Source organism: Macaca thibetana, chromosome 7 (genome assembly GCF_024542745.1).
Source record: "Macaca thibetana thibetana isolate TM-01 chromosome 7, ASM2454274v1, whole genome shotgun sequence".
Taxonomy (NCBI): Eukaryota; Metazoa; Chordata; class Mammalia; order Primates; family Cercopithecidae; genus Macaca; species Macaca thibetana.
The window spans coordinates 113,694,586-113,766,385 of NC_065584.1; the positions used below are offsets into that span (position 1 = coordinate 113,694,586).

The 71,800-nt window shown below is 43.7% G+C and overlaps 1 protein-coding gene, 1 long non-coding RNA gene and 1 pseudogene across 2 annotated transcripts in view; 2 read left to right on the forward strand and 1 right to left on the reverse strand.

Annotated features, from left to right (window-relative positions):
• The first annotated feature begins 23,558 nt into the window (after positions 1–23,558).
• LOC126959261 (U3 small nucleolar ribonucleoprotein protein MPP10-like) lies at positions 23,559–34,365 on the forward strand (annotated as a pseudogene).
• On the forward strand, positions 34,322–42,752 carry LOC126957911 (golgin subfamily A member 6-like protein 6). Its single transcript, XM_050795851.1, has 12 exons — positions 34,322–34,580; positions 36,203–36,331; positions 37,723–37,773; positions 37,863–37,956; positions 38,052–38,158; positions 38,904–38,962; positions 39,292–39,433; positions 39,760–40,482; positions 41,140–41,215; positions 41,651–41,742; positions 41,929–42,067; positions 42,155–42,752. Exons 1-12 carry the CDS (start codon positions 34,497–34,499, stop codon positions 42,226–42,228), a joined length of 1,770 nt encoding a protein of 589 aa, XP_050651808.1. The 5' UTR covers positions 34,322–34,496; the 3' UTR covers positions 42,229–42,752.
• A 23,938-nt stretch (positions 42,753–66,690) lies between these two features.
• Positions 66,691–71,800, reverse strand: part of LOC126957915 (uncharacterized) — a 7,990-nt gene continuing 2,880 nt past the window's right edge. The window contains exons 2-3 of the long non-coding RNA XR_007727014.1: positions 69,295–69,563; positions 66,691–66,877 (exon numbers count right to left, since the gene is read on the reverse strand). This is a non-coding gene — a long non-coding RNA (uncharacterized LOC126957915). The remainder of the gene's footprint in view (positions 66,878–69,294; positions 69,564–71,800) is intronic.

The following is a 71,800-nucleotide window of genomic DNA, read 5'->3' on the forward strand; positions in this document are numbered from 1 at the left end:
TAATCCAGTCATCTTCGTAAGCTGAGGAGGATGTATGTCGCCTCAGGACCCTGTGATGATTGCATTAACTGCACACATTGTAGAGCATGTGTGTATGAACAATATGAAATCTGGGCACCATGAAAAAAGAAAAGGATAACAGCAATATTCAGGGAACAAGAGAGATAACCTTAAACTCTGATTGCCAGTGAGCCGGGCAGAACAGAGCCACAATTCTCTTCTTTCAAAACCAAATAGGAGAAATATCACTGAATTCTTTTTCTCAGCAAGGAACGTCTGTGAGAGAGAGAATGCGCCTCTGAGGGTAGGTCTCTAAATGGCCCCCTTGGGGGTGGCTCTCTTTTACAGTCGAAGCCAAAGGAATGAAATAAGCCCCAGTCTCCTGTAGCGCTCCCAGGCTTATTAGAACGAGGAAATTCCCACCTAATAAATTTTGGTCAGACAGATTGTCTGCTCTCAAACCCTGTCTCCTGATAAGATGTTATCAATGACAATGCATGCCCAAAACTTCATTAGCAATTTTAATTTCGCTTCAACCTGTGGTCCTGTGATCTCGCCCTGCCTCCATTTGCTTTGTGATATTTTATTACCTTGTGAAGCAAGTGATCTCTGTGACCCACACCCTGTTCATACACTCACTCCCCTTTTGAAAATCGCTAATAAAAACTTGCTGGTTTTATGACTTGGGGGCATCACGGAACCTGTCGACATGTGATGTCTCCCCTGGACACCCAGCTTTAAAATTTCTCTCTCGTACTCTTTCCCTTTATTTCTCAGACCCGCTGACACTTAGGGAAATAGAAAAGAACCCACGTTAACTATCGGGGGTGGGTTCCCCTGATACCTGTCATCAAGCTAAGCCCCCTTGGCTTGCATAGGAAGTCTATCAGCTGTGTCATCTGGGTGCTTCACTTGGCATGGACAGATAGAGTTGTGCAATTCCTCTTCTCAGGATCAACAGATCTTACAGTGACTTTCATCCAGTTCACCAGGCTGGCTTTCTCTCAGAAATAACCTCCTGTGTGTCTGGAATGAATATATATATATATATGTGTGTGTGTGTGTGTGTGTGTGTGTGTATACACATATGTTGCAGATGGAGATATGTGTATACATACTACATATACACACATATATGTGTATGCATATATACTATATATACTATATACATAGTATACATATATACATATATACATAGTATATATAGTATACTATAGTATATATACATATATACTATATACTATATATACTATACATACTATAGTATATATAGTATGTATACTACAGTATGTATACACACATCTCCATCTGCAACACATATACAAATTTTATATGTATAAATATGTATTTTATATGTGTACATATATACACATATATATGCATACATATATATACACACACGCATACATATACATATATCTCCATCTACAACAATTCAGTAGTGAGGTGCAGGTCATGCATCAACCAAAACATACTCTTCCATTCTACAATGTTTAAAACCAAAGACAGGCCAGGTGCGGTGGCTCAAGCCTGTAATCCCAGCACTTTGGGAGGCCGAGACGGGCGGATCACGAGGTCAGGAGTTCGAGACCATCCTGGCTAACACGGTGAAACCTCGTCTCTACTAAAAAAAAAAATACAAAAAAAACTAGCCGGGTGAGGTGGTGGGCGCCTGTAGTCCCAGCTACTCGGGAGGCTGAGGCAGGAGAATGGCGTAAAAACCCGGGAGGCGGAGCTTGCAATGAGCTGAGATCCGGCCACTGCACTCCAGCCTGGGCGACACAGCGAGCCTCTGTCTCCAAAAAAAAAAAAAAAAAAAAAAAAAAAAAAAAAAAAAAAAAAACCAAAGACATTGCTCCAATATTGCAATCAATTTTAGTAAAGGTTCCCCAGGAAGCTGATGACACCAATGTATAAAAATGGAGGCCGGGCGCAGTGGCTCAAGCCTGTAATCCCAGCACTTTGGGAGGCCGAGACGGGCGGATCACGAGGTCAGGAGATCGAGACCATCCTGGCTAACACAATGAAACCCCGTCTCCACTAAAAATACAAAAAAATTAGCCGGGCGTGGTGGCGGCGCCTGTAGTCCCAGCTACTCGGGAGGCTGAGGCAGGAGAATGGCGGGAACCCGGGAGGCGGAGCTTGCAGTGAGCCGAGATCGCGCCACTGCACTCCAGCCTAGGCGACAGAGCGACTCCGCCTCAAAAAAAAAAAAAAAAAGGAACATTTTTAAAAAAACATTATATCCTCTGGTTTCAGTAGTTACTTGGTTTTGCCCTTCCCTCACATTGACTACCTTCTTTGAAACCACAGGTCTCAGAGGTACATTCTGGTTCCCTGACATGATTTCCCCCTTTTGAGGGTAGCCTTGAAACTAGTGATCTGGGCTCAGACCAACCCATGTCTGAATTTGGTCTCCCTTCAGGGTCCAACTCAGCACTCTTACTTTTATTTTAGCTATTATGGATAACAACAACCAAGAGATTGAATATTTCACCAATCTCTTGGTGAAATATAGTAGTCCCAGCTACTCGGGAGGCTGAAGCAGGAGAATGGCTTGAACCCGGGAGGTGGAGCTTGCAGTGAGCCCAGATCGTGCCACTGCACTCCAGCCTGGACAACACAGTGAGACTCCGTCTCAAAAAATAATTAAGTAAAAATAAAAAAAAGGAAACCAAAAGAAAAGAAAAAAGGATTCTTGGGGGAAGAACCTCTTATTCTCATGCAACTGGTTCCTCCATCAGGGAGAAAAGCTTACTTGCTGTGACAAGGAGCTGGCCTCCCTGGCCAGGGGAGGAGACTCCGTGGGCATGTGGCAGGGAATGCTAGCCAGCCGCGTGGGGTGCCTTGGGGCCCAGGCAGCCACTGTGGCTGATTCCCACCCTGCGTGGCCATGTTTGGACATCATGCATACATGCGGCAGATAAGGCCGTGCACCCCAGCTGACAGGAAAGCAGGAGAATAGAGCTGCCCTGCCCGTCTCACGTGCACTCCTGTGGATGTTGGGGTGGATGTGAACCCCTTCCAGTATTGTAAAAGAAAAAAGAGGTGCCATTACTAAAAAAGAGAAGAGGAATGCCACAGGACCAAAAGGCTCAGAAACAACAGTGAGAAGTTTTGAGTCCCCACTTCCCTCACCCCTTCTCAAGCCCCATGTTCTAGGCAACGAAGCTGTTGCAGGAGTTTTTCCTTAGTTCAGCTAAAAGCCGGATTTTTGTCACATAGCCATCAGAGATTAGGCTTGCAGACACTTTGAAGGGTGAGAAAAAAATGGAATTTATTGGGAAAAAAGGGGAAACAGGGACCCTCCACAAAGCCAGAGTCCTGCTAGTGTGCTTCCTGCCTTGCAGATGAATCTCGGGTTCTACCCAGGAGGAGGACGGGCCAGGCTCCTCCCCACCGTGAAGGGCACAAACTTGTGTGACTCCAGCCCAGTGCGCAGTCCTCCCAGCGCACGGGCTAGTTGGAATTTCTCTGGGGACCCCTTTACACTTGGCTGTCTCAATATCTGATAAAAAATTTAGACATATCAAGAAAAGCCAAGAGTACAGAATCAAGTTATCCTGGAGGAAAACATTGCTTTTCTAGATAAACATTCAAGATAAACATTTCAGCATCAGGCCACAACAGCAGCTAGAACCAGAAGAAAAACATTACAGAAGCCTATGAACCCTTTGTAAGAGAGAATTATTGGCCCGGCGCGGGGGCTCACGCCTGTGATCCCAGCACTTTGGGAGGCCGAGGCTGGTGAATCACGAGGTCAGGAGATGGAGACCATCCTGGCTAACACGGTGAAACTCTATCTCTACTAAAACTACAAAAAATTAGCCGGGCGTGGTGACGGGCGCCTGCAGTTCCAGGTGCTCGGGAGGCTGAGGCAGGAGAATGGCCTGAACCCGGGAGGCAGAGCTTGCCGTGAGCCGAGATCGCGCCACTGCACTCCAGCCTGGGCAACAGAGCGAGACTTCCTCTCAAAAAAAAAAAAAAAAAAAAAAAAAAAAAAAGATATTTATCATCATCTGAGGCCTCTTCAAGTGGAGAATAAAAGCTGAAAGCAGCAAGACACAGCAAAGTTGCACTTCTAAGACAAGAATCTGAGAAGTTTTCAAAAAGTAGCATATTATAGAATCAAAATAAAAACTCCTTGTAATTTTATTAAGAACAAATAAATATTTTAAGGAAGCCTTGTTCTAACATAAAGGGCCAGTGTTAACCTTTTTACATCTCTCTCTCCTGTTTACAGCTTCCTTTTTACCTGGGTTCATAAATAACCCTTCCAAGTCTATAATTTAAATGAATCTTCAGATAACTTTTGAATTAGACAATTTTTTTTAAATACAAATGTATCTTTTTAGCATATTTTATATATAGGATTGTATAATAACTAGAATTTTTATTCTTAGAACCTTAATTTTTACTGCAATACTTAGGAAGCAAGAAACCCTGAAATGTCTGTCAGATATTAGCATTTTGTAGGTTAGATGATTTTACAATTTTTTAAAGAAACCATGTTTCCCCATATCATAACTTTCTTAATTTGAAATGACCCAGACATGTTTGGATTAGCATCCAAAACAATTTCAAGACTTTAAATTACACAAAAAGGTCACCTACAGTTATTACCTCATCTATATTTTATTTATTTTTAGCAGTTTATCTAGATTATTTATGAGAACTGAGATATCAGACAAATGTAGTCATTTTCTTCTTCACCATCCTTATAACCTGCACATATTAAATGTTTACCCAAGTAAGGGGCTTAAAATTAACTACGTGGACATTATTGCTAATAACTCTGAAGATTCAGCTGCTTTCATTAAACCAGCCACATTAAATTAGCCTTATTTCTCAAAAAAAATCCCACAAACACAGATCATTTTCCTCTTGGCTGGGTTTACAATCTTACAACCTTTTGTACCAAACTCTGACACCTTAAAATACCTGGCAGAGACAAATATAAAATCTAGGCAAAAATGTATGCCAAAAATTTGAAAAGCATTTTTATTTTACCAAGAATATTAAAGGCATCTTGTTTAGTAAAGATTTACTTACGTCAAATGAACTTTTTAAATGCTTGGACTTATTTACTTAATTTATGAGTGATCTTCTACTTATAAGTCAATTTGGTACCTTATATAAACAACACATAATATCCAGAAACATATACACACCTACAAAGATTCAATACCTTTGACCTCAGAATTCTAGCCATAAGGTAGCATTACAAACTCACCAGTTTATGAATATGTTCACATGACTAAACTCTCCTCAGTAGGCAATCTTGTGAAGGCTGGGAAACAAAATTTTGGGTAAAGCAGTTTCCATGGTAGTTTGATTTTTTAAGGCCAAACCTCCTCAGACTCCAAAGAAAACTGGGGCCAAATACACTAAAGAAGGACATCACATACTCACCAGGCCTGACCCTGTTGAGAACAGCAGCATCAAAGCCTGGATATGCAGAGCTCCACCTCACTTTCCTGTTCAGCAGCAAAATGAACCCAATTGTAACACAGCACGACATTTCAAAGACCCATGGAGAGTCCACAACTTTCTGAACTGCAAAGAACACTTCAGCCAAACAGCATTACAAAAGAATATCACTTTCCTTTGTTCCACTGGCTCCTGATTATATTCAGGCTACTTTTGAAGAGTGTACCCAAGCAGGCTGCATTCTGGGATTGAATTCTGATTTCCCATGACTATATTCTCACACACACACACACAACACACACACACACACACGCATGCAAACAACCATCAAAATAGAATATCTAACTGCAGTAGGGACTAACGATCCCCAAGAATATGGTTTTCTAATTTACACAAGCAGAAATCCAGCAAGTGTGTAGGGGAATAGATATTAAGGGTGTGGCTCAATGAGGGAAGAAATATAAAGTTGAATCTGTATTAATTTATTAATACAGGCTCACTAAGCAGAAATTCTGCACTTATCATTGCAGCTCAGGGAGTTAGAAAGAGCTCTAACTGGTGGGTTGGTTGGCTAAAATATGGATCAAAGATGGACCTCTGTGAGCAAGCTGGAAATGCTGGATACCCCTTGGTTTAACATAGAGATTGGGATTCTAGCCAACATGGTGAAACCCTGTCTCTACTAAAATACAAAAAATTAGCTGGGTGTGGTGGCGTGTGCCAGTAGTCCCAGCTGCTCGGGAGGCTGAGGCAGGGGAATCATTTGAACCCTGGAGGAGGAAATTGCAGTGAGCTGAGATCTCGCTACTGCACTCCAGCCTGGTGACACAGTGAGACTCCATCTCAAAAAAAAAAAAAAAATAGTCCAGATCAATCTATAGTGTTAGAAACCAACATAAAAGGAGGTAACAATTTTAGTGATTGGAAGGGGACTCCTTTGGGCTGTTAATTATGATAATTATGTTAATTATAATTCATTAAATATCATATGATTGCATGTGTGTATTCAATTTGTGAGTATTTATAAAGCTGTGTGCTATTACTTGAGAATAAATGTTTGTATATATGTTATGCTTCATAGAAAGTTTGTATTAAACATTTGTGAGAGGAATAATGGGTAATTGGGTGATGTGTTTCTGCAATGAAAAAAAGTAGGTTAAAGTACTCTTTCTTGTTGTTGTTTTTTACAAAATTGCTTTCTGCTTTCTTAAGGAAACCATACAGACTAAACACAATGTATGAACTTAATAAATGTATGGCAAACTAGAGAGAGAGAGTTACCGAGAGAGAAAGACAGGGATAAAGAACACACACGCGCGCGCGCACACACACACACACACACACACACACACACACATTTGAGCCACGATACCTCCTTCAGATGTCAAGTAAGAAAGATATTGGCAGTGATAGAAGCTGGAAACTGTGTTGCATGGAAGCACGCACTGGAAAGGCCACAGAGTAAGAATCAACAGAATTAATCCATATTGTGCCTCCTGGGAGATTCTTGTTAAAATAAGAGGTTAAAATACTTGTAAAATATATCCTAGTGCATTTTCTGTCCCCTTTCCTCATCAAAATATTTGTGGCTATTATTTTTCAAAAGGGAGAAAAATTGTTACCAATAACCAAACTAATTGATTTTCATTGAATATCCAGTGTGTAATAACTTGGGTTAGCTTATGAGTATTTTGAACCACTAGGTGTCCCTGTAAGCAAGTGATTGAATAATTTTTAAAAATCAGCAAGCCTTGGAAAGTTTGACCGACATGATCAGTGAACTTGAGCTAATGTATGTAAAACACCAGGCCCCCGATCTAGACGGCACACTGTTCTCAAGTACACATTGGCAACATGCTGAGCTTGAAACCGATCTCAGTAATTTCAAAGACTTGACATCATCCAGAATATATTCTCAAATGATAGTCCGAGATTGTCAGACATCAATAACAAACAATAACTAGAAAATTATTCTTACATTTGACATTTAAATCTCAATATGCATATTTCTATATTAATAACAGTTCAAAGAAAAAATAAAAAATGTAATAAATATTTTGATTTGTTTTTTCTTGTTTATTTTTCTTTTCTTTTCTTTTTTTTTTTTTGAGAGGGGGTCTCACTCTGTTGCCCAGGCTGGAGTGCAATGGCTCAATCTCGGCTCACTGCAACCTCCACCTCCTGGCTTCAAGCAATTCTCATGCCTCAGCCTCCTGGGTAGCTGGGGTTACAGGCACTCGCCACCATGCCTGGCTAATTTTTGTATTTTAGTGGAGATGGGGTTTCACCATGTTGGCCAGGCTTGTCTGGAACTCCTGACCTCAAGTGAACCTCCTGCCTTGGCCTCCCAAAGTGCTAAGATTACAGGCATGAGCCAACGTGCCCAGCCAATATTTTGATTTGTTAATGAAAATTTCTAGTTAAAAACTTTTGTGTGCCAGGCATGATGGCTTGTGCCTGTAATTGCAACACTTTGGGAGGCCAAGATGGGAGGGTCACTTACAGCCAGGAGTTTGAAACCAGCCTGGGCAACAAAGTGAGACTCCGTTTCTACAAAAATTAAAATTGAAATCCTCAGGCATGGTGGTGCACACCTGTAGTCCCAGCTACTCAGGAGGCTGAGGTGGGAGGATCACTTGAGCTGAGGAGTTGGAGGCTGCAGGGAGTCGTGATTGCACACCACTGCACTCCAGCCCAGGTGACAAAGAGAGACCTTGTCTCAAACAAATAAATAAACAAAAAACAAACTTCTGTGGTTTTGCAGGACATCAGCCAGATGACACAGTGAGAAACATCAGCATTTTTCCCCTGCAAAAATAAAAATCAGACAACTATCTGCAAATAAACATAGCCCGGGGAGGGCTCAAAAGTCCAATTAAGAAAGGGGAGCCATACATCTAACAATAAAAGGAAAATAACTGCGTACAAAATATTATTGGAGAGGTCTACAAACTTGAGCTGTCTGGAGACAGCTAGGAACAAGAAGAGGGAGGCTATCAATATCAGACAGACAGTGGGTACCACCTTGATCCTGAATGGTCTGCCCTACAGAAGAATCTGGCAGCCTTTTCTACTGAAGATCTTAACGGCCCAGTGGCAGCTGAAGACTCCCTGCATCTTTCACACAGAGGACTCCCTAGAGTTTATTAGCACAAACCCAGTGGCTTGCCCCACAGAGAATTCCAGGCATTTTGCTACCGAGCTAAACCAACGGCCATTGCTGCCACAGGAACCCTGGAGAGGAAAGCACTGCATATCATCCCCCTACAAAGAAGGAGAAACTGTTGTGCTGCCACAGAAATGGGGCTGTCACGCCACCCAAACCCATGCAGGCCCTGTACCCTTGCACTGCATTCAATTTGTGTATGCCTGCACCTTGGACTTCACTCAGCTCTGCAACCATTCTATGTGTATCTGTGCATCGACCAATGGAGTTACTACCATGGATGGCTAGCCCACATTCCAGACCCCAGAGTCACTGCAGCTCTGTACATGCCCAAGTTCCAAACCCAGCTCCCTGCCTGCTACATGGTACCCACTCCTCTCACACCAATACCAATGCTGCAGCTGAGTGCCTGTGCTCCAAGCACTGGTGCCAACACTGCCCAGGACCCTGGAGTCAAAGTCCTCCATCCATGCCAATGCTTCAGGCCCCATCTCTGTGGCTGATCCATGGGTAATATGCATCCGACACCAGCAGCACCACCATTACAAGTGTGCTTGCAAGCCAGACCCAGTACCAAGAGACACACCCTTGGCCATGCTTCCATCATGGGAAAAAAAGAGTTTAGGAGGACTCCAGAATCACTTGCCACTGAATACCCCAACAATTCTTGCTGCTACTATGGACATCTGCAGCCTCAGCCATTGAGGACGTTTGCCATCTTTACTCATGCTGACCTCAGCTTATCATGCTGCATAGAAACTATACACCTGTGCCCTCACTGGAATGAGAACTAATGCACCCCACACAGCTGGTGCACTCACATCTCCTGTAGGTGTCTCACCCCACTGAAACCAGTCCTCAAAACCTAGAGGTAGTAACTGCACTATGAAATGAGAAGACATCAACTCTTTTTTCCATGGCTGATTTTACTCTGTATCCTTTCACTGGGACAAATTTTAACTATGAACATAACAGCTTTTCTGAGTTCTGTGAGTTCTTGTAGCAATCATTTAACCTGAGGGTGGTCTTGGGGACCCTTAAATACAGGTAGTTTTCTTGTACATGTGTCCTCAGATGAATACTTGGTGGGAACCTTCTGGAAATTTCTGGCTTTGTCTTCTGTGCAGCTGTCTCCTTTCTGATACTCTCCCACATGAGTTATAGTCCTCTTAGTCTCCTAAGACTAAGTTCCATATCCCCAAATCTGGTAGTCTGCCATCCTACACTTGGGTTACCCCTGCCTGCACCATGGTTTGGGAACTCAAGCAGTAAAAGAGGAAAATTATAGGGATTATAGCATTTGTTTCTTGTCGCTCAGGGAATCATAGTTATTCAGTGCCTGTTACAGGATATATTTTTGTCTGCTCAAAAAAGTTTGTCATTCTAACTCCCAGAATGTAATCTTATTTAGAGATCTATCTTTACAGAGTTAATCAAGATACAATGAGGGTAGGCTCTACTGCATTATGACTGATGTCCTTATAAAAAAAAAAAATTTGGATACAGAGACAGACACACATAGAAGAAAGATTATTTAAATAGACAGAGGAGAAGAAGACAACCATCTAAAAGCCAAGGAGAGAGATTGAGAACAAATGCTTCCCTCACAGGTGCCATCGACACTGCCAGGATCTAGATTTTAGACTTCTAGCATCTGCACCTGGGAGATAATACATGTATGATGTTTAAGGCACCCAATTTGTGTTCCTTTGTTATGGCAGCCCTAGCAAACTAATACAGTGCCTGAGGTCCAGTGTCTGAAACCATTATTTTATATTTTTCTCTGCTTATTTTCTTGTTTAACATGAGAGGGTCCTATTGTCCACACGTTTGTGCCTCCCAAAATTTGTATGTTGAAACATAATCAACATATGAATGTGATAGCATTGGGAGGTGGGGCCTTTGAGAGGTGACTAGGTCATGAGAGAAGAGCCCTCAGGACTAGTGCTTTTTAAAAAGAGGCCCCAGAGAGCTGCCTTGCCCCTTCCACCATGTGTGGACACAGCTAGATGGCACCTGTGGACCAGAAAGCTGGCCCTCATCAGTCACCCAGATGAAACTGGTAAGAAACATGATGGTATCAATAAAAGTTTATCAGAAAATAGTATGTCATTCTAGAGGAATATACCATCATTTTAGACTTCAAGTTATTAATAAAAATAATTTGCCAGTTACGATTAATAGCACACAATGACGGTTAGTCAGAAAAGAAAATACAATATCAGCAATAGAATACAAGTAGTTGTGGAAGCCTAAGGTGACTTTTACTAATCCTCTTTTCTATAAACACCTTAAAAGCTAGATAAAAATTTACACAGCATCAATTTAAATATACCGAGGATGCCTGCTTCTGGCCAAGGTGGAGTAATGTGGGCAGAATTTACCCCTTCTTTTATTACATTCTGGCTGTTATAGCAAAACATCATAAATCAGGAAACATAAATAGCAGAAAATTATTTCTCATAGTTTGAAGGCTGGGAAGTCCAAGATCAATGTGCTAGCAGATTGGGTGTCTGATGGAAGTTTGTAGACAGGCATGTTGAAAACACTTCTGGTTTGTCTGTTCAGCGAAGTGTAGGCATTGATGGCTCCAGTTCAGCTCTGCGTACCATTTCAGCATTTTCCATATTTACCAGTCCCTGGGATTTGATATTTGTCCATCTGTAGTGGTACTTCCATAAGATAGCAAGTAGCTACATATGACTATGTAACATTAAAATAAAATTATTTAAACTTAAATACAATAAAAATTTTGTTCTTCAGTCATACTTTCCACATTCCAAACTGTCACAGTATACATCATCACAGAAAGTTTGGTTGGACTGCACTGCTCTAGATTCTCAATAACGCCAAAGTAACTTGATATGAGTTACATTTTACAAGTATTACTCTGACTCTTCTGACAGAGCGGCAAGGAAGGGAGAAAGATAATAAAAGACAAGAGACTATTGTGATGATCCAAATTGGAGATGATAATAATTTCACACCTGAGTTGTGGCAATGAAGATGATTTTTAAAAAGTCAGATAAAGGATATATTTCTGATAAACAGCTAATGGACTTGCTGAGACTTTGCATGAAAACTCATGAGGATTCCAAAGTTTTTGTTTGAGCAAATAAAACAATGACGTTACCATTTAGTAAGATGGGAAAGAAGGTGGCAGGAGTAAATTTGAGACAATGAAGCAGATTATGAGTTAAGTTTAAAATGAGATGACAGAAAGGCAATTGGATACGACTCTGAGATTCAGGGATAAGACTTCCTTGGAGATTAGAAGTTGACAGTCATCAATTTATTGACTTGAGAAGAGTGACATCAGCAACATGGAAGACCAGGATGCTCCCAGTCCATACCACCCACAGATGTATTGAAAAAAAAAAAAAACTGAAACTGGCTAAAATAACTTGAGAGGAGTTCTGGAAAATAGACCAATGTCTTCAGTAACCAAGTAAATGTAAATGATCCATCTTCTATATTCTTTCTAATTTTTTTTGTTACTCATTAACCATCCCTACATACCATTCACCCTCTCACTATCCTTGCCAGCCTCTGATAACCATCTTTCTGCTCTCTGTCTCTATTAGTTCACTGTTTTGATTTGTAGATCTCACAAATAAGTGAGAACATGTGAAGTTTGTCTTACTGTGTCTGGTGTATTAGTCCATTTTCACACTGCTAAAAAGAACTACCTGAGATCAGGTAGTTTATAAAGAAAACAGGTTTAATTGACTCACAGTTCCACATGGCTGGGCAGGCGACTGGAAACTTACAATCACGGTGGAAAATGAAGGGGAAGCAAGGAACATCTTACATGGAGGCAGGAGAGAAAGGGAATGAGGGGGAAAGTCCTATATTTTTAAACTATCAGATCTCATGAGAACTCACTCACTATCACAAGAACAGCATGGAGGAAATCTGCCGTCATGATCCAATCACCTCCCACCAGGTCTGTCCCTCGACACATGAGCATTACAATTTGACGTGAGATTTGGGTGGGGACACAGAGCCAAACCATATCACCTGGCTTATTTCACTTACCATAGTGCCCTCCAATTCCATCCTTGTTGTTGCAAAACACAGGATTGCATTTTTTTAATGGTTGAATAGTACTCCATTGTGATAAGTACCACATTTTCTTTATTCATTTCTCTGTTGATGGACCCTTATGTTGCTTCCAAATCTTAGCTATTGTGAACAGTGCTGTAACAAACATGAGAGTAAAAATATCTCTTAGATATACTGGTTTCTTTTCTTTTAGGCATATACCTAAAAGTAGAATTGCTGGATCATATGGTAGCTCTGTTGTTAATTTTTCTGAGGAAACTCCAAACTCTTCTCCATAGTGGTTGTATAATTTACATTCCCACCAATAGTGTATGGGGGTTCCTTTTTCTCCATATCCTCTCCAGCATGTGTTAATGCCTGTCTTTTGAGTAAAAGCCATTCTAACTGGGGTGAGATAATATCTCATTGTAGTTTTCATTTACATTTCTCTGATGATCAATAATGTTGAGCATCTTTTCACATGCCTGTTGGTGATTTGTATGTCTTCTTTTGAAAAATGCCTATTCAAATATTTTCCCCATTTTTAATCAGATTATTAGATTTTTTCCTATAGAGTTATTAGAGCTCCTTACATGTTTTGGTCATTAATCCCTTGTCATATGGGTAGTTTGAAAATATTTTCTCCCATTCTGTGGTTGTCCCTTCACTTTGTAATTTGTTTCCTTTGTTGTACAGGAGTTTTTTTTAACTTGATGTGATCCCATTTTTTCCATTTTGTTTTGGTTGTCTGTGCTCGTGGGGTATTACTTAAGAAATATTTGCCCAGACCAATGTCCTGGATAGTTTCCCTAATGTTTTCTAGCAGTAGTTGCACAGTTTGATATATTAAAGTCTTTAATTGATTTTAATTTGATTTTTGTATATGGAAGGAGATAGGGGTCTAGTTTTATTCTTCTACATACGGATAGCCACTTTTCCTAGCACCATTTACTGAAGAAACTGTATTTTCCCCAGTGTGTGATCTTCGCACTTTTGTCAAAAATGAATTCACTGTAGGTGTTTACATTTGTTTCTGGGTTCTCTATTCTGTTCCATTGGTCTGTGTGTCTGTTTTTATACGAGTACCATGCTGTTTTGGTTACTATAGCTCTCTTTGTAATATAATTTGAAGTCAGGTAATGTGATTCCTCCACTGTTGTTCTTGTTGCTGAAATAACTGGCTATTTTGAGTCTTTTGTGGTTCCATATAAATTTTAAGACTTTTTTCCCATTTATGTGAAGAATGTCATTGGTATTTTGGTAAGAATTGCATTGAATTTTTAGATTGCTTTGGGTAGTATTGATATTTAACAATATGGATTCTGCCAGTCTATTAACATGGAATATATTTCCATTTCTTTGTTGTCCTCTTCAATTTCTTTCATCAGTATTTTATAGTTTTCACTGTAGATATCTTTCACTTCTTTGGTTAAGTTAATTCCTAGGTGTTCAACATTTTTATGGCTATTGTAAGTGGAATTACTTTTTAAAATTTCTTTCTCAGATTGTTCACTGTTGGTATATAGAAATGCTACTGATTTTTGTATGTTGATTTTTTAAAGATTATATTCTATATAATTCTATGTATATGAAATACAAAACCAGGCAAAACTAATCTATGGCGTAGGACTCAGGAGAGTGGTCAGTATAGGGGAGGGAATCATGGTAGAGGTCATGAGGAGCTCGGAGGGTGCCGTCATGCTCAGTTTCCTAATCTAGGTACAGGTTAGGTGTGTTTCAGGTTTTTATTATTATTATTATACTTTAAGTTCTAGGGTACATGTGCACAATGTGCAGGTTTGTTACATATGTATACATGTGCCATGTTGGTGTGCTGCACCCAATAACTCGTCATTTACATTAGGTATATTTCCTAATGCTATCCCTTCCCCCTTCCCCCTTCCCCCACCCCATGACAGGCCCCAGTGTGTGATATTCCGCTTCCTGTGTCCAAGTGTTCTCATTGTTCAATTTCCACCTATGAGTGAGAACATGTGGTGTTTGGTTTTTTGTCTTTGTGAAAGAGTTTGCTGAGAATTATGGTTTCCAGCTGCATTCATGTCCCTACAAAGGACAGGAACTCATCCTTTTTTATGGCTGCATAGTATTCCATGGTGTTTATGTGCCACATTTTCTTAATCCAGTCTGTCACTGATGGACATTTGGGTTGCTTCCAAGTCTTTGTTATTGTGAATAGTGCTGCAATAAACATACATGTGCATGTGTCTTTATAGCAGCACAATTTATAATCCTTTGGGTATATACCCAGTAATGGGATGGCTGGGTCAAATGGTATTTCTAGTTCTAGATCCTTGAGGAATCACCACACTGTCTTCCACAATGCTTGAACTAGTTTACAGTCCCATCAACAGTGTAAAAGTGTTCCTATTTCTCCACATCCTCTCTAGCACCTGTTGTTTCCTGACTTTTTAATGATTACCATTCTAACTGGTGTGAGATGGTATCCCATTGTGGTTTTGATTTGCATTTCTCTGATGGCCAGTGATGATGAGCATTTTTTAATGTGTCTGTTGGCTGCATAAATGTCTTCTTTTGAGAGGTGTCTGTTCATATCCTTCACCCACTTTTTGATGGGGTTGTTTGTTTTTTTCTTGTAAATTTGATTGAGTTCTTTATAGGTTCTGGATATTAGCCCTTTGTCACATGAGTAGATTGCAAAAATTTTCTCCCATTCTGTAGGTTTCCTGTTCACTCTGATGGTAGTTTCTTTTGATGTGCAGAAGCTCTTTAGTTTAATTAAATCCCATTTGTCAATTTTGGCTTTTGTTGCCATTGCTTTTGGTGTTTTACACATGAAGTCCTTGCCCATGCCTATGTCATGAATGGTATTACCTAGGTTTTCTTCCAGGGTTTTTATGGTTTTAGGTCTAACATTTAAGTCTCTAATCCATCTTGAATTAATTTTCGTATAAGGAGTAAGGAAAGGATCCAGTTTCAGCTTTCTACTTATGGCTAGCCAATTTTCCCAGCACCATTTATTAAATAGGGAATTCTTTCCCCATTTCTTGTTGTTGTCAGGTTTGTCAAAGATCAGATGGCTGTAGATGTGTGGTAATATGTCTGAGGGCTCTGTTCTGTTCCATTGGTCTATATCTCTGTTTTGGTACCAGTACCATGCTGTTTTGGTTGCTGTAGCCTTGTAGTATAGTTTGAAGTCAGGTAGCGTGATGCCTCCAGCTTTGTTCTTTTGGCTTAGGATTGTCTTGGCAATGGGGGGTCTTTTTTGGTTCCATATGAACTTTAAAGCAGTTTTTTCCAATTCTGTGAAGAAACTCATTGGTAGCTTAATGGGGATGGCATTGAATCTATAAATTACCTTGGGCAGTATGGCCATTTTCACAATATTGATTCTTCCTATCCATGAGCATGGTATGCTCTTCCATTTGTTTGTGTCCTCTTTTATTTCACTGAGCAGTGGTTTGTAGTTCTCCTTCAAGAGGTCCTTTACATCCCTTGTAAGTTGGATTCCTAGGTATTTTATTCTCTTTGAAGCTATGGTGAATGGGAGTTCATTTATGATTTGGCTCTCTGTTTGTCTGTTACTGGTGTATAAAAACGCTTGATTTTTGCACATTGATTTTGTATCCTGAGACTTTGCTGAAGTTGCTTATCAGCTTAAGGAGATTTTGGGCTGAGATGATGGGCTTTTCTAAATATACAATCACGTCATCTGCAAACAGGGACAATTTGACCTCTTCTTTTCCTAACTGAATACCCTTTATTTCTTTCTCTTGTCTGATCGCCTTAGCCAGAACTTCCAACACTATGTTGAATAGGAGTGGTGAGAGAGGGTATCCCTATCTTGTGCCCGTTTTCAAAGGGAATGCTTCCAATTTTTGCCCATTCAGTATGATATTGACTGTGGGTTTGTCATAAATAGCTCTTATTATTTTGAGATACGTTCCATCAATACCGAATTAGCATGAAGGGCTGTTGAATTTTGTCAAAGGCCTTTTCTGCATCTGTTGAGATAATCATGTGGTTTTTTCTTTGGTTCTGTTTATATGCTGGATTACATTTATTGATTTGTGTATGTTGAACCAGCCTTGCATCCCAGGGATGAAGCCCACTTGATCATGGTGGATAAGCTTTTTGATATGTTGCTGGATTTAGTTTGCCAGTATTTTATTGAGGATTTTTGCATCGATGTTCATCAGGGATATTGGTCTAAAATTCTCTTTTTTTTTGTTGTATCTCTTTCAGGCTTTGGTATCAGGATGATGCTGGCCTCACAAAATGAGTTAGGGAGGATTCCCTCTTTTTCTATTGATTGAAATAGTTTCAGAAAGAATGGTACCAGCTCCTCCTTGTACCTCTGGGTAGAATTAGGCTGTGAATCCATCTGGTCCTGGACTTTTTTTGGTTGGTAGGCTATTAATTATTGCCTCAATTTCAGAGCCTGCTATTGGTCTATTCAGGGATTCAACTTCTTCCTGGTTTAGTCTTGGGAGAGTGTAAGTGTCCAGGAAATTATCCATTTCTTCTAGGTTTTCTAGTTTATTTGCGTAGAGGTGTTTATAGTATTCTCTGATGGTAGTTTGTATTTCTGTGGGGTCAGTAGTGATATCCCCTTTATCATTTTTTATTGCGCCTATTTGATTCTTCTCTCTTTTCTTCTTTATTAGTCTTGCTAGTGGTCTATCAATTTTGTTGATCTTTTCAAAAAACCAGCTCCTGGATTCATTGATTTTTTTTGGGAGGGTTTTTTGTGTCTCTATCTCCTTCAGTTCTGCTCTGATCTTAGTTATTTCTTGCCTTCTGCTAGCTTTTAAATGTGTTTGCTCTTGCTTCTCTAGTTCTTTTAATTGTGATGTTAGGGTGTCAATTTTAGATCTTTCCTGCTTTCTCTTGTGGGAGTTTAGTGCTATAAATTTCCCTCTACACACTGCTTTAAATGTGTCCCAGAGATTCTGGTATGTCCTATCTTTGTTCTCATTGATTTCAAAGAACATCTTTATTTCTGCCTTCATTTCATTATGTACCCAGTAGTCATTCAGGATCAGGTTGTTCAGTTTCCATGTAGTTGAGTGGTCTTGATTGAGTTTCTTAGTCCTGAGTTCTAGTTTGATTGCACTGTGGTCTGAGAGACAGTTTGTTAAAATTTCTATTCTTTTACATTTGCTGAAGAGTGCTTTACTTCCAGCTATGTGGTCAATTTTGGAATAAGTGCGATGTGGTGCTGAGAAGAATGTATATTCTGTTGATTTGGGGTGGAGAGTTCTGTAGATGTCTATTAGGTCCACTTGGTGCAGAGTTGAGTTCAATTCCTGGATATCCTTGTTAACTTACTGTCTCGTTGATCTGTCTAATGTTGACAGTGGGGTGTTAAAGTCTCCCATTATTATTGTATGTGAGTTTAAGTCTCTTTGTAAGTCTCTAAGGACTTGCTTTATGAATCTAGGTGCTCCTGCATTGGGTGCATATATATTTAGTATAGTTAGCTCTTCTTGTTGAATTGATCCCTTTACCATTATGTAATGGCTTTCTTTGTCTCTTTTGATCTTTGTTGGTTTAAAGTCTGTTTTATCAGAGACTAGGATTGCAACCCCTGCCTTTTTTTGTTTTCCATTTGCTCGGTAGATCTTCCTCCATCCCTTTATTTTGAGCCTATGTGTGTCTCTGCAGGTGAGATGGGTCTCCTGAATATAGCAAACTGATGGGTCTTGACTCTATCCAATTTGCTAGTCTGTGTCTTTTAATTGGACCATTTATTCCATTTACATTTATGGTTAATATTGTTATGTGTGAACTTGATCCTGTCATTATGATATTAGCTGGTTATTTTGCTCACTAGTTGATGCAGTTCCTTCCTAGCATCGATGGTCTTTACATTTTGGCATGTTTTTGCAATGGCTGGTACCTGTTGTTCCTTTCCACGTTTAGTGCTTCCTTCAGGATCTCTTGTAGTAGGCCTGGTGGTGACAAAATCTCTAAGCATTTGCTTGTCTGTAAAGGATTTTATTTCTCCTTCACTTATGAAACTTAAGTTTGGCTGGATATGAAATTCTGGTTTGAAAATTCTTTTCTTTACAAATGTTGACTATTGGCCCTCACACTCTTCTGGCTTGTAGAGTTTCTGCTGAGAGATCTGTTGTCAGTCTGATGGGCTTCCCTTTGTGTGTAACCTGAGCTTTCTCTCTGGCTGCCCTTAACAGTTTTTCCTTCATTTCAACTTTGGTGACTCTGACTATTATGTGTCTTGGAGTTGCTCTTCTCAAGGAATATCTTTGTGGCGTTCTCTGTATTTCCTGAATTTGAATGTTGGCCTGCCTTGCTAGGTGGGGGAAGTTCTCCTGGATAATATCCTGCAGAGTGTTTTCCAACTTGGTTCCATTCTCCCCATCACTTTCAGGCACACCAATCAGATGTAGATTTGGTCTTTTCACATAATCCCATATTTCTTGGAGGGTTTGTTCGTTTCTTTTTACTGTTTTTTCCCTAAACTTCTTTTCTCACTTCATTTCATTCATTTGATCTTCAATCACTGATACTCTTTCTTCCAGTTGATTGAGTTGGTTACTGAAGCTTGTGCATTTGTCACATAGTTCTTGTGTCATGGTTTTCATCGCTATCAGTTCATTTGTGGAATTCTCTGCATTGGTTATTCTAGTTATCCATTCTTCCATTCTTTTATCAAGGTTTTTAGTTTCTTTACACTGGGTACATAGTTCCTCCTTTAGCTCTGAGAAGTTTGATCGATTGAAGCCTTCTTTTCTCAACTCATCAAAGTCATTCTCCATCCAGCTTTGTTCCGTTGCTGGTGATGAGCTGCGTTCCTTTGGAGGCAATGACGCACTCTGATTTTTTGAATTTCTAGCTTTTCTGCCCTGCTTTTTCCCTATCTTTGTGGTTTTATCTGACTTTGGTCTTTGATGATGGTGATGTACTGATGGGGTTTTGGTGCGGGTGTCCTTTCTGTTTGTTAGTTTTCCTTCTAACAGTCAACCCTCAGCTGCAGGTCTGCTGGAGTTTGCTTGAGATCCACTCCAGACTCTGTTTGGCTGGGTATCAGCAGTGGAGGCTGCAGAAGATAAAATATTGCTGAATAGCAAGTGTTGCTGCGTGATTCTTGCTCTGGAAGCTTTGTCTCACAGGTGTACCCAGCCATGTGAAGTGTGAGGTGTCAGTCTGTGCACCTAGTGGGGGATGTCTCCTAGTTAGGCTACTCAGGGGTCAGGGACCCACTTGAGCAGGCAGTCTGTCTGTTCTCAGATCTCAACCTCCATGCTGGGAGAAACAATGCTCTTTTCAAAGCTGTCAGACAGGGACATTTACATCTGCAGAGGTTTCTGCTGCTTTTTGTTAAGCTATGCCCTGTCCCCAGAGGTGGAGTCTATACAGGCAGGCAGGCCTCCTTGAGCTGTGGTGGGCTCCAACCAGTTCGAGCTTCCTGGTGGCTTTGTTTACCTACTTAAGCCTCAGCAATGGTGGGAGCCCCTCCCCCAGCCTTGCTGCCACCTTGCAGTTAGATCTCAGACTGCTGTGCTAGCAATGAGGGAGGCTCTGTGGGCATGGGACCTTCCGGGCCAGGAGTGGGATAAAATCTCCTGGTGTGCTGTTTGCTAAGACCCTTGGTAAAGTGCAGTATTAGGGTGGGAGTTACCCGATTTTTCCAGATGTTGTGTGTCTCAGTTTCCCTTGGCTAGGAAAGGGGAATTCCCTTCCCCCTTGCACTTCCCAGGTGAGGCAATGACTCACCCTGCTTCAGATCTCGCTGGTTGGGCTGCATCCACTGACGAGCACCAACTGTCTGACACACCCCAGTGAGATGAACCCGGTACCTCAGTTGAAAATGCAGAAATCACTCTTCTTCTGTGTTGCTCACGCTGGGAGCTGGAGGCTGGAGCTGTTCCTATTTGGCCATCTTGGGCGCCCCTCTCTAAGCTAATTTTTTAAAGATATTTTTATTTCAGGTTGGACCCCAATTGGTAGAAATTCACAACTCTTCAGTTTTAGGTCTCTCTGCCTCCCATTTCAGAATCGTGCAGCAGAATTGCATTATTTTGAATACTGTAATGTATAATTTGTGATTATTCCAATTATTACAATAAAGATTGCTTTGCATGAATAAACTACAGTGTACAACCATGTGTGGATAAATGGATGAGATACTTAAGAACAGAAGTGTTAATAAACTAAGAGTGTAGGCTGGGTGCGGTGGCTCATGTCTGTAATCCCAGCAACTTGGGAGGACGAGGCAGGCGGATCACCTGAGCTTGGGAGTTCAAGACCAGCCCGATCAACATGGAGAAATCCTGTCTCTACTAAAAATACAAAATTAGCCAGGCATGGTGGTGCATGCCTATAATCCTAGCTACTTGGGAGGCTGAGGCAGAAGAATGGCTTGAACTGGGGCAGCAGAATTTGCAATGAGCCAGGATCCCACCCCTGGGCAACAAAAGCGAAACTCATTCTCAAAAAAAACAAAAAAAGAGCAGAATACATTCTGACACATTCTACAATATGGATGAACCTTGAGGGCATTATGCTAAGTGAAACAAGCCAAACATAAAAAAGAAAAACAGCATGTGATTCCACATTACACAAGGTACCTAGAGTAGTCAGATTCACAGAGAAGGTAGAACAGTGGTTGCCAAGAGCTGCGTCAGAGAAGAATGGGCAAGTGTTGTGTAATGGGTACAGAGTTTCAGTTTTGGTGAGATGAAAAAGCTCAGGAGAGGGGTGATGGTGACTGTTTCACAACCAAGTGAGTGTAGTCAAAGCCACTGAACTATAACTTAAAAATGTTAAAATGGTAAATTTTACTTTACATACATTCAACTACACACACACAAAATGGAGCCACAAAGTTTCAAGTATCTTAACAGGACAAATCAAAACCAGTGTTTGGAATATACTATTTTCATTTTTCCTTTACTTTATGCCAAGATGTGTAAGTTACAAAACAAAAATGCATCTTTAACTGTATTCAGGTCTTGCAGTAAGTGTATGGCCTGTTGGAAGTCATATTCCTCCCAAACCATCAATCATTAAAGTGTGCAGTTCTAAAAATACAGATATAAAAATACCTTTTCCCGAATATTCATTTTTTATTTATATTTTCACCTTCCGATTTTGTGTATCACCTAAGAAGTGAGTATGCCTCATGGTTAAGAATGTGGGCTCTGGTGTTAGAAAGATTTATCACGAATGTCCCGGAGTAACTCTGGGGCTTTACCACCTGACACTTATTCTCAGATTAATGGAAACACTTGCCTCTCTTATAAAAGGAGAAAGAGGGAAAAAAAGGATAAAAAGAAAGTAAGAGTCAGAAAACGCAAGTTTCAGTCATAAATGATTTTATCTAGACAATTTAAAAAAATGAAGGGAGAGAGAAATCAAGGAAGTTGCTAAATCCACGTGCTTTACCTTTCCATTTATGCAGGCGATGATAAACTTATTAGGGCACGTGGAAAAGTAACTCCTTCTGTATTCCTTACAACACTTACCTTTGAGTGGTCCCAACAGGATGCTGGTCATGCTTGCAGTTCAGCTGAATTTTTATTTTTATTTTTATTTTTTAACACTACTTGCTATTCTTTCTGGTTTCTTCCCAGCCTCTTTATGGGTGTGCGGTAAAATAATACTTAGATACCCACCGGCTTCCATTTACTTCCATCCCTGCCCTGCCAGACCCGCTGGGCAGGATCCCCCACCTCTCCAGCCCACAAACTGGAAGGTGCAGCGCCCAGGGCGCACAGCTCCCGGGTGGCCGTGGGACTCATGCACAAGAAGGCCATCCCCGCACTAAGCTGAGGCGTTTCTGGAAGGTACCCTCTGCCTAGGTGCCGGCAGTGGCCGCGGAACCCGCCCCGGGGGACAGAGCGCATCATCAAGGTGCTTTGGCCACGTTGAGGCCTCCCCGGCCTCCTTCCCACATGCCCTCACCCACGGGGACCTTCACTGGCCCCTGTGTTTACCTAAAACTTTTGCCACGCGCCATCTCCACTGTGTCCGTCAGCCGCTGACCGGAACCAGGTGCGCGGTGGGGGGCGGGGCGACCGGCAGGGGGCGTGGCGAAGGCTGCTGATTTCCTACCGCAAACACCACACCCGCTTCACCTAAAGCAGAAATTAAAGCCAGGAGGCACCACCCCTTGTGGGCCCCTGAAAACTACAAAACCAAGTTTGGAGACAGTTCAAAGGCGCTTGGGTTGGCCAGTGGCAATTTTTGTTTCCCGTCCCTCTGCACACGGGACAGCCCTCGCGCTGCCAGCGGCTCTGGCTGGGGGTGAGTCCGGAACCTGTGAGCCGCGGAACTCTGGGCTCGGAGCTCCAATTTCCGCTAGGCGCCTCCTTGCGGTGCGCTTTCCCAGCGGCTCTCTGGCCCCGCTTGCCGCTTGTGTGGGGAGTTGGAGACAGCCCTGGCCACGCGGGCCTGGCGCTGACAGACCCTGCAGCGGTGTCTGACGGGGGTCGGGGGTGGGCAAAGCCACCGGCTGCCCCAGCACATCCTCACATAAGTGCGCAGATCCCGGGCTCAGGTGCGACTGGGGTCGCACGTGGACGCAGGTTGCAGGCCCCTGGCAAATTGCTGAGCTGGGGGAAGGTAAGGGGAAATGTAATTCACTTTTCCCCACATTTCAGAGGACCTAGGCTACCAACATTTTAAAAATTGTTAGAATTTTTACAGTATGGCTCTGTCCGTTGAATGTTATTGAAATCAACCGAACCTCAGTTATTAACGCCTAGAAGCTCCCCTTGAGGCTTGTTACGGCCCCCATCCCCCTACACACAAACTGTATTGGTTTCTCCTTCCGCCTTTGTGCTCCTAAAGCACTCAGTGTTTACCTGTCATCATACTTCATTGAAAGTACAAACTTGTCACTTGTCTGTCCACCCCAACTAAGCTTTTTGAGAGTTAGAACTTTCATGTCTCTTCCCAGCACAAGCGTTTTATGCGTATTTTGTTGAAGAACTTCAAATATGATCTATAAAATTATGACTCATTTATATTTCAAACTCCAACCTCTCCCTTGAGTTCCTGGCTCACAGCAACTACAGACTGAGCTTAGTTGGAATTCAGTAGCACACAACTGGGATATCCGCACTGTCCGGCTTTTAACAATTTTTAAAATTTTGGTACTGTCAGCATCGCAAATTCAGTGTCCAAAATAGAGTAGAATGTTGTTTCTACCCACCCATACTCTGCCATCCCCTGAAGTCCTTTCCCCATGGTCCACCTCAAGCCTTGCCTATCGCAGTAAATGGCAGTTCTCTCTTTCCAGTTGCTCACACATAAAACGAGGCTGCTATTTTGATGTCTTCATTTTTCTCTATTCTGTATCTAATTCCTTAGCAATCCTGTCAGTTCTACCTCCAAACTGTACTCAGCATATTCACTGCTCTAACTCCAGCTTAAATCACCATGATCCTTTGCCTGGAATGCTGCATCAACCTTCTAATCACTCTACTTTCCTCTCCCTCCTTCCTCCCTTTCTTCTTCCTTCGTGTAAATTATCATTTCATCCTTCTGCTTAAAATCTTCTCTTGTTTTCTTATTACACTTACAATGGCAAACTCTTACCTTGAGCCCTGCGGAATTTGGCTGCCATCAGTCTCTCCAGCTTCACCTTCTGCCTCCTTCACACTCCAGCCACGCTCACTTTTTTATTCCTCAGGCTTCCCAAGCTCAATTGCATCTTAGAGAATTTGTTCTTGCTGTTTCTTCTGCCTGGAATACGTGTTTCCCAATCTTTATAGGACTATCCTTACCTGTAGGTTTCATCTCAGATGTCACATCTAAGAGAGGTTTTCCTTGACCACTGTAGCCAAAGCAAATGTTGATCACGGAAGGAAAAAGGGAATGACTGAGTGGAGTGGTGTGTAGTGTAGCAGAGTTGATAATTTAAGGCTAATTCACTATGTATCTCCAAGCAAAGAGATTTGTAATGCTTTTCCTGCCTAAAATCTATACAGCTGATTCACAAATACTTGGTTGAAAGATTTTATAGATCAGTGTGGCTCATCAGCTTATATGTTGTTAGGGCCAGAATCTATACTTACACTTCATTCAAATTTGATTTTACCGAAGAATTGGGGTTTTCATTTTTCGTTTAATTAACAGAGCTGTGAAATTATTATCTGTAATTCTAAATCTCATTTAATTCCTCCCAATAGGATGTAAGACGGATTGGCATCAAAGTTCACTTCTTTAACAAAAGTGTTTTATGACTTTAATAAAATATTAGAGAATGGTAGACTCCATGGAAGCCCTTTACAAAAACTTGTGATAGGAAGTTTTGATGATGAGCAGACTTTGCAACAACTGGAATTGCAAAATGACCCAATTTTACAAAGCTTCCAAAATGCAGTTAGTGAAACAAAGATGAGGATATAAGTCTCCCAGAGAGTGAAGAACAGGAGTGTGAAGAGGATGGTTCAGAGACAGAGGCTGGTGGCCAGGAGGACCTAGAAGATTTAGAGGAGGAAGAGGAAGTGTCAGATATGGGTGGTGACAATCCTGAAGTGAGTGAGACAGCAAACTCAAGCAAGTGCGATCTGAGGAAAAGCCCAGTTTTCAGTGCTGAGGATTCTGATCTTGACTTTGGTATCAACAAATTGGAACAGCAGAGCAAGGTGCAAAACAAAGGACATGGAAAACCAAGAGAAAAGTCCATAGTAGAAGAGATATTCTTCCAACTCTCTGCAATGGAGGCCTATTTAGAACACAGACAACAAGAAGAGGAACAAAAAGATGATGATGATGAGGTGGAAGATACTGATCTTTTTAAAGATATTCATGCTGATGAAGATGAAGGGGGACTCTCTGGAAGTAAGAAAGTTAAGGTAAAGTTATGAGAGAGGACAGAGCCCTTTCCTCCTCCTCTAATTAGCTTTTGTTCTGTTTTTCTAGGAGACATGTAATTGTAGTCAGAAGATGTAGAGCTAATAAATATTATGCTGTATCTTATCAGTTAAAATGAATCTATACTTCCATTCAGTTTATGTTGCAGTTGTTCCTGTAATAGTTTTATGGTAGTGTTTTTAGTTGCCAATTTCACCTAGTAACTATTTTTTGACTTGTAGTGTTATTAAGTTAGAAAGTAATGTAAACATACAGCACACATACAAATATATATGCATGTGTTAATGATGTATTTTTCTATTCCTAATTAATAGTTTTAAAAATATTTTTATCTTAGTCAGGTAAAAGTTCCAGAAATGTGAAGTACAAAGATTTTTTTGATCCAGTTGAAAATGATGAACACATAGCAAGTGATCATGATGATGCGCTGGGTTCAAACAAGATGATGAAATTGCTGAAGAAGCAGCAGAAGAACTAAGCATTTCTGAAATCTATTTTGAACCATCCTTTACAAGGTGAGCTGGAATTGCCCACTCATGTATTTGTACTTGTGGTTTGCACGTATGTTTGTTTTAAGAAGTTAGATTCTGTCCTATCAGATATTTTCAAGATAGCCAGAGGAAAGTCTCTGGATTTAAAGGGACATTCTATTTTGAACCATCCTTTACAAGGTGAGCTGGAATTGCCCACTCATGTATTTGTACTTGTGGTTTGCACGTATGTTTGTTTTAAGAAGTTAGATTCTGTCCTATCAGATATTTTCAAGATAGCCAGAGGAAAGTCTCTGGATTTAAAGGGACATTAGAGATCAATTAATGAAGAAAAATATTACTGGCAGTAGCAATCAAACCTTTCTTACCAGGAACTTTGATTTGGTTTTGTGCCCCCAAAATCCTGTTATTTTTGTGAGATAGGAGGTTTGTATTATAGATCAATGAATGATTTATTTTCTATATATTACACACTTTTTGTTCTGTTTCTTACATAGCATTTCACTGAAATGATACCTTCTCTTCCTTAATACCTGGATGATTTTGGAAGTTCTGAGTATTTGATTGCATTAGGCATATAAAAGAAGAACTTTATTGAGGGAAAATATATTTCCTTTTGTTTTTCTATTGGAAAGCAGTATATTTCTTTTTATAAGAGTTTTTGTAGTGTTGGGATGAAGACGATGACCTGGAAGAAAGTGAAGACAGTAAACAATGTAAAGAAAGCTTGAAAAGAGTGACCTTTGCTTTGCTGGATGATGAGGCAACTGACAATGCAGGTGTTTTAAATGTAAAGAAAAATTCTGATGACGTTAAATCCTCTTTTGTAAAAAGACAGGAAAAGGTAATTAGGAATTTAAGGAATTTTTAATATGCTTGACATGATTGTGGAACTGACAGACTACTAATAAACCTTCCCTATTTTCCATCTTTTTTGAGATGGACTCTTGCTCTGTCATCTAGGCTGGAGTGCAATGGTGCAATCACAGCTCACTTGTACCTCCTGGGTACAAGTGATTCTGCCTCAGCCTCCTGAGTGGCTGAGATTAGAGGTGCTTTCCAAAATGTCTGGCTAATTTTTCTATTTTTAGAAGACATGGGGTTTCACCATGTTGGCCAGGCTGGTCTCGAACTCCTGACCTCAGGTGATTCTCCTGCCTCAGCCTCCAAAAGTGCCGAGGTTACAGGCGTGAGCCACTGTGCCTCAGCGTTCCCTATTTTTCTTGTAACTATTAACCATCCATCCTTTGAAAACAAATATCTTGGCCAGGTGCAGTGGCTTACGCCTGTAATCCTAGCACTTTGGTAGTCTGAAATGGGAGGATCACTTGAGCTTATGAGTTCAAGACCAGGCTGTGCAACACAGTGAGACCTGGTCTCTAAAAAATATTCAAAAATTAGTGGGGCGTGGTGCTGTATGCCTGTCGTCCAGCTACTCGGGTGGCTGAGGCGGGAGGACCACTTGAGCCCGGGAGGTCGATGCAGCAGTGAGCTACAATCACATCACTGCTCTCCAGCCTGGGCGGTGGAGCAAGATCCTGTCTTCAAACAAACAAACAAACAGACAAACAGAAAACCGAAAATCCTGGGGCTACTCTCTAAAGCAAAAGCACATTATATAGAGATGCCGTATGGAAAGCATCTGATTTGCAAAAATCAGTGCCTGCATTACCCAGCCTATAGCTTTCAATGTGGGGACTGTGTGTAAAATGGTTGTTTCTTTTCTCTCTCCTTATGTCTTTATATGTATAGCATGTCTCTCCTGACAAAGCTGTCCTGAGAGCCTCTTGTAACTGTTTTCACTGCTCTGGAGGATACCGCCTGTGTCTTTAAGGTGCTCCACAGATTTTGGTGAGTGCAAAAAATAGCCGTAATTTTAATTAATACCATAACAAACATATCTTCCAAAGTATGTCTGATTTCAGACAAGTGAAATTTCATTTAAATTTAGTAGATGTAGTCTGGCTCCAATAATTTGGCTATATTATTTATCCAATCTTAAAATTGTATTATAATAAAAATGAGAATAGTGCCAGGCACAGTAGCTCACACTTGTAATCCCAGCACTTTGGGAGGCTGACGAAGGAGGATTCTTTGAGCCCAGGAGTTCGAGACCAGCCTGGGCAACGTGGTGAAACTCCGTCTCCACTAAAAATTTTAAAAATGAGCTGGGTTGGTAGCGTGAGCCTATATTCTCTGCTACTCGAGAGTCTGATCTGGGATGATCGCCTGAGTCCAGGAGTTCAAGGCTGCAGTGAGCTATTATTGGACTATGGCACTCCAGCCTGGGCAACAGAGCTGGAGAATACGCAAATAAGCCATACCAAGAATATCAAAAGAATTATTTTTAAAATCTTCGAACCTAAATTAAATTCATCATTGCCAGATTGTCCCTAGAGGATAAATTCTAAAGGCAAAAAAAAAAACCCAAAAAACAAAAAACCCCATAAAGTATTAATAAGTTAGTGTCCTTCCATCCCACTCCTCCCACCCTCCCCCCACAAAAAAGAAAGAAAGGTTTGGTTTTGCTTTGAAATTTTATTAGACCTTCAAGTGAAGTTTTCAGTAAATCACAAATAATTTATTGCCATTTCCACATATAAAGTAGAACTTTCAAGCTTTTTTCGTTTGAAACTGTTAGAATATGAAAACCCAAACCTGACAAAGGTAGCATTAACACACACACACACACTCTTATTCATGACTCATGACGCGGACGTAGCCCAGTGGAAAAATTATGCCACACAACCACGTGAACCTTATTCTTTGGAATCACTCTTAGAAGATCTGGTATGATTCCTGGTTGCAAGACGTTAAGGACAAAATACACAGTTCCCTCCATATATGTTAGAAAGACATTTGATAAAATTCAGTATTTATTTCTAATTTTTTTTTACCCCTAGTGGATTATAAACACATCTAGCCAAAAGCTGCCATCATGCATGATGGGTGAAATTCTGCAAACATCCCTTAAAGATCAGGAAGAAGACAAAATGTCCAGTGTTACAGTTACCCCCACTAATTAACACTAACAGTTAATCGCCACGTAAGCCAGTGCAACTACAAAAGATAAAGATAAGAGATTAGGAAAACTACGGGGAGCCGTGGTTCACACCTGTAATCCCAGCACTTTGGGAGCTCAGGAGCTCACAGCACTTGAGCTCAGAAGTTTGAGACCAGCCTGGGCAACATGGTGAGACCTCATCTCTGTGAAAAAATACAAAATGAGCTGGCATATTACTTGCACCTGTGGTCCCAGCTACTTGGGAGTCTGAGGTGAGAGGGCTGCTTGAGCCTGGGAGGCAGAGGCTGCAATGAGCTGAGATGGCACAACTGTCCTCCAGCCTGGGCAACAGAGTGAGACTGTGTCTCAAAAAAAAAAAAAAAAAAAAAAAAAAAAAAAAAGATTAGGGATACTAAAATGAAAACATTATTGTTTGGAGAGAAAACTGAATGGATAAACTGAATCGATATTGGGAACACAAGATAATTCTGTAAGGTAGCTGAAAAAGCTGGGATTTTATACACTGAAGTCATAATTGTTGTCTTTTGTAAGTTAGAGATAAGAAGAATTTGAGTTTAGAGTCAAAAGGGTCAGGCTCCATTAAATACTAATATTCTAATCAAATAATTACTTGCCTGGGCATGGTGGCTCATGCCTGTAATCCCAGCACTTTGGGAGGCTGAGGCGGGCAGTTCACGAGGTCAGGAGATCAAGACCATCCTGGCTAACACGGTGAAACCCTGTCCCTACTAAAAATACAAAAAATTAGCCGGGCATGGTGGCGGGCACCTGTAGTCCCAGCTACTCAGGAGGCTGAGGTAGGAGAATGGTGTGAACCCAGGAGGCGGAGCTTGCAGTGAGCCTACATCGTGCCACTGCACTCCAGCCTGGGCGACAGAGTGAGAGACTCCATTTCAAAAAAAAAAAAGAATTACTTAACTTTAGGATGCTCTAATAATCAAAATTGATAGTGGCTTGTGAACAGATAGATCACTTGAATAGAATAGAGCTCAGATATAAACCCAAATGCTTCTGAGGGAGTTAAGTATATTATAAACATGACATTTTAAATCAATGAGGAAAAGAAATCATTTGCAGCTCACCCCACCATAGGCAGCAGAAATAGGAAGTCATTGGCAGAATAAAAAGACAGTAAGAACAGAATTGTGGAACAGTATATTTCTTGCTTCCCCACTTTTCAAAGTATTTTTTGCTTTTACACAAGTATAAGTGTAATATTATTTTCTAAGTGTATACTCATTCTTTTGTCTCTTTCTTAGATGAAAGAAAAAAGTTATACCTTTAGAAAAAGAGTTGTTAGAATAAAGCCTCAGCAGCGTCAGGGGGCAGGGACAGCACAGAAGAGGCCAGAGAATAGCCTCCTGGAGGAGACCCTGCGCCGTGACCACGCTGTCCGGATGGGTACGGTGCGCTCTTCTACAGAGTGTTCAATTCTGTGCTTTTTCTATAGTTCCCTTTCATAGAAACATTTGGGGTGATGTTTCTTTTCCCTCAACTTTTTATTTTAAAAACTTGCAAACATAGAGAAGTTGATAAAATCATACAGTGAACATCTGTATGCTATTCAACTGGATTCACTAGTTAACATTTTGTCATATTTGTTTCTCTCTTCCGCGTATGAAAGATTGTATATGTGCCCTTTTAACCCCTGAATCATTTCAAAGTAAGTTGCCAGTATCAGAGCATTTCACTGTTAGGTACTTTTGTAGATATCTTCTAAGAACCAGGACATTCTCCTATATAATCACAATACCATTAATCTACCCCCAAAATTTAACATCAATACACTAATGATACCTACTGTATAGATTATTATCAGCTTTCTTGCAGTAATCTGTTTAGAAGACTTGCATCCTGTCACCGTCCACTGATTAAATTTTGAACTCTCACTTGAAACCCTGGTCATCTCACTGCCTTCTTTCTTATACCCATTAAGTCAAAATGAGCTCTCATTTTATTTCAGTGGAAAAGAGAACGGAAAAGAGGGGAAGAGTCCCTAGGTACCTGGGAGAAAGTGTGAGCACTTACTACCACACGTATTCTAGTTCTGTGGTTTTCAAACTCCAGGGAGCATCTCAAGGCTTATTAAAGCACCGATAGCTGTCCCTCTTGCCCACTTTCTGATTCGGGAGGTGTGGGGCTGGCCCAGGAATCTGCATGTCTAACAAGTTCCCACGTGTTGCTGATGCTGAGGTTCTGAGAACTACAATGCAAGAATTAGTGGTTTAGTGGACGTCTACCTAATGAATACATGTTTTATTTCCTTTAGCACCTGTGATTACAGAGGAAACACTTTTCACCTGGAAGATATCATTAAACAAGATAAGAGTTCAGGTCAGTAAGAATTAAATTTAACTTAATTGAAATATCACTGAAATGTTTAGAAATAATATGACAGGCCAGGCACAGTGGCTCATGCCTGTAATCCCAGTACTTTGGGAGGACAAGGCAGAAGGATCCCTTGAGGTCAGGAGTTTGAGACCAGCCTGTCCAAGATGGTAAAACTCCACCTCTACTAAAAATACAAAAATTAGCTGGGCATGGTGGTGCATGCCTGTAGTCCCAGCTACTCAGGAGGCTGAGCTAGGGGAATCGCTTGAACTCGGGAGATGGAGGTTGCAGTGAGCTGAGATGCACCACTGCACTCCAGCCTGGGCAACAGAGAAAGACTCCGTCTCTAAATAAATATGTAAATAAATAAATAAATAATAAAAATAAAAAAAGGAAGATGGGGCAGCTTTGCGTACTGCACGCCCTGAAAATGGGCTGATTTCCCTCGAGAGGCAGGGATTTAAGCTCTCTAGCCTACATGGGATACATACAGAAGAAAAAAGAAGAAAACAAAAAGAAATGTAAGTATAAATCAATGAAAATAACTCTTCTCCCTGATTATAAAGGAAATCACATTCTTTTTGTAATAATTTGGATGACAAAATATAAAGAAAAATATTTAATTTTGCCACTCAACACATTCTGGTTTGTTGCTTTCCACACTTTTTATGCCTAGAAACATTTTAACGAAGTAGAATCATAATATATGGTCTTTTGCCACTGACTATATTTTAAGCATGTTTCTATGGGAGAAATATATCCTAGCATCATCATTTTTAATAGCTGGATATATGTTAAGTGCATTGGTGCCACACCAGAGTGAATTTCCTTCCATATACTTTTTAATGGACTTGAGTAAGGATTTTTGCACCAAATTCATAGATGTAGAATTTCTAGAGGAAAATAATATGAAAAAGTTTTAGGATTTTTAAAAGAAATTATCAAATTATCCTGCAGGAAAATTGGTTGAGTTTACACTCCCACAAACAGGGACGGAGCTCCAGGTTCCCCCTGCCATTTGTCATTTCTACTGGTCTTTAAGCAGAACCTTTCATTGTTTTCATTACATTTCTTTGATTTCTAGTGCTTTTGAATCTTTTTCATATGCTCATTGGCCATTTTTCTTCTAGTGGGAAGTGCCGGTTTCTCCATTGCCCATTTCCTGCTGGAAATCATTCATTTTTTTTTCTGAGTAATTTTAAAGATTTCTTTATAGGCTAAGGATATAAACCTTTTATCTGTCATTGAGGTTACAAAGACTTTCTCCCAGTAAGTAATTTGTCATTTCACTTTATTTATTTATGTTTTGCCAGCAAAGAACCAAAGTCAAATTTCACTTAATTATTATCCTGCTGAATGAAAATATTTTACCTTAGTGATTTTAGTGTAAATAGGAGCAGGACAGAATGTAATATCTAGATCTCATTCTGTCACCCCAACTGGAGTGCAATGGCATGATCATAGCGACTGCAGCCTCAAACTCCTGGGCTCAAGTGATTTTCCCACCTCAGCCTCCCAAGTAGCTCTAGGACTACAGGTGTGTGTCGCCATGCCCAGCTAATTTTTAAAATTTTTGCAGAGATGGAATTCGCTATGCTGCGCAGGCTGGTCTTGAATTCCTGACTTACCCCACCTTGGCTTGCCAATGTGCTGGGAATACAGGAGTGAACTACTGCTCCCAGCCAAGAGCTTACTTTTGTTTGCTAGGAGTGTTCTTGGTATTTTTTTGTATTTGAGACTTTCATGCTAGTGCCGAAGTATTACACTCACTATCTGAGGTTTACAGGACTTTTGTTTTGATATTGAACAGAGGGAACTGTTTAGTTTTGCATCTTTGCAGGTGTACAAAATGTGCCTACCAGGACTCTGCTTTGTATCCATTGGAAAGCAAGAAGTAATACAGTAAAACTGAACATGGTAGAACTCTAGAAAAAAGCTTAGTTTGGTCTGGGATAAGAAGCACACAGGTAATGGAGCAAATCATGAAAAAGTCAACCCTTGATCCCAGGTAGCAAGCACTACACAGTGACAGAACACAACTCTTGGTTTTCATGATTGCAAGTCATAGCCAAGTATCAAGTGAGAAATGCAGTTTCATTTTCAGGGCTTAGAGAGACCAGGTGATTCTAGAAAAATAGGATTTACTGATTAACCTCATGAGAGTGGGAGTTATTTATGTCTTTTTTCTCTCCCGCATCGCTTAGCATTTAGCTTTACTTTAGAGGGTCCTGTATTTGTTTTAAACTTGTAAAGACCTTTGAGTGCTTATTAAATGGAAAGCTTTCTTTGTGTGTGTGTGTGTGTGTGTGTGTGTGTGTGTGTGTGTGTGTGTGTGTGTGTAGGTATGTATGCGTGTATGTAAGTATATATGTATTTAGAGAAAAAGTGTCGTTCTGTAGCCCAGGCTGAAGTGCAGTGGCATGATTTTTGCTCACTGCAACCTCCGCCTCCCAGGTTCAAGGGATTGTCCTACTTAGCCACCTAAGTAGCTGGGATTACAGGCACCTGCCACCATGCCCAGTTAGTTGTGTATTTTTAATGGAGACAGGGTTTCATCATGTTGGTCAAGCTGACCTTGAACTCCTGAACTCAGGTGATCCACCCGCCCCAGCCTCCCAAAGTGCTGGGATTACAGGCATGAGCCGCCACACCTGGCTCTAAAGCTTTGTGTTTTTAAAGATGTTAGACAGGTTTCTTGTTTTTTGTTTGTTTGTTTGTTTAATAAAACCTTAACAATAATGTAGGAGAATAAGAGAAAGTTTTTCCAAAAAAGAGAAATCATTGTGATTATATTATCTTATTGGAATATAGGATAATATAGTCTTTATCAATCATCAAGCACACTATAAATTTCCATTTTAATAGGATTTGTACCTCAATTGAGGTTATACAGTTTTAAAGTTTTTAAAGTGAAAGCCAGTCCCGCCCCTGTCCTGGAGTGGGCGGGGACAGCGGTTGCATGGGCGGCTTTCCTTGTGACACCACAGGTCCTTCATGACACGCTGCTGTCTGGGCACGCCTCATTTCCCTTTCATCTTATTGACCAATGAGCTTGAAGCATTGAGGCCACGCCCCTATTCTGCATTCTACTGTGGCCCTGGTTACGCCTCCTCTGTCTCAGTCACACAGCTACGTGGCAGGTGACTGGAGGTGTATAGTTGTCCTCACCTGGACTGTGCTGATGTGGCCCCAAACCCACCGCCCTACCCGTCCCATGATGTCCGAAGAAACCCTACAGAAAAAATTGGCTAAGGCCAAGGAAAAGGTAAAATGTACCAGGTTGCGGCACCCCCAACTCAGCCCCAGGCTCCCTCTGACAGCCAAACTGCTGCCAGAGTCTGTGCCACTCCGGAGGCACACCTGGCTGCCCCTCCCCCAGTGCCTGTGGGCTCCCCACACCCAAATCTTGTGAGCCAGTCAACCCCCCAGGGTGACTGTGAGCTGGTGACTTCTGGGGCTTCCCACTCCGTAGTCCACTCTTACCTCCTGCTACCCGAAACCCGACCTCCCTGGGGTCTTTGGGCTCAAGTCTCCAAGCACCTGGGTGCCCCAGAACCTGCCCTCCACCAGTTGCCCCAGAGTCACTTTGGGCAGGTGACTCCTGCGGCTCCCTGCTCCATACTCGGCCCTCACCTCCCACCGCCCCAAGCCTGACCTCCCTGGGCTCTCTGGGCTTGCGTCTCTAAGGACCTGGGTCCGAATCCTGTGACCCCCCTCCCCAATCTCAAAGTGGCAACTTGGGCATTGCACTCCTGTGTCCCCCCCACCACTCCACTGAGGAGTGGAATGTAGTGATGTCGCAGTCCCTCTAGAACTGTCATTACTGCAATGAGACCGGTCTCTGGACTTAGGACGCAGTCCCCTAAGTGTTCTTGCCAATTTCTGGTTCCTCTGTTTGTAGCACAGGTTTCCAGCTGGAAGGGGAATGGGGACCGTGGGGCCTAGGAGAGAGAGGTTTCAGGCTGCCTTACTTCCTTAACACAGACGTTGACAGTGTGAAAAGCCTACACCTCCCCTATGAGCTCAACACATTGACAGTGTTCTGGGTGGCAATGGGAGAACGGGTTTGGTTTAGTTTTCTCCCAGGCTTCTACTCTCCAGAGAGATTTTAACATTGTTTCTGAGTTCTCTACCTCAGACTTGAATTCTCCTTTGTTCTGGGACCAGAGTGCCCCTCAGTCAGTGGTTTCTGGAGTGAGATCTGCCTATCTTCTGTGGAACAGATCTTGGGAAACTGAACTTGACAGCTTGAATCTTCCTCATCTCATCTCCACCTGGGGTACTTCGAGTGCCACAGGATAAATGTGGGGCATCTTTCTGAAGCATCAGTTTCCCTTGATTCTACCGAGAGACAAAACATTAATGTACTTACGGGTGACAGTCACATAGATGTATAAGAGTATACAAGACTTCTCTCTGAAATGAGGGTTGGGTTGTCATCTTTCTGTTAAGTTCCCAGATTTCACAGAAAGGCTGCCTTCTGCCATGAAGATACATTAATATAAATTTTGAGAGGTAGTGGTGCACTTCTTCACACTAACAGACATGTGAGGGTGTATGACTCTAAACCACACAGTGTACAGTTCCTGCCTACCTGATATTTGCTTTTCTACCTCTGCCTCTGGTTTTGGTCCCTGGCAGCTGCTGATTCTTGGTAAAACCCCAGAGGTTGGAGTCAGAAGACTGAGTTTAAGTTCCATTATTGCCTTCTTTTCAGCCATGGTATCAATCCCTCTCAGTCACTAAGTGATTGTGACAACACTTCCTACAGTTGTTGGTGGCATTAAATCAGATGGTCTATAATGGTATTTTGTATAAACGGTAAAGCAGGATGTGACTTTTGGAGTTTGTAGTTCTCATGAGTATCACTGCTCTTCCTTTCCACAGTTGAGAGACTATCATCCCCAGACCAGCCCTAGTGTTGGTGCAGGAGCAACTGACACCAAAAAGAAGAAAATAAATAACGGCACTAACCCTGAGACAACCACTTCTGGTGGTTGCCACTCACCTGAGGATGTGAGTCTTCGCTGGCCAGGCTCCTGGGGACAGAGGGCCCAAGGGGTGGTGGAGGGTAATTGAGATTGTGGAAGAACTGCCAGGTACTGGTTAAGAATTCTGGGTTTGAATCCTCTCCATCTGCTGGGGATATGATTTAGGGCAAATTGCTTGAGCTCTTTGGGCCTCTCTTTTCACATCTGTAAAATAGGAGTGGTCTTGTTTTACCTACATTTGTGAAGTTTAAATGAGATTTATCATTGTTGTTTTTATGTTAATCCCTAGTCCAGGGCCTGCTGTAAACTCTCCTTCTCGGGCTTGTATTTCCTGAGGTAGAGATAGAGAGTATCAGAGGTGTCTGTCAGCTCTGAGAGTCTGAGAGTTAAAGGCCCACTAGAATGGAAACCTCAGGGCCAAGGGCTCCTGTCTGCCTTTTCCGTCCTATACTCCCGCTGTGAAGAACCGTCCCTGGCCCGTATGTGCTCAGTCAATGTTTGTTGAATGAATGCACCTTTCTAAATCACAAGCTGGCAGAAAAGTGGGCTTTTCTCACACTCCATCTCTGAAGGTTTCTGACTGTCTTTTCTAGAGAATCCAGTTTCAGACTTTGAGCTCTGTGGCTGTCGACAAAACCCAACAAAGACCCAAATCCTTTTTCTTTGGGAGTTGAGGACAGTTTACCAGTTCGTGTTCCCATTGGGTCTAAGAACTTTGCCTTGAAAATCCATCCCAGGCCGGGCGCGGTGGCTCAAGCCTGTAATCCCAGCACTTTGGGAGGCCGAGACGGGCGGATCACGAGGTCAGGAGATCGAGACCATCCTGGCTAACACAGTGAAACCCTGTCTCTACTAAAAATACAAAAAAAACTTAGCCCGGCGTGGTGGCAGGCGCCTGTAGTCCCAGCTACTCGGGAGGCTGAGGCAGGAGAATGGCGTGAACCCGGGAGGCGGAGCTTGCAGTGAGCTGAGATCCGGCCACTGCACTCCAGCCTGGGTGACAGAGCGAGACTCCGTCTCAAAAAAAAAAAAGAAGAAAATCCATCCCTGGCCCCTGCCTACTGCTTCCTGGCCTGGGGAATAGAGTCGAGGGGCCACATTCAGTCACCTTCCTTTGACTGAAACAACAGAACCAAGCTCAGCTGGAAGAAGTAACGTGATTTCTTTGTTTGCTCATGACATGGCTGCTGGGTTTGGGGGACGCTCAGATATAGAGGCCCCAGTCTCGTCTCGCCCACTCCCAGCCTGGGGAAGAAGGCTCAGCTCCCAGATCCCACCCCGTCCCCACAGGGTTCCTGATAACCTGGTCCCATGGGTGGGCCTGTCCTGGGGCAGTGGTGCCATTCTGGGGGCATGTCTCTTGCTGTGCCATCTCTGCCTCCCCCTAGTAAGAGCTCTGTCTTCCTCTTTCTATAGGAAAAGAAGGCAAGCCACCAACATCAGGAAGCCCTAAGGAGGGAGCTAGAGGTGAGTGGACGGTGTGAAGTTCCCCTCCTGTCCTCTGGAGAAGGTTTCTTTGCTTCTCTTTCAGCATTTGCTTGTCTTTTCTCCCAAAGGCCCAGGTTCATACCATACGAATCCTTACATGTGAGAAAACTGAGCTTCAGACGGCACTCTATTACAGCCAGCGTGCTGTCCAGCAGTTGGAAGGTGGGAATCTGGCACCCGGTCATCCTTCAACCTGGCACTTTGACAGGCCTTTATGGGGAGACCTTTGGGCCACATCTGAATATCTCTCATTCCAGGAGAGTCCAGGGATCTGGTGAGCCGCCTCCATGATTCATGGAAGTTTGCCGGAGAGTTAGAGCGGGCTCTCTCTGCTGTTGCTACACAGAAGAAGAAAGCGGACAGGGTGAGTCCAACTACTTACCCTGTCCCCTGGGAGCCCGGCTTCACAGATGGAGGAGTGAGCCTAAAAGTCCCTTCTGCAAGATGGAGTGTCCTGCCCAGAAGGCAGCATGGCCATTTCTTGCTGCTTTTGTGTGTGGTTGTTAGAGGCCAACTGGTGCTGGGTCGGCTGCTGTGGGTGAGTTGGGGGGTGCTGTGGGGAGTGAGCACTGGACATAGAGCTCGCAGGCCAAGTGCCCGCCCTTCCCATACTTGACTTGTTTTACTCTGGCTCATGCCTGTAATGCCAGCACTTTGGGAGGCCGAGGTGGGTGGATCATCTGAGGTCAGGAGTTCAAGACTAGACTGACCGACATGGAGAAACCCCATCTCTACTAAAAATACAAAATTAGCCGGGTGTGGTGGCACATGCCTGTAATCCCAGCTACTTGGGAGGCTAAGGCAGGAGAATCACTTGAACCCGGGAGGCGGAGGTTGTGGTGAGCCTAGATTGCGCCATTGCACTCCAACAAGAGCCAAACTCTGCCTCAAAAAAAAAAAAAAAAAAAAAAAAAAGAAAAGAAAAAGAAAGAAACAAAACAAAGACAGAAAAACAAATGAGACTGTGGGCTTGGAAGTGCCTTGAGAGCATGTGAGGTGTGACTGGGAGTGGGGAGTGATGTGTGGAGTGGTCACGGTGGCTGTTGTTCCTGGTCGGCCAGCCGCTCCTCTGCCTGCTCTATCCTGACTTCACCTTTGTCTATTTGCAGTACATCGAGGAGTTAACAAAGGAGAGGGACGCCCTGAGTCTGGAACTGTACAGGAACACGTAGGATGGGGGACGGTGGGATGGGAGGTCTGGGGGCTCTTAGCGTGGGGGATGTGCTGGGAGGTGGGGGTACAGGTGAGCATGGTGAGAGGCTCATACAGGTTTTCATGTGTGCACAGGGAAGCTCTAGTGCCGGCTGTGCCATTGACTCATGGGGTAGCCTCAGGCAACTCATGTCTTCTCTCTGGCCTGCCACCTGTGATTTTTAATTCCTGGGGTCCCATCCAATGCCACGGTTCTGTGGTTGTGGGGTGAAAGCAGAGGGTTGATCACCACAGCGGTCCTTTCTGTTCTTCGTTCATTCCTTTATCTACTGCCTCTGGTCGTAGCATAACCGATGATGAGCTGAAGGAGAAAAATGCCGAACTACAAGAAAAACTTCGACTTGTAGAATCTGAAAAGTCTGAGATCCAGCTCAACGTAAAGGAGCTAGAAAGGAAGCTGGAGAGGGCCAAGCTCCTGCTGCCACAGGCAAGCGGCTGCAGCCCCGGGGGTTGTGGGATCCCTGTCCGGCTGGGACCATGGTCTAGGGATCAAGCAGGATATGGGGAGTCTCCAGCCAAAAGCTAGAATATTTGGGTCCTTGTTCTGGTCCTGCCATAGAATCCTCTAGAGTGTGCTAAAAATCTACAAATTGAGGCCCTGCCTGGGAAATCAGAATCTCAGAGTAGGGCTTGACAAAATATTTTATAGGATCATAGATAAAAAACCATTGTTTTATAGATTACATTTATATGGGTAGCTCATGAGTCTGTTTCCTTCTGAGGTTCAAACCAACACTTTCACTGTTCCAGCAGCAGCTGCAGGAGGACGCTGACCACCTGGGTAAGGAGCTGCAGAGTGTGTCCGCGAAGCTCCAAGCCCAGGTGGAAGAGAACGAGTTGTGGAACCGCCTGTACCAGCAACAGGAGGAGAAGATGTGGAGGCAGGAGGAGAAGATACGGGAGCAGGAAGAGAAGATACGGGAGCAGGAGGAGAAGATGCGGAGGCAGGAGGAGAAGATGCGGAGGCAGGAGGAGATGATGCGGGAGAAGGAGGAGAAGATGCGGGATAAGGAGGAGAACATGCGTGAGCAGGAGGAGAAGATACGGGAGCAGGAGGAGAAGATGCAGAGGCAGGAGGAGAAGATGCGGAGGCAGGAGGAGATGATGCGGGAGAAGGAGCAGAAGATGCGGGAGCAGGAGGAGAAGATGTGGGAGCAGGAGGAGAAGATGTGGAGGCAGGAGGAGAAGATGCACGAGCAGGAGCAGAAGATGTGGAGGCAGGAGGAGAAAATGCATGATCAGGAGGAGAAGATGCAGTGGCAGGAGGAGATGATATGGGAGAAGGAGGAAAAGATACGGGAGCAGGAGGAGAAGATGTGGAGGCAGGAGGAGAAGATGCGGCAGCAGGAGGAGAAGATGTGGAGGCAGGAGGAGAAGATGCAGGAGAAGGAGGAGAAGATGGGGAGGCAGGAGGAGAAGATGCGGGAGCAGGAAACGAGGCTGTGGCAGCAGGAGGAGAAGATGCAGAAGCAGGAGGTGAGGCTGCAGGAGCTGGAGGAGAGGCTGGTGGAGCTGGGGCGGAAGGCCGAGCTCTGGGGGAGCAGGCGGAGGTGGGTGCAAACCCTGGAGATCATACAGAACGACCTCACCACAACTTAGCAGATGGTGGTTGGCTCCCTCTGCTTTTCCACCAGTCTGTGGCCTACAGCTTCAATGGTGGGAAGAAGGGTGTGAGATTTGAGGCTGGGGAGGGAGGCATGGGCCTCTAGGCAAGGGAGGCAGTCACTTAGACCTGGAGGAAGGGGCTAGGAGCCAGGGGCTTGGGCAGGCGACAGAGCCCCACAGTGCCCTCACTACCCCGTTTATGGTCCCAGAATCTGGAAGCCAGCCACTGCCTACCCTGACGCCCATCCTGCAGGTGGAGCTGAAGAGCCAAGAGGCTCAGAGTCTGCAGCAGCAGCGAGACCATTCCCTGGGTCCCCTGCAGCAGTACGTGGCCGCCTATCAGCAGCTGGCCTCTGGGAAGGAGGCTCTGCCCAGCTGCAGCAGCAGGAAGCTCAGGGCAAAGCGGTGGCCGAGTTGGCCCCCCGATAGTTGCAGGAGACCCAGTTGAGGGAGTTGATGAGGGCCGGGCCCGGAGCGGGGTGACCTAGCAGCCTCCGTGCCTTCTCACTCTCTTTCCTGGCCCCTTAGGAGCACCTGGAAGCCGCCATCCAGCAGAACAAGCAGCTACACACCGAGCTGAGCCTCATGGCTCTCCCTGGGGAAGGTATGGGAGACCACTTAGAGGAAGAGGAGAGAGCCCCAGGAAGAGGGGGGGACTCTTAGCAGCGTAGGATTGAGGAGTTGCAGGAGACTTTTAGAACAACTGGTCATTATGCCGACCGGGTATCCGCACTAAGTTCGGCATAGATATGGCGACCTCCTGGGAGTGGGGGAACACCAGGGTTGCCTATGAATGGGGGAACTGGCCCAGGGCAGAAATGGAGCATGTCAGAACTCCCGTGTTGATTGGTAGTGGGACGGCACCTGGGCAACGTAGGGAGACGTTGGCTCTTCAAAAAAATAAAAGTAAAGAACAGCTGCTGATTTCCCTCTGGGGAGGGGCTGGCCAGGGTTGCACAGTGAGGGTGGGGGCAGAGGTGGGTCCATTGTTACGTCCCTTGTTGGGTTGTCTGAGGAGCCCTCTGGCCACTCCCCACAGGAGACGCACTGGACAGGGAGGAGGTGGAGGAGGAGGAGGCACCTCAGCCCATGCCAAGCATCCCAGAGGAGCTGGAGAGCCGGGAGGCCATGGTGAGCCTGACTCTTCCTATCCCAGCTTTGCCGTCTCCCTTGGTGGCCCCTCCCAGACCCCCTTACGCTCTTGGTTTCCCGCCTTCTGATTTCTCCGGACCCTCTAAGTCATGCAGCATCTCTGCGGGGGTGGGTGTGGAGGTGGGTGTGGGCACGGGTGTGGCAACTGAGCCCCTTTCCCTCCAGGTGGAGCTGGTGTTTCCGCTTGTGAGCGACCGTAACCAGGGACGTGGTGGATTGCGGGCAGCTGCCCAGAACCCTGCGGAAGAGGCTGCACCAGGGACCCCGGTCCCTCAGGAGCTCGGGGCTGCCAACAAGCAGGGTGGTGAGTAGAGCCCTTGGGCGAGGGGGGCAGGCAGGAGCAGGGGAGGGCTCGCACGGTGCTCAGTTTCCTGCCTTTCTCCCTACAAAGATCTCTACAGCAAGCCCTGCCTGCCATTCTTCTACCGCGCACATGACAAGAAGGCAAAAATAATAAACATCTAAAAGCCGGCAGCGAGGCCTGGAGAAGAGTCAGCTGCCGTGTGACTGTTTACAATATAGTCAGAACACAAACCTGAAAAAAAAAAAAAAAAGAAAAAAAATTTATTTATTTTAAATAGTGGCAAAATACTGGCCAGGCACGGTGGCTCACACCTGTAATCCCAGCAATTTGGGAGGCTGAGATGAATGGACCACCTGAGGTCCGGAGTTCCAGACCAGCCTGGCCAATACAAAAATTAGCCGGGCATGGTGGCGCATGCCTGTAATCCCAGCTACTTGGGAGGCTGAGGCGGGAGAATCGCTTGAACCCGGGAGGTAGAGGTTGCAGTGAGCTGAGATCGTGCCACTGCACTCAAGCCTGGGTGACACAGCGAGACTCCGTCTCCAAAAAAAAAAAAAAAAAAAAAAGTTTCTTGCTTATCTTCCTTACATGTGTGTTTCTATTGTTTTTGGGTTTTTGTTTTTTTTTTCCTTGTTCTTTCTCATTTAGTCTTGTCTTACGGCGTTCCTAGTAAACTTTTATCTGCCTCCAGAGAGTATTGACTTTGACTTTATGGCACACAATTGGAGTAAGCGCAGATCACCTTCATCTAGTTTGGGACTAAGCTGGTTCAAAGCAGGCTTTAGTCTTTGTGATGGCTGGTCTACTTTTTATTCATTTGGACTCCTAGGGGTGACCCTTCCAGGGTCCCCACCAAGGTCCCATCTCCTTACTGGGACCCAAATTCTCATTAGGTCAGTTCAACCCTGTGAGTGCCAAACATTCAGCTAGGCTCTTAACTACCACTTCAGACTCAGTTTCTTAACCTCTTAGCCCTCTGTTGTTTACCAGTCACCAAATGTGGGAAAAGCAGTACAGACTGTCAGGGTCACCTCCTAGGCCTGGTCACTCAAGTCCTGGCTGAGGTCTCCAATTACCTTCAAACAGTTGTTTTTGGTGGGGGGCACATTTTTGTCCGGGTTTTTAAACTGCTCTTGTAGGGAGGCTAATCTATAACAAGCTACTCTGCCTTCAGTGAAAACCTTCATGTCTTTTTTTTTTTCTTTTTCTGAGATGCAGTCCCGCTGTTGCCCAGGCTCTAGTGCAGTGGCAGGATCTCGGCTCACTGTAACCTCTGCCTCCTGGGTTCAAGCAATTCTCCTGCCGCAGCCTCCTGAGTAGCTGGCATTACAGGCGTATGTCACCATAGCTGGCTAATTTTTATATTTTTAATAGAGACAGGACTTCACCATGTTTTCCAGGCTGGTCTCGAGCTCCTGACTCAGGTGATCTACCCGCCTTGGCCTCCCAAAGTTCTGGGATTACAGGCGTGAGCCACTGCGTCCGGCCCATCTGTCTTTTAAAAAATGTTTTTAATTTGAAGTATAATTTACATTCAGTAAAATGCACAGATCTGCTTTACATTTTGATGAGTTTTAACAAATGCATTACCCATATAACCCACCTCCTTTGAAGATATAGAACATTCCTATCATCCAGAAAGTTCTCCTGTGCTTTAACCCTGTCCGGCACTCCCCCAGCAGCTGATGAACCTGCTGTCGACATTGGTACAGGATTCTGGCCTCCCCAAAAGAGCTGCTTTGACAAACCTGCTTGCCTTACCCAGCACTAAGTCCCTGTCTGCTCTCTCAAAATTTCCATCTTTAAACTGGTTGTACCTATAACCCTCCCTCATCAAGTCAATAGATAAACAAACCCTGGAAAAAAACACCCCTTCCTGGCCCAGCAGCCCACAGCCTAATCTTTCCTGTATCCCCAACTATCAGACATGTCACTCGCCTGCTGGTTCACCCTCACTAGGGTGGCAGTTGTACAGGAGCAGCTGGGCTGACCTGTTAAGCAAGAAGCCAATAGCTGGACAGTGACACTCAGACCCCAGCCTGGGAGAGCCTGGCTGAAAGCCCCATTCTTTCTGGTCTGACTGTGGAGAGAGGGGGCGGAGCATCCACAACTCTACTACCCTCCGCATCCTTCAGCTGTGCTTCCTCCTGGGAGACGGAGCTGTTCGTTTATTTGGCCAAAACTTTCTTGAGGGCTGTAGGTGTGTGGGGGCCACTGTGCTAGAGAGAGAGGCTGGTGTGTCAGAAGGCAGCCACCTGGCCAGAGGAGGGTCAACCCCCTTGGTGTCCTCCTTCCCCTGGCTGGACACAGCGCCCTGCACTCTCCACATGTGACTGCTCCCCTCAGAGCCGCTTCCAGGGGAGGGGTTCTAACCCTGTGGTTGGGGACACTGTGTTAGTTTACAGTGGGCCATGGCTCCCTCTGACATCTCCAACTCAGAGGCAGTGGAGAGAAGATGAGAAATTCCCTGCACCTCCTCCCTCAGCACCCACCTCTGCACCATCCACATATGGAGACCCTGACGGTGGTCCCTGGCAGTGCCGCCATCTGCGCCTCCTTTCCATGCCTGCAGCAGCCATGCCCATTCTCCAGACCCTCACCCACCTGGCTCAGTAGAGGCTGCACTGCCCTGGGGTCCTGCCCCTACACCTGGGCCTCTGTACCCATCAGTTCCCCCAGTCTGGTTCTTATTTCCCCCAACAAGTAGGGAGCCTATAAGGTCACCTGCTGAGCAAGCTGGGGGAGAGAGTAGGGCCGGGCTGGGAGGATGAGGAGGAGAAGCTTATGGTCCTGTTGGAGACTCAGTGGAGCAGAGTCTATGCAGACCCATTGGCTGCCTAGCCAGTGCTGATCCTGCTCTCACACTCGTTTCTTCTTTAACAAAACCATGACCTCATTAAATATTGGAAACCTATAAACCTCATGGACCCTCCTCCAGCCTCCCCGCCATGCATTGGTGAGTCTAAGTCAACTCTAGTCATTTCATTCCTCTGGACACTGATTGCCTGGGGCTTAGGCATGAGCTGCTTCTTCACCTGAGCCTGAGCCACACGTGTCCTGAGCCTGCACCTACCAACTGATGCACTGGGCCAGGGAGAGCTCCGTATCGATGGAGATGAGCTGTGAGGAGCTGGTGGCTGGGTGGATCACGTTGTTGTAACGGGTTTTGTTCAGAGGGTCATCCATCAGCTTCTGCTCGGCATGGACCATGCAGCAGTCCCCTGGCTAAACACACAGACATGCTGGGCCCTTGAGCAGCTGTCCCCCACTGCAGCTGACAGCTATGAAGCAGGAGCCGAGAGGGCCAGAGAACACAGGCACCCCGAGGGCCAGCTGAAGCAGTGAAGGCGGTGGCGGGCCTGGCTCTCCCTGGGGACTTCAAATGACATTCATGACAGAGCTCAGCTACCTCCTCCCATGCCACACCTCTTCCTCCTCCTCCTCCTCCCTCAATCAATGAACAGCATCCCACGCTCCACACATCTGATACAAAACTGGGTGTCTCTTCCAGACTCCTCCCTTGGTTCATTCAAGTGGCCACCAAGTCCTGTCTGTCCTCCCATCTCCACGGCTACAGCCATGTCCCTGCCTCCCCTGCCCTGTCCACCTTCTGTTCTCTCCACCCGCACTCTGTCCCCGCCATCCATGTGCCATACAGTGGCAGACTGGTCTTTCTACAGCACACTGGACTAGCGCCCTTCCCTGCCCACAGCTCTCAGAGCTGGAGGTGGAGTTGAGACTCATGGTTTGACATTCAGAGCTCTTTTTCCCTCGGCACTGGCTTATCCAGAGCGCTCACAGTGCGGGGCAGTTATGAATTTACCGTTTATGAAGAACTTGCCACATACTATTAGTGGTTTTTGAATCATGTCAGAATCACCCGGATGCCTGTGTAAATGTAAGTTCCCAAGCTTCATTCTCGGAGATTCCGGTCCTGTGAGCCTAGGGTGGGGCCCGGAAATCTCTATGGGGTGGTGCAGGCTGCCCCAGGAACACACCTAAGAAACACTGCAACTCCCCACACACTTCCAAGTCCCCAAATACGTAGGCAGGTATCTCATCTCCATAGAACAGATAGGGAAACTGAGGTCCAGAGTGGGGAAAGAAATGGCACAGGGTCACCCAGCAAGTAGTAGCAGAGCCACGACACACCCACTGCCTGCGGACACCATCTCTGATGACAGCTCCCCCTCCCTACAGGAACCTTGCCCACCCCCACCCCTACCTCCTGCTGCCCCTATGGTGGGTCTCTGTCCAAGGAAGATGTAGCCCTGGTCCTCTAGGCTGACTGGGGCTCAGAGGAAATGCTTGGCCCAGAGTGTAGGAGCTAGAAGGGTTCTTGGAATTCAGGTGAGGAAATTGAGGCCCAAAGAAGGGAGTCCTCAGATTTAAACTCTGTCTGGAGAAGGTCTGGGTCCCCTTCCTGAGTGGTAGGTTTGGCTTCACCAGCCCGGCCCTCAGTCAAGCTGTCTGTCCAGGCCCGCCACACCTTGGGGTGGGTGACCAGAGGCGGCGGTGCCATAAAACACGTTTCCTGGGAGATCCACCCCCAAAGCTCAAATATTCCAGGGCTGGTGATTTGGGCACGCCCCCTTCCCTCTCAGCCCGGTTTCCCCATCTCTACAATAGCTGTGTTGGAGGAGACTTCTCTCTGAGACTGAGCTGCAGATGTTCTCCCGGGTGCCTACACCGCCCAGGTTGCTGGCTCCTCTGTGCCCACTCTTCAAGACAGTCACCTCTTAGGTGAGGAAGGAGCCTCAGCCCTATCAGAAATGGAGGCCGGTGCACCCCCAGCCTCCCAGACTGCTAGGGATGACCTGGGCTGCCTGCAAAGCCAGTAGCACTGCTGCCCAGGCCACAGACACCCACCAGGGAAGGTGGCCCTGGCCCTTGCAGCAGCTCTGAGAAGAGGCAGCCCCCAGTCCAAACCTCGCTGAGTCACCCACACCTTCCCTCAGCTCAAAGAGGCTTTTAGGACATGCATCATCTCAAGTTCATACCCATGGGGTTGCTGAAAGAAAGGACAGTGTGGTATGAGCTGGCGCAAGGGAGGGCTGCTCTCTGCAGACTTTGCAGGGAGGGCACTTAGGAAAAAGGACAAATATGGGAGGGTGACTAGCTCAGGGTTAAAGGGAGCGGATAGGGCTAGAGTGGGCTGGCCTCGTTGTCCTCCTTGGGCCTCCCAGCCTGGGCTCAGATGATTCAAGAGAGCAAGCACCTCCCTCTCCCAGCCAGGGAGTTCTCGCCATGTTTTGGAATCAATACCATTCCCTTGTGGGCTGGAGGGCAGCCCCCACCTCCAGACCTGGCTGGAACTGCTGCCTCAATTCTGGATCCAAAAGGGCCCCTGGCAGCTTTTCCGTCTCCCTCCCAGTCCAGGCCCCCCTCTTCCCAGTGAGGGCCCCAACAGCAAATCTGACAACTGGAGGAACAAGGCAGGAAGGGCAGGGTCTGAGGGAGTGACCACCTTCAAAGGGCCGCTCGGCCACCTTCTCTCCAGGACTCTCAGGCTTGCTTTCATATCGCTCCCTCAACATCCTTTTGCTATAATCTGGCTTGTAGACAGACAGATGGTCTTTAAAAACAACAACACTGTTGACGTGGAGCAGACTTCCCCTTTGGGATGGTTTGGAGAAGTTAGGGTTGAGGGCATCCTCTCTTCGGCAAACTGCGGCAGTGATAGGTGAGATATAGAAAGTAAATAAAGGCTGGGCGTGGTGACTCACGCCTGTAATCCCAGCACTTTGAGAGGCCAAGGTAGGCAGATCACCTGAGGTCAGGCATTCAAGACCAGCCTGGCTAACATGGCGAAAACCCATCTTTACTAAAAATACAAAAATTAGCCAGGCATAGTGGCGCACGCCTGTAGTTCCAGCTACTCAGGAGGCTGAGGCAGGGGAATCATTTGAACCCGGGAGGCTGAGATTGCAGTGAATGGAGATCTCACCACTGCATTCCAGCCGGGGTGACAGAGTGAGACTCCATCTCAATAAATAAAAATTTAAAATTACCTAAATAAAAAAAAATACCCAGTCTGAAAAATAAGTTAATCTTTATCTCCATGAATGAAAAGCAGAAAAGAATACAAAGTGGTTGGAGGCTGAAGAGCCTGGACCCTGCTGGGCTTTGGAAACCAAAACAGTGACAGGTCCTTTGGGATAAAGGAATCAAATGACTCCTAGCTGGAAGCTGGGGGGTTGGGGGGACCCCAGTACTTGAAAGGATGCTGGTCGGGCGCGGTGGCTCATGCCTGTAATCCCAGCACTTTGGGAGGCTGAGGTGGGTGGATCACCTGAGCTCAAGAGTTGGAGACCAGCCTGGCCAACATGCTGAAACCTCGTCTCTAAAATACATAAAAATTAGCCGGGTGTGGTGGTGGGCACCTGTAATCCCCGCTATTTGGGAGGCTGAGGCAGGAGAATCCCTTGAACCCGGGAGGCGGAGGTTGCAGTGAGTTGAGATCACACCACTACACTCCAGCCTGGGCGACAAGACTCCATCTCAAACAAACAAACACACACAAGTGTGCTGGAGGGTGGGGAGTCCGCTGCTGATCTGTGGTCTGTGTCCCTGGCTTTATGGGATGTATACCTCCCCAGTATCCCCAGGACAGGAGCTTGCAAATGCCGTAAAACCTGGAGGCCACTGCAAAACTGTCGACATCAGACTAGCAAAGGTGATAGGATGAAATAGGTTTTTTAAAAAGTTTGACAAGTTTTTTTTAATAAAAAAAGAAGAGCGATCTAATCATCTATAGAGAATAATATAATATTGGTACAAAACTGGAACAAGGATATACAAGGACAGTTCATGGTAGAACAGTCTGAATGACGAGTCTTTGTCACAGGGAGAGGGCACAGGGCAGTGCTTAGTGCTCGGCCTCTGGAGCCAGGCAATCCGGATTTGTACTCCTGCTGCCACTGCTTACCTTCCCTGTGACCTTAGGGAAAATGACTTGCCTTCACTGTGCCTTAACTCCCTCATAGATAAAGGGGGAAATAACCTCTACAAGAAGCCTTCTAGGATGAAATGAAATAATTCAAGGAAAGTAACTTAACAATGTCCAGAACATAGAAAACCAAATAGATGCTAGCTGTTACTAACTTTTATGAACATGAATTCCAAAATTTTAAATACAATAATACCAAGTCAAATGCAGCAATGTACACACACACACAATGCATCGTGGTGAATTAGGTTTTATTACAATAATGCAAGGACAGAGTCAACATCAGATAATGCACTATTAGCAAGCTAGCTTCCTTTTTTTTTTTAAGACAAGGTGTCACTGTCACCCAGGCTGGGGTGCGGTGTCAACATCTTGGCTCACTGCAACCTCCACCTCCCCAGCTCAAGCAATCCTCCCCACAGCCTTCCAAAGTGCTGAGTTTACAGGTGTGCGCCCCCACACCCAGCCCTATCTTCCTTAATGTAAAGCAATTATCATACTTAATAGTAAAATTTTAGAAGCACTTTTCATCAAAGTTAGGATGTAGACAAGGGTACATTCTATCACTGTCTCTATTGAACATGGCACTGGAGGTCCTAGGTAATGCATTAGGCTAATACATATGAAATTGCCATTTTTTTAGCTTATGGAGTGCAGTGGCATGCATTGGCACAACATCAGAAATGTATGTAATTCAACCGACAATAGAAATAAATTGGCCGGGCGAGATGGCTCATGCCTGTAATCCCGGCACTTTGGGAGGCCGAGGCAGGCAGATCACCTGAGGTCAGGAGTTGGAGACCAGCCTGGCCAAAATGATGAAACCCCATCTCTACTAAAAAAAAAATACAAAAATTAGACAGGTATGGTGGCGGGTGCCTGTAATCCCAGCTATTCAGGAGGCTGAGGCAGGAGAATCTCAAACTTGGGAGATGGAGATTGCAGTGACCCAAGATTGTTCCACTGCACTCCAGCCTGGGCAACAGAACGAGACTCTGTCTCACCCACACACACACACACACACACACACACACACACACACAAGAAAGGAAAAGAAAGAAAGAGATGAAGGAAATAAAATTTTTAAATTGGAAAGAAAAATCTACCTGTATTTTCAGACCATATGATTGTCTATGCAGAAAATCCAGAAGAGTATACAGATAAGTTATTAAGACCAGTAAGAGAGTTAGCAAGGTTTTTGAATTCAAGATCCACTTAAAAAACTATTAGCGTTCCCATACATCAGTAATAACAAATTAGAAAATGTAATAGAAAAAGAGATTCTATTCGCAATAGCAACAAAACCCTGACAATGTATCTAGCAAAATATACACAAGGCCTTTCATGAAGAGTATTGCCATAGCCTGAATGTGTCTCCCAAAATTCAAGTGTTAAAACTTAATTCCCAAGATGACAGTATTAAGAAGTGGGGCCTTTGAGAAGTGTTGAAGACATAAGGGCAAGCCTTCATGCATGGGATTAGTGCCTTATAAAAGGGCTTGAGGGGGGTGGTAAATCTGTCCCTTCTGCCTCATGGGAACATAGCATTTGTCTGCTCCAGAGGAAGCAGCATTCAAGGTACCATCTTGGAAGCAGAGACCAGGCCCTCACTAGACACAGTGTCTGCTGGAGTCTTGATCTTGTTCTTCCCAACCTCCAGAACTGAGAAAATAAACTTCTGCTCTGTGTGAATCACCCAGTCTCAGGTGTTTTGTTATAGCACTACAAAGGGACTAATATAAATATAAAACTTTCCCAGGGACTTAAAGGAAGAACTGACTAAATTGAAATATATGCCATATGTATTATGAATCGTAGGACTCAATGCTATAAACATACTACTCAATGAATTAATCTATATATTCAAGAAATTCCCACACAAATCCAAATAGAATTTGTGTGTGTGTGTGTGTGTGTGTGTGTGGAACTCGACAGGCTGATCCTAAAATTCATATAGTCATTGAGGGGCCAAGAATAGTGTAGCAGGGCTGGCGGACCTGGTGGCTCACACCTGTAATCCCAGTACTTTGGGAAGTCAAGATGGGAGGATGGCTTGAACCCAGCAGTTCAAGACCAGCCTAGGCAACATAGCAAGACGTTGTCTCAAAATACTAAAAATAAGTAAATAAGTAAATAAAAAGAAGGTTAAGTATGCACATTTTTTTTTTTTTTTTTTTTTTTTTGAGACGGAGTCTCGCTCTGTCGCCCGTGCTGGAGTGCAGTGGCCGGATCTCAGCTCACTGCAAGCTCCGCCTCCCGGGTTCACGCCATTCTCCTGCCTCAGCCTCCTGAGTAGCTGGGACTACAGGCGGCGCCACCTCGCCCGGCTCATTTTTTGTATTTTTAGTAGAGACGGGGTTTCACCGTGTTAGCCAGGATGGTCTCGATCTCCTGACCTCGTGATCCACCCGTCTCGGCCTCCCAAAGTGCTGGGATTACAGGCTTGAGCCACGGCGCCCGGCCAAGTATGCACATTTTTTTGTGAATTTCTCAATTTTATAGCTTTTTTTTTTTTTTTTTTTGAGACAGGGTCTTGCTCTGTCACCCAGGCTGGAGTGCAGTGGTGCCATCTTGGTTCACTGCAACCTCTGTGTAGGCTCAAGCAATCCTCCCACGTCACTCTCCGGAGTAGCCAGGACCACAGGTATGTGCCACCACACCTGACTCATTTTTGTATTGTTTTGTAGAGATGGGGATTTTCCATGTTTCCCAGGTTGCTCTCAAACTCATCCACCTGCCTTGGCCTCCGTAAGAGAGATCACAGGCATGGGCCACTGTGCCCGGTCTAGTGCTTTCTTTTTTTTCTTAACCAAAAAAACGACGAAGCCTCAGGAGCAAAATTTGATCCACAAGTAAATTTTATTGGTAATGTTTTTGTGTGGACCTTACGCAGAGGGAAAATTAGTCTGCATCATGGTGTATCCAGACTAAATGACTGATATTAAAATGAAATTATCCTTAGGATTTGCAATCTTCGAGAAAACTCTTTCATGTTTATGTTTTTGGGTTACAAATTGTCTTCATTTACATTTCAGAACAGTGAGTCACAGAGGGATTAAGTAACTTCCTCAAGATCTCACAAGTCTTTGATTTGAACCCAATCTTTTAACTCTGCGGAACTCAGAGTCACTCTTACTTGGAAAAACTTTTTAACTGATGTGGATCCTCTAATATGGGCTTCCTATTATTCATTCTCTATGAGTCCTAAAGTTTTGCAAGCAGGCAGAATTCATTTTGCCAATTATGGGATTTTTCCCTCAGTTGCAGTCAAGGTTCATAAAACTATAACCATTTATCTTTAATTAGAAAATTTTTTTTGAGACAAGGTTTTGCTCTGTTGCTCAGACGGTAATCCAGTGGCACAGTAATAGCTCATTGTGCTTTGAACTCCTGGGCTCAAGGGATCCTCCGCCTCAGCCTCCCAAGTATCTGGGACTACAAGTGCATACCATCACCTCTGGCTAATTTTGTTAAAAGATTTTGTAGTGATAGGGTCTTGCTGTGTTGCCCAGGCTGGCCTCAAACTCCTGGCCTCAAGCAATCCTTCCTCCTTGGTCTCCCAAAGTGCTGAGATTCCAGGTGCCAGCCACTGCACCTGGCCAAAACTATAACTTTGAGACCATAGACAGGGGTGAGGGAAGGAATTTGGCAGGAATGGGGATGTGTATTATCTGTGGCATAAGGAAACTTTACAGAACTAGGGTCAAAAGTATACTTTCTAGTTCTTTCCTGTGGCTTTTCACTTTGATGTAGTCCTTATCAAGCAACTGAGGTTTTATATACGTCCTCTGATTCTTAGAACATGAAGGTGTAGTATTCAAGTTTGGTCCTTTGAAACCATAAATTTTGTGAAAAAAAATAAGAAAATTGAAAAATTTCCTCAGCAAATACATATTGATCATCTGTTATATAGTCATGAGAAGTGGTTCTGTTGAACATGTTTATTTGATCAGATTCCAATCCTAAACCAGGCATAGAATGGAAACCATGAAGATAGGATGAAATAACTTCTGAATGTTTGAAAAAGTATACTTAAAAATAAATACCAGGTTTTTTTTGTTGTTGTTGTTGTTTGCTTTTTTTTTTTTTTTTTTTTTTTTTTTTTTTTGAGACAGGGTCTCACTCTGTCACCCAGGCTGGAGTGTGGTGGTGCAATCTCACCTCATTGCAAACTTGACCTCCCCGGCTCAGGTGATCTCCCAGCCTCAGCCTCCCAAGTAGCTGGGACTACAGGCGCATGTCACCATGACCAGCTAATGTTTTGTATTTTTTGTAGAGACACGGTTTCACCATGTTGCCCAGGCTGGTCTAGAACTCCTGGCCTTAAGCCATCCTCCCCACCTCAGTCTCCCAAAGTGCTAGGATTACAGGCATGAGTCACCATGCCTGGCTGAAAATACCAGGTTTTTAAGTATCAGCACTATCTCTTCAATCTTTTCTATAACTATGTTGTCCTCAATGGTATTTTTTATTTAATTAGAGCAGTGCTGTTCAATAGAACTTTCTTTGAGGATGGAAATCTTTTATGTCCCTGCTGTGTGGCACAGAGCCACTAGTGACATGTGGCTTTTGAGCACTTGACACATCTTGTGCAGCACAGGAACTGCATTTTTAAGGAACTGATACGCCACACGTGGCTACTGTATGGGCCAGGGTCAGACTGGATGATCTGTAAGGGCTCTGCTTCATCTGTGTCATTTTTTAACTGACAGAAACCTTTAGTCTTTTTTTTTAAAGCAATGTGTTTATTTAAAAGAATTCATAAAATACAAGTAAATAAATTAACTGATTACCTGAGCATATATCCTTCCAGACTTATTTTTTTCTGCATATATATTTTGGGAAATTGAATATCTGCCATTTTTTTAATCTGAGATACAGTCTACCTCTAAAAAGATATGATTATAACATTCTCACTTTTGTTGCCATTCGATCAGGTTATAGAAAAACAGTTAAAGGACAGAGGATGGTTGAGAGATTATATGAAGAGAAAATGTGATTGAGTGTGGTAGACTTGGGCCTACCCGAATGTCAAGAGAATGAGTGTTTTCCAATAAGAAAATTCCATTCTAGGATCCTAAAAGGAAGGTCTGATCTGGAGAAAGCAAGCTACATAGTACTAAGCCATTAAGGAGACATGGAGCCAGGACTTGCTACCTTAGTCATAGTCTCATCATGCCCTCTTGGGAACCCAGCCTTGTTGATTAGCCTCTCTGCTTTCTCTCCTTATAGTTCAACCTGTTTGTTCCAATCAGTTCTTTTCCAGCCCACTTATTATGCATTTACTATCACAGTCTAACAGCCTCTCTCTCTCTATATATATATACACACACACACACACATATATGTAATGTATATATATTAGATATATATGTGTATATACACATGCATATATATATATATATGTATCTTTATTTTTGGTCTGTGGTCATCTATTGAAATCTGTCTTACTGAATTCTACAAACATGTAAAGCAGAGCTTGTGATCCTGTCTCCTCCTCTGACGCCATTCTCCCATTCTTTAGTGTTTAGGCTACATTCTTTAGAGTTTTTCGTGTGACCCCAATATACATTACCAACCTCATTTTCCAGCATCTTCCTTTAATTTTCTCTGTACTTCTCACTGATTCCCAGAGCTCATACCTTTATTTTTCTGCCCCTGTTGTTTGCTCCTTATTTCTCTTTTAAAAACAATTGCTTTATTGAAATATAACTCACATATCATACCATTCACCCATTTAAAGTATACAGTTCAGTGATTTTTTATTATATTTGCAGCATTGTGCAATCATTATCACATTCAATTTTAAAACATTTTCTTTGCCCCACAAAGAAACCCAATCCCCTTAGCCATCACTCCCCATTTCCCCTTCCCCCAGCACATAGCAAAGTGATCATCTACCTATTTGCTCTCTGTAAGATTTGCCTATTCTGGACATTTTGTATAAATAGAAACATGCAATATGTGGCCTTTTGTATCTGGCTCCTCTCACTTCGCTTCATGTTTTCAAGGTGCATTCATGTTGCAGAGTGGATCTGCACTCATTCCTTTTTATTGCCAAATTGTATGATTCACAGGTGTTCCTCAACTGTGTCCTGATAAACCCATCTTAAGTGAAAATATCATAAGTTGAAAATGGATTTACTACCTTGATAAATCTATCCTAAAGTCAAAGAATCTCATGGTGAACCATCGTAAGTTGGAGACCATCTGAATTACATTTCTGTTATCCATTCATTGGCTGACAGACATTAGGTTGTTTCCACTGTTTGCTCCTTATTTCTCATACCTGAAATGTCCTTATTCCTGCCCTTCTTATCCCATGTTTAACTCATTTAAGACTCAGCTCAAAAGTCACCTCCACAAAACCTTCCTTGATACCTCTTTCCTCTTCAACTCACTTGAACATTTTGCATTTAATTTTTCTTTTTCTTTTTTTTTTTTTTTAGACAGAGTCTCACTCTGTCGCCCAGGCTGGAGTGCAGTGTATATATATGATTTTTGTTGCTGTTTGTTTTTGTTTTGAGACACAGTCTTCCTCTGTCTCCCAGGCTGGAGTGCTGTGGCACAATCATGGCTCACTGCAACCTCTGCCTCCCAGGTGCAAGTATTTCCCCTACCTCAGCCTCCTGAGTAGCTGGGATTATAAGTGTGCACCACCACGCCCAGCTAATTTTTGTATTTTTAGTAGAGATGGGGTTTCACCACATTGGTCAGGCTGGTCTCAAACTCCTGACCTCATGATCCACTCGCCTTGACCTCCCAAAGTCCTGGAATTACAGGTGTGAGACACCATCCCTGACTTTTTCATTTTTTTTTTTTTTAGTAGAGAGTTTCGCCATGTTGACCAGTCTGGTCTCGAACTCCTGGCCTCAAGCCATCCTCACACCTCAGCCTCCCAAAGTGCTGGGATTATAGGCATGAGCCACTGTGCTTGGCCTGCATTTACTTTTAATTATGAAGTATTTTGAACTCAGAACAAAGGGAATGCTCAATACATAAGCACCCACCACAAAGTATTAACATTTTGTCATATTTGCTTCTGATCTTACTTTTTATAGAAACTGAAGGTCTTAATACATTTCTTTCCCTTCGTTCCCAGAAGTGTGACAATTATCCTTTTTTTTTTTTTTTGAGATGGAGTCTCGCTCTGTCGCCCAGGCTGGAGTGCAGCAGCCAGATCTCAGCTCACTGCAAGCTCCGCCTCCCGGGTTCACGCCATTCTCCTGCCTCAGCCTCCCGAGTAGCGAGTAGCTGGGACTACAGGCGCCCACCACCTCGCCCGGCTAGTTTTTTGTATTTTTTAGTAGAGACGGGGTTTCACCGGGTTAGCCAGGATGGTCTCGATCTCCTGACCTTGTGATCCGCCCGTCTCGGCCTCCCAAAGTGCTGGGATTACAGGCTTGAGCCACCGCGCCCGGCTGACAATTATCCTTAAAGCTGAAATATATCATTCCCATGCATGTGTTTTATACTTTCCTAGTACAGGTTAGCTGTGTCCTCTGCTCGGGGGCTCATCAAGTTGAATCAAGGGACTCACGATCCTCGTCCATGTTCATTCAGGTTATTGGCAGAATTTAGTTCCTTGTGATTGTAGGAATGAGGGCCCATTTTCTCAACGACTGCTGGCCAGGGGTTGCTCTCAGCTACTTAAAGGCTCATGTCCTAGCCCATGACACTCTCACAACTTGGTAGCTGACTTCTTCAAAAGCATCAGGAGAATCCTGCTCTAGTCTGCCACATAACCTAGTCACAGGAGCGGCTATCCCATTATTTTCACAGATCTTGGTCACATTCTAGGGGAGGGAACTCCTCTGGCTGTGTACACCAGGAGGCAGGAATTTTTCCCTTCCTTCCTTCTTCCTTCCTTCCTTCGTTCCTTCCTTCCTTCCCTCCTTCCTTCCTTTTCTTTCTTTTGTCTTTCATCCCTAAAAGAGGCAGAAATTTTGAGAGGCAGGAATATTTTCCCTAACAGAGATAGGTTTGTTTAGAGTAATGTCCTACTTAAAAACAAATAAACAAACAAACAAACAAACAGAACCCCCCATAAAGTCTTTTTTCCCTAAAGGAGGCAGGGATTTTGAGAGCCATCAGAATTCCACCTGCCACAGCCCAGAAATCGGCATTTTTCCCAAGTCTGCAGCCATGGTGTTTCTGATGGCTCACACTGCTTTATTACATTTTTAAAGAGTATTTTATTGAAAAGCATTAGGGTTATGGTTTAAAAAATCTTTTTCCTAACAGAGAGGGTTTGTTTAGAGTAATGTCCTACTTTTGACTGAAAAGCTGAGATTCACTGTTATGTAAAGTCATTTTATAGCCTTATTAATTTGGGTGCCTTTAAAAATGGTATCTTGCAGTGTTTCTCAAAGTGTATTCTGTTAGCCACCTATATTGGAGAGTTGGAAGGAGAGAGTCTCTACTTTGAATTTATGGGGAAAAAATCTAAAATACTTTTTATGATGAAGGACCTAATAAAATGTGCATGTATATATTGAAATTTGCTGTCATTGACCTCTGTGCCTACAAAATCCAGTCCTGGGGACAGGCATTCTTACTGTTTGCTGAGGGACGATGGTTTACAGATTCCAGAATATCTCAGTGTGAATTCTGGTGAGAATCACTGCACTGAAAAGAAGGGCAGTATTGCAGTTATACATGGGGTTTTGGTACTTTATCTTTCTATAGTGACTCTGAATTTAAAGTTATGCAATGTCTTCTTTTTTGAAAGGATATTATTGACACTGGCAAAACAATGTAAACTTTGCTTTCCTTGGTCAGACAGTACAATCCAAGGATGGTCAAGGTCACCAGGTATGTATGACATTTTGACATATAATATTTTTCTCATTTGAAAGAGGATTAAGTGATTGCTTCTTTGTTTTTTTTTTGTTGTTGTTGTTGTTGTTTTTTTTTTGAGACGGAGTCTCGCTCTGTCGCCCAGGCTGGGGTGCAGTGGCCAGATCTCAGCTCACTGCAAGCTCCGCCTCCCAGGTTCCCGCCATTCTCCTGCCTCAGCCTCCTGAGTAGCTGGGACTACAGGGGCCCGCTACCTCGCCCGGCTAGTTTTTTGTACTTTTTAGTAGAGACGGGGTTTCACCGTGTTAGCCAGGATGGTCTTGATCTCCTGACCTCGTGATCCGCCCGTCTCGGCCTCCCAAAGTGCTGGGATTACAGGCTTGAGCCACCGCGCCCGGCCATGATTGCTTCTTTGTAAGGATAAATGTTTTCAACTATCATTTTATCTTTAAAAAATAATTTAAAATTATATAAGACTTAAGATATAATCCTTTTAAATAATTGTGTCATGTGTTAATAAAACTTATAATTACTGTCACTTCTTTGCCTAATATTAACATTTGTTTTTTCAGCATGCTGGAAAAAAAAAAAAAAAAAAAAAAAAAAACTCAGTTTGTCCTGAGTAGCATGGCAGAGGATTTTTGGGCTACCCATACAAAATTAAGAATCAGGATTCCAAAGGGGGTGAGGAAGTGATAGGAAGGGGTGGGCCCTGAAGATCTGGACCTCCTGGAATTGAGTGATGGATGCTGTGTCGTCTTTGTGTCTATGGTGAAATTTTATAATGCCTGCTTCCCGTTTTTACTAAGTCAGCCTCACCTCCTCGCCTTACCTGTGCTGTTTGACCTTTGCTTTTATAGTTCTACCTGGGTTTATTTCTCATTTTAGTTCCATCTCTCCACAACTCTGGAGTGGCACTGTTATTCCCACTTTACACACAAGGATACTGAGGCATAGGGAATTGCCCAAAGGCACAGAGCTAGTCAGCTATAAAGATGAGATTTGAATCCAGGGAAACTGACTCAGAGTTTATGCTTTTAGTACTTTAAGTTTTAATAGAATGATATCAAACAAACATTTAAGAATATGTTTCTTTCTTTTAAAATATCATTAAAAATTTAAGTCTCTGATCAATCTGCAGTTTTTATGTAGGGGTCAGGTAGTGATCTAACTTTTATTTTTTTCCTGAGTGATTGACAGGTTTTTATAAACCCCTTTAATCACAGTATGTGTCGAGCATCTTTGAATCAGAGTAAGCCTTTAGTGAGCCATGTGTCTGTAGTTTGACTGTATGCGCTTTTCTAATATCCAGTTCAAGTGTTTCTAATATCCAGTTCAAATGTTTCTCAGTGAGTTTTTCTTTTAAATAGATTTGGGAGAGGCACTATGGGAGTCTGAGTGATGTGTTATAGGACACTAAGTAGTATCCTAAGAAATGGCAAAAACCAAAATCACTTTTGCACCAATCTGATAGAAACTTACCAGTGCACTTGCTTATTTTTCTACCTGCTCTTTAGGGTTTTCAATGTTAACCTACCGTGGCATAGACTTTAATCCTCTGGGTACTCTTTTGTTGTTCTTTCCTGGTATATGCTGTGGAATTGAGATAGACTGGTTCGTGACAGAGAGATTTTGTGTTGCCACAGGTAGGACATGCTCAAAAAATCCTTGGGTCATTTGTTGACGCAAGTTATCTATTCACCATAGTTTTGTAGCACTGATCTTGCATACATTTCATGTATCTTCCATGAACTCCACATCAGTGCTACTTATAGGATACTCAGAGAGAAATTCAACACTAAGGAATAAGATTGTCAGGGACAGTTGAGTTTTGGAGAGTCACAAATCTTGGAATCTCTAAGATTTGTAATGTCTCCCTGCTGAGAATTAGTTGTGGCTTCCTTGGAGGTGATATCGCCTCTGTTGAGAATAAATGGCCTACTGTGATCACACCACTGCACCACCGCTGCACTCCAGGCTGGGCGACAGAGCAAGACCCTGTCTCAAAAAAAAAAAAAAAAAAAAGAGAGAGAGAGAAGAGAGAATGCATGGCCTAGATGATGTCTAAGGTTCTTCCCACCCAGTTCCTGTTTTCTTGTTCTAGGCAGAGCAGTAAAGTAAGAAAGACATGGAGAGGGAAGTTTAGTCCGGCATTTCACTGCCACTTAACCTGAGAAACTCTTCAATATTTAATCTCTCTGAACGTATTTACTCATCTTTAAAGGGCAATGATTGTTAACATCTTTTTCTCAGGGGAACTATGTGAGTCAAGGAGATAATATATTTGAAAATCTTTTTAACTGCAAACACTGATTCACTGTTGGCTACAATGTGATCTCATTGTAGTGAGCAGCTGGCTAACTGCTTAATTGTGCCTTTAGAATGTAGGGAAGACAGTAAGATTTTTAGCATATTATATACGCAGTTGGTTCTGGAACTGTAAACATACTTTTTTTAACGGAATTATGAGTCACATAAAATTCACTGTTTTGAAGTTGTACAATCCAGTGGTTTTTGGTATATTCAGAGTTGTGCATCTACTACCACTGTTTCATTTTACAACTTTTCATCAAACCCAAAAGAAACCCTGTACCCATTAGCAGTCAGTCTCCCTTCTCCCAGCTCCTGGCAACTACTAATCTACTTTCTACAGAAAGTCCATACAGATTTGTGTATTGTGGGCATTCCGTATAAATGGACTCATGCAATATCCTGCCTTCTTTCACTCAGCATAGTGTTTTCAAGGTTCATCCAGGTTGGAGCGTGTATCAGTACTTCATCGCTTGTTTTGGCTGAATAATATTTCATTGTATGACTATATCCCATTTTGTTTATCCATCTGTTGGTGAACATTTGGGTTTCTACCTGTTGGCTCTTATAAACAATGTTGATTTGAATGTCTGTGTACAAGTTTGAATACCCGTTTTCAAGAGTATATAATTGCTAGGTCATATGGTAACTCTATGTTTAACATTTTGAGGAATTGCCAGACTGTTTAACAAGGTATATGTACTATTTTACACAAGTAATGTCTGAGGGTTCCCATATCTCCACATCCTTGACAACACTTGCTACTGTCTTTTTTATTATAGCCATCCTAGTGGCTGTGATGTGGTATCTCGTTGTGGTTTTGATTTGTGTTTCTCTGATGACTAATGATGGTGAACATGTTTTTATCTGCTTATTGGCCATTTGCATGTATCTTCTTAGGAGTGGTTACTCATTTATAGTATGGAAAATGCTTCAGATGCAACTCTAGTGATGCCTTAGAGATGGAGCATTATTAAACATTCAGATCTGTAGGCCTACAAGGTGCTGAGTTCTCCTGAACTCCTCATACGGATTGCACTGAGTTTAGTGTTACCTTTTCTAGAGCATTCCTGAGTTCAGGTAGAGGGAAGGGTTTTGGCTGTGATTGGCTCGTTATGTTCTTTCTAAATGGAAAAGGAATTGAAGTGTCTCCTCCATCCATTTACTGGAAGAGTCATGAGAGACATGATTAGATGATCCCTGGGAGCCTACGGCTTAGGTCAGTGGTTTGCTACTTAGGCTGCACATTGGAACCACCTGAGAGGTAAAAACAAAAACCAGGACAACCTATGCCTGCGTCTCATCTCCAGCAATTCTGATGTGATTGGTCGGGGCTGTGGCCTGGGTAGCCTGCGTCTCATCTCCAGCAATTCTGAGGTGATTGGTCAGGGCTGTGGCCTGGGTAGCCTGGGTTGTGTTTTTTTAACGGTACCAGGTGATTCTGATGTGCCATCCACGTTGAGAATCACTTTAGGCCCTTTCCAACTCTTTAAACACATGTATTTATCTAGGAAGGTATGAAAGCATAAGTTTTCTTGAGACTGCCTTTAACATCTATAAAGACTTTCAAAGCAGCTTCCAAAACTTTTTTTAATGGCTGAATATTATTCAACAGGCAGCCTTTGGGTTATAAAATTAGCTTTTGGTAGAATTGACTTATACCACCTGCAGCTTTTGCTCTCAAAAATAAATACTGGTTCTTTTGGCACATTAGTTGTTTTAGCCTAAAGTTTCTCTTTGTAAGCCAGTTATTAAGTTGTGATGCAACTTCACAACTGGGCGAAGTGGCACACACCTGTAGTCCCAGCTACTCGGAAGGCTGAGGTGGGGGGATCGCTAGAGCCCAAGAAGTCAAGGCTGCAGTGAGCTGTGATTACAGCACCGCACGGCAGCCTGGGCCACAGAGCGAGACTCGTCTCTTTAAAAACAGAGAATGCTGTGACGAAAGGTGATGCTCGCCTCTCCCACACCCTTTTACAGTTTAGGGATTGTATTTCCAAGGCTTCTGGACTCAGAACCCTTATCTTTTCATCTTTGCTCATTGACACTCTATTCCCCATTCATCCTCCTGATTAGCTCCCCTTCGATGGACACATGGGTAGTCAGGGCGCAGGTCTCAGAACTGTCCTTCAGGCTCCAGGTGATCAACCAACGCCCTTGTCTTCAGTGTCAACTCATTGCTGCCCCTTCCTAGTAATCCCCACAATTTAGCTCTCCATCTCATAGACTGTCCTTGGGTGTGTTAACAGTAACCATGGCACACTCAGCATGGATGAAATGCAACAGTGTTTAGAAACATTAATCTTCTCTTTGTAATGCCCTGTAGTCTCTCTGTATATGTCACATTTTTTAACTAACAGCTTGCTGGTGAAAAGGACCCCACCAAGTCTTGGCTATAGGCCAGACAGTAAGGGAATTACTTTTTTTTGTCACTCATTTAACCATCTTTAACTTAAAAGAGTTTTATGTGAAATGGCTTATAATTGCTTAGAGACTATTTGTAGAGAGGCGCATTTCCCAGTACTAGATTGAAAAGTGATGTGTTCTGTATCTAAATGATGACTTATGATTCTTTTCAGTTGTTGGATTTGAAATTCAGATGACTTTGTTGTAGGATATGCCCTTGACTCTAATGAAGACTTCAGGGATTTGAATGTAATTGCTGCTTTTTCTCACTCATTTTTCAAAACCCGCTTAAAAATTTAGGAAAGAGAATTGTTTTCTCCTTCCAGCACCTCATAATTGGAACAGACTGATGGTTTCCATTAGTCACGTAAAGCTGTAGTCTAGTACTGACGTCCTTAGAACTGGAACCTGGCCAGGCCAGGGTGACACTTCTTGTTGGCTGAAATAGTTGAACAGCTTTAACATATAATAACTTTTGCATTATTATTTCAGATGATAAATCTGGTCATAAGAAAGAAATAAATGAACTGGGCATGCTGATTTACACCTGTAATCCCAGCACTTTGGGAGGCTGAGGGGGGCGAATCACGAGGTGAGGAGATCGAGACCATTCTGGCTAACACAGTGAAACCCCGTCTCTACTGAAAAATACAAAAATTTAGCCGGGAGTGTTGGCGGGTGCCTGTAGTCCCAGCTACTTCGGAGACTGAAGCAGGAGAATGATGTGATCCCGGGACGCAGAGGCTGCAGTGAGCCAAGATTGCGCCGCTGCACTCCAGCCTGGGTGACAGAGCAAGACTGTGTCTCAAAAACACAAAGAAACAAAACAAAACAAAACCCAAAAATCTACATATTAAGACAAGAAACAAATTAAACTAATGGTACAGACTACTGCTTTGTTTTCAGAAGATACCCTCCCCAAGAGTTACTGGTCTAAAATACAGTAGTACTATCTCTGTTTAGTAAGGACCCTGGCAACATAACAGTGTTCTTATATGTAAAATGCTGTTCTTGCCTTTCATTTCAGAATATACTTTTTAAATGTGAATGTCTGGCTTTTCATTTTATAGCATGTTTGTGTCATTAGTGAAACTGGAAAAGCAAAATACAAAACAAGCCTCAGTTGAGAGTTCAAGTTGAGTCTGGAAACATCTGGAGTCCTATGGACATCGCCAGTACAATTATCAATGTTCTAGTTCTGTGGCCATCTGCTTAGTAGAGCTTTTTGCATGTATCTTCTAAGAATTGTACGTTTTGTACTTTAGAAATGTCAGTTGCTGCATTCCTAAAGTGTTTATTTGCACTATGAGCCTATAGACTGTCAGTTCCCTTTGGGTGGATTGTGGTTTAACTTGTAAATGAAATAAATCACTTAAACCACACCACTGTTGAGTGAAACATTGAAATCATATCCATAAGAAATCAGGAGAAGATATATTAGTTTTATAATTGGTATTTTAATTATTATATATGCAGGAAAGAACATAGGTGATTGAATATTGTTAATTTTACCACTGTGTGTTTAGAAAAGTAAGAAGCAGACAATTTTCACATCAAAGACAGCATCTGAGAAGTTTTGTTCTGTCTAATAAGCCTATGTCCCCAAAATATTTTAGGTAGTGTTTCAGTAGTGTCATCTGTAGTTTTCAAGTTGTTCATATTGTTACTGGTGAATCTTTGTCAGCAGTTCCTTTGAAATGCAAATCAACAAATTCCCAATAATTACTGCTTTTTGAATTCTTCAATGTAAAAATCCTTAAAATAATGTCTGTCTCTTTAAAAGAAACTATGCAGTTATCATTTCTCTACAAATTAACCTAGTATAGTTTTCTGTTGGTTCCATTTTCCTTGTTTGTTAAATTTTTAGTAACTATTCTAATTGCAATCTCAATGATTATGTGGTAGAATGGGTTGTTGGAGCTACAAAAATTCCTAGCTACTTCAGAGAGATCACATTTCAGACACATGGGACACTTTATATTACATTTTACTATGCTGTAATAACACGGCTTTCTTTTGGAATTCTGTTCAGTTTTTCAGATTGTAATCTCAGCTACATTTCAACAGATTGTTCTCAGATATGTCCTATTACCTTCTTTGTGTAATAAGTGCTTTATTGACCAAGAACAATGACAACACCACCTTTCGTTTTCTGGGAGCAGGAGAAAAGTTTTAAGCCAAAACTCTTAATTGCTTATCTGCTCCATGTGAGGTTTGAACTGGCAACCTTGTGAGTCTAGCTTACACACATTCCTTAAAAAGTTTGCCGTAGGCCCAGCACAGTGGCTCATACCTGTAGTCCCAGTGCTAGCTGACAAAGAGCTAGCGACCCTCACTCTCTGCGCTTCCTCGGCCTCAGCATCCACTCTGGAGGCTCTTGAGGAGCCCTTCAACCCGCCACAGGAGGCCCTCTCTGGGCTGGCTGAGGCCGGAGACCCCTCCCTCTGCTTGCCCGGAGGTGTGGAGGGAGAGGCGTGGGCGGGAACCGGGGCTGCGGGCTGTGGTCACGGGCCAGTGTGAGTTCTCGCAGGTGCTGGCGCGGGCTCCGTGGGACCCGCACACGGAGCTGCCGGGTCCCCCTGCAGTGCTGGCCTGCTGGGACTGCACTCAAATTCTCGCGGGGTTTGGCTGCCTCCTGGCGGGGCAGGGCTCGGGACCTGCAGCCTGCAGTGTCTGAGCTCCTCCGCCTGAGGTGGGCTCCCGCGTGGGCCCGAGCCTCTGCAAGGGGTGCCGCCCCCTGCTCGGTGGCACCCGGGCCCATCGACAGCCCAAGGGCTGAAGAGTGCTGGCTGCCGCTGGGGACTGGCGGGCAGCTCCGCCTGCAGCCCTGTTGCAGGATCCACTCAGTGAAGCCAGCTGGCTTCCTGAACTGGGTGGGGACTTGGAGAACTTTTATACCTAGCCAGAGGGTCATATGTGCCCCAATCAGCACTCTGTGTCTAGCTCAGGGTTTGTGAATACACCAATGGGTACTCTGTATCTAGCTAACCTAGTGGAGACTCGGAGGACTAGCACTCTGTGACTCTGTGTCTAGCTCAAGGTTTATAAAAGCACGAATTGGTACTCTGTATCTAGCTAACTCTGTATCTAGCTGACTAGCACTCTGACTCTGTGTCCGGCTCAAGGATTGTAAGCCTACCAATCAGCACTCTGTCAAAATGGACCAATCAGCTCTCTTTAAAATGGACCCATCAGCTCTCTGTAAAATGGACCAGTCAGGAGGATGTGGGTGGGGCCAGATAAGGGAATAAAAGCAGGCTGCCCGAGGCAATCCCAGTCTTGGGTCTCTTTCTGCAATGTGGAATCCTTGTTATTTCACTCTTTGCAATAATACGTTTTGCTGCTGCTGACTCTTTGGGTGCACGCCAGCTTTAAGAGCTGTAACACTCACTAGTCAGATCTACAGCTTAGCTCCTGACAGGGAGACCACCAACCCACCAGAAGGAAGAAGCTCCAAACACATCTGAAAGTCTGAAGAAACAAGCTCCGGACACCCCATTTTTCAGAACTGTAACACTCACCACGAGGGTCTGTGGCTTCATTCTTGAAGTAAGTGAGACCAAGAACCCACAAGTTCCAGACACATTTTGCTGTAGGCCAGGCACAGTGGCTCATACCTGTAGTCCTAGCAGTTTTGGGAGGCCAGGGTGGGGGGTCCCTTGAGTTCAGGAGTTTAAGACCAACCTGGGCAACTTGCTGAAACATGGTGGTTGGTCCAAGGGAAGGGGGAATTTTTCAAACCTGAGCTGTCCAAGCTCAGCATGGAGTGGAGTGGGCTGCTGAGTCAGGCTAGCAGAGGCAGCCAGGAACCATGCAAATCTGCAATCCCTTCTGCCAGGTCTGTCCCAGCAAGTGTCACTAAAAGGCAGCCCTGTGTGCTTCTGTCACTGTGGCAGCCTTGACAAGGAAGGGAGGAGACCCAGAGCTGAACTCCAAGCAGAGATGGGGCTTTTCTCTCTGCATATATTACCTCCCTTCCCAGCCTGCATTTGTAATAACACTGATTTATATTTGTATTAGCAGACAAAAATGGTTGTAAGCAACTGTTACATACAATGTTAGCTCCTATTTAGATTTCTAACTGAACAATGTCTAAAGAGGTACTTAAACTGACATAAAACACAGATGATCTTATGAACAACTGCTTAGCCGGAAGAAAAAACTTCAAATTGCAAGAGGAGTCCCTCCAAATACAGAAAGGACCAGTATTTTAAGAGAGATGTTAACTAAAATGTGGCAATGTAGGAGCAGAGCAGGAAGAACTTTTAAGTCCAAAACTTACAACAAGTCAATTTCATAATGAGTTTCCTTGGTTCTTCCACAACAAGCTTTGGCATCTGTTTTCTCTACAATGGAGGTAACAACAGTAGCTATTTCAGAACAGGAAAAGTCTTAGAGCAGTGCTGGAATATGATCTTGGCTATATAAAGTTTCGCCATTTGTATATTGTAACAAACGTACAGTGTATTTTTTAATCGGTAGTCAATAACAGATTTCTTTTGGAAAAGTAGCAGCCTCCTGTCCAGGGAACACCTGCAGTTCCCACTGAGTGAACATTGGTGTCTGCTAACCTTTGCCTCTATTTCTCTCAATAATATACTGTCAAGCTGTTCCTTGATTTAGCAGTTTTATTTACTTTCTTTTTCTTTTCCCTTTTCCGTTTTCGAGAGAGAGTCCCTCTCTGTCACCCAGTCTGGAGTGCAGCAGCACCATCATAGCTCACTACCACCTGGACGGCTGGGCTCAAGCAATCCTCCTACATCAGCCTTCAGAGTAGCTGAGACTACCTGCGCAGCCCACCGGGCCAGCTAATCTTTGTGGTTTTTGTTTGGTTTTTCCATTCTGGGTTTCACCTGGTGCGGTGGCTCATGCCTGCAATCCCAGCACCCCGGGAGGCCGAGGCGGGCGGATCACCCGAGGTCAGGAGTTTGAGATCAACCTGACCAACATGGCGAAACCCCATCTCCTCCAAAAAATAAAAAAATAAAAAATTTGCCACCAAGCATGGTGGCTCACACCTGCAATCCCAGCCACTTGGGAGACTGAGGCAGGAGGATCACTTAAACACGGGAGGTGGAGGTTGCAGTGAGCCAAGATCATCCCACTGCACTCCAGCCTGGGCAACAAGACTGAAACTATGTCCCAAAAAAATAAATAAATAAATAAATAAAAAAACAGGTTTCGCCATGTTGCCCAGGCTGGCCTGGAACTCCCAGTCTCAAGTGATCCGCCACACTTGGCAGTCTAAAGTCCTGGGATTACAGTGTGAAGGTTAATTTTGTGTGCCAACTTGTCTGGGCCACAGGTGCTCAGATTAAAAATTGTTTCTAGGTGTGTTTGTGAGTGTTTCCAGATGACATTAGCCTTTGAGTCAGTGGATTCAGTAACGTAGATGGCCCCGTGGAGATGGGCATCATCCAACCTGGTGAGGGCTTGAGTAGAACAAAAGGAGGAAGGGAGAATTCGCCCCTTTCTTTCTGCCTCTGTGCGTGTCCTGGGACATCTCATCTCATCTTCTCCTCCCCTGGGACTGGGATGGACACCATCAGCTCTCCTGGTTCTCAGGCCTTCTGACTTGGACAGAATTAAATCACCAGTTTTCCTGAGTCTTCCAGTTTCCAGATGACAGCTTCTTGCCTTCATAATCATGTAAGCCACGACCCCCATAATAAATCTCCATTTTTTAAATTATACTTTAAGTTCTAGGGTACATGTGCACAACGTGCAGGTTTGTTACATATGTATGCATGTGCCATGTTGCTGTGATGCACCCGTTAACTTGTCATTTACATTAGGTATATTTCCTAATGCTACCCCTCCCCCCTCCACCCACCCCACAGCAGGCCCCAGTGTGTGATGTTCCCCGTCGTGTGTCCAGGTGTTCTCATTCTTCAGTTCCCACCTATGAGTGAGACCATGATAGGTGTTTGGTTTTCTATCCTTGCAATAGTTTGCTCAGAATGATGGTTTCCAGCTTCATCCATGTCCCTACAAAGGACATGAACTCATCCTTTTTTATGGCTGCATAGTATTCCATGGTTTGTATGTGCCACGTTTTCTTAATCCAGTCTATCATTGATGGACATTTGGGTTGGTTCCAAGTCTTTGCTATTGTGAATATTGCCGCATAAATCTCTTTTTAAGAAAATGTGGCACATATACACCATGGAATACTATGAAGCTATAAAAAGGAACAAAATCATGTCCTTTTCAGCAACATGGATGCAGTCGGAGGCCATGATCCTAAGGAAACTAACACAGAGACAGAAAACCAAATACTGCGTGTTCTCACTTATAAGTTGGAGCTAATCATTAAGTCCTAATTCTTAGAACCGGTAAATGTTACCTTATTTGGAAAAAGCGTCTTTTCGGGTATGATTAAGTTAAGGATCTTGAGGAGAGATTATCCTGGTTTTTCTCAGTGGGCATTAAATCCTGGCACATGCTTCCTTAGGGAGATAAAGGAGATTTAACTTCAGACAGAAGAGAAGGAGGCCCTGTGACCATGGAGGCAGAGCCGGGAGTGCTGGAGCTGCAAGACAATGAATGCCAGCAGCCACCAGAAGCTGGGAAAGTCAAAGGATGGATTTTGCCCTAAGCCTCTGAGAGCACTGGCTCTGCCGATACCTAGATTTCAGCCCAGTGATACTGATTTTGGACTTCTGTTACCCAAAACTGAGTAAATAAATTTCTGTTGTTTTGAGTCACTAAATTTTTGGTAATTTGCTGTAACAGCCACAGGAAACTTAATATACATGCCTACCTGGGTCCAGCTGTGTCCTGTGACTCCTGCTTTCCTGGGACAGGCAGGTTGCTCCATGCCTGCTGGTCATCCTCCTGGGTGCTGGACGCTGCAGGCTGCTCCGTGCCTGCTGGCCACCCTCCTTGGAACTGGACCCTGCAGGTTCCTCCATGCCTGCTGGCCATCCTCCTGGGTGCTGGACACTGCAGGCTGCTCCATGCCCGTTGGCCATTCCCTTTTGTGCTGGACAGCGCTCACATTGTGAAATGCACTGGCCGTGTGGAAAACACCTGCAAATGTTGCCAGGAGAGGGGTTAGTTCTTTCGTTGGCAACCCTTGTTTATTGCTTATGCCTTAACCTCTGTGCCTCCAAGATCCCTTCTCTCTGCCTTCATCGATGCCAGGAAGGCAGTCACCTTTTGCCTTGCTTTGCCTCTCAGCAAGTGGCATGTCTCCATGTCACTTTAAGCATCAAGCACACAGAGCCCAATAAGATGCTGAGAAGTGTCTACCTGCTGTTACAAGGTGGTGGAGACATTCTGAGCCAGTAAATCCAGGGCTCAGGAAAACAGCTACAGAAAACCTAAAGTTCAAAATGCTGAAGTAAAAAATGGGTGATGACAACAAAGGGAATCACAAGCCCCTTCTTTTAAAAATGTTAGGGTGATAGTCCGGGCGCGGTGGCTCACTCCTGTAATCCCAGCACTTTGGGAGGCCAAGGCAGGTGGATCCAGAGGTCAGGAGATCAAGACCATCCTGATGAACACGGTGAAACTCCGTCTCTACTAAAAATACAAAAGAATTAACACGGCGTGGCGGCGGGTGCCTGTAGTTCCAGTTACTCGGGAGGCTGAGGCAGGAGAATGGCATGAACCTGGGTGGCGGAGCTTGCTGTGAGCAGAGATCATGCCACTGCACTCCAGCCTGGGCGACAGAGCGAGACTCCGCCGCCCCCCCCAAAAAAAGAAATGCTGATAAGGCACAACATAAAATTTGCCGTATTAACTATTTGTAAGTATACAGTGCAGTAGTGTTAAGTATATACATGTTGTTGAATAACGAGTTGCTAGAACTTGCTGCTCTTGGAGAACTGAAACTATACCCACTACACAACTCCCCATTTCTCTATCCCCTGGCTTCTGGAAACAAGCATTCGATTTTCTGTTTCTATGAGTTTGACTAATGTCAAACTTAATGTAAGAGAAATCATACACTATTTGGTTTTGTGTGACTGGCTCATTTTAATTAGTATAATGTTTTCAAGGTTCATCTATGTTGTAGCATGTGATAGGACTTCTTTCTTTTTTAGGCTGATAATATTATAATATTCCATGGCATGGATAGACCACATTTATTTATTTATGTATTTATTTATTTATTTAGACAATCTCACTCTGTTGCCCAGGCTGGAGTGCAGTGGCATGATCATGGCTCACCGCAGTCTGAACCTCCCATTCTCAAGCGATCCTGCTGCGTCAGCCTCCTGAGTAGCTGGGACTATAGGCACATGACACCATCCCTGGATATTCATCTTTCTGTGGAACTGGTTGAGAAACAGGGAAGTAACAGTAAAGAAACTGTCTGAGAATAATCTGGTGACAGCAGAAGAGAATATGAGACACATTGTCCTCACAGAGCCTTGAAGAGTGTGACAGTAGTTGAGGGCCACACTGTTGTCTTATAGTGAAGTGAGGAGAACATACACTGGTTTGGTAGTCCTGGGGATGGAACGAGGAATGAAATATGAACCTCATTGGCGGCAGAATCAAAATGTCTTGGGTCTTGTAGTCAACAATTAAATGAGGAGGAGGAATTATTGACTGACTTAGGAAGAAGTAAAAACCGAGAAATACCAATAAAATACAAAGCTTGCAATTTTAGTGAGGGTAAAGATTAAGCATTGTGTGATTGTAGACAGATTATTGAGCAGTTGTGTTCCATGTATTTTATATCCTGTATCTTCTAGGTATGACGCTATTTCTTTATGTCTTGACATAGCCAAACATTTTTTAAACTAACAGCTTTATTGTCATACGGTTTTTATATGATAAGCCTCCCTTTCAGGAGTACAGTTCAGTGGTTTTTAGTATATTTGGAGTCATGCAAACATTACCACTACCCAATTTCCAAACATTTTCATCTCCCTGGAAAGAAACCCCATACACATTAGAAGTCACTCCCTATACCCATCTCCCACACTGTTGATCCCGGAAACCTCTGATCTAATTTCTATCTCTGTAGATTTGCCTATCCTGGACATTTCATATAAATGGAATCATACAAAATGTGCCATTTTCTGACTGGCTTTTCTTTACAGAGATTATAAATCAAATGCCAGAAGAGCCTAAGCTTAGGATAGTGTTTGTTGTACAACTTTGACAACTCAACTTTTTTTAAAGTTGAAAATCTGACTGTGTCTGTATATGTAGCTTATTATCCTTAGGTGAACCTTACTTTGATTATTAAGAATTTTTTCCCTAGTATTATTGAACTGTTTCAATATTCAGCAGGAACCCTTCAGAGACAA

What these genes read in the sequence shown, in the direction of transcription:
- LOC126957911 (XM_050795851.1), top strand. Translation starts at nt 34,497, where the DNA reads ATGTGGCCCCAAACCCACCGCCCTACCCGTCCCATGATGTCCGAAGAA. An exon ending in GTTGCCACTCACCTGAGGAT is followed by an intron (nt 36,332 to 37,722) that starts GTGAGTCTTCGC and finishes CTCTTTCTATAG; the next exon opens with GAAAAGAAGGCAAGCCACCA. An exon ending in AGAAGAAGAAAGCGGACAGG is followed by an intron (nt 38,159 to 38,903) that starts GTGAGTCCAACT and finishes GTCTATTTGCAG; the next exon opens with TACATCGAGGAGTTAACAAA.